Source organism: Vicia villosa, linkage group LG2, assembly GCF_029867415.1.
Source record: "Vicia villosa cultivar HV-30 ecotype Madison, WI linkage group LG2, Vvil1.0, whole genome shotgun sequence".
Lineage (NCBI taxonomy): Eukaryota > Viridiplantae > Streptophyta > Magnoliopsida > Fabales > Fabaceae > Vicia > Vicia villosa.
In genome coordinates, this window is record NC_081181.1 from 13,957,020 (window position 1) to 14,028,505 (window position 71,486).

At 34.8% G+C, this 71,486-nt stretch overlaps 5 protein-coding genes and 4 non-coding genes across 14 annotated transcripts; 8 read left to right on the forward strand and 1 right to left on the reverse strand.

The window, feature by feature from the left end:
- The first annotated feature begins 10,336 nt into the window (after window positions 1-10,336).
- On the forward strand, window positions 10,337-18,497 carry LOC131649271 (uncharacterized). Of its 5 annotated transcripts, none has more exons than XM_058919039.1 (15): window positions 12,212-12,305; window positions 12,422-12,553; window positions 12,655-12,772; window positions 13,711-13,792; window positions 13,881-13,937; window positions 14,406-14,461; window positions 15,114-15,348; window positions 15,664-15,747; window positions 16,404-16,478; window positions 16,806-16,889; window positions 17,340-17,404; window positions 17,482-17,638; window positions 17,725-17,813; window positions 17,893-18,007; window positions 18,115-18,497. In XM_058919039.1, exons 3-15 carry the CDS (start codon window positions 12,681-12,683, stop codon window positions 18,154-18,156), a joined length of 1,233 nt encoding a protein of 410 aa, XP_058775022.1. In that variant the 5' UTR covers window positions 12,212-12,305; window positions 12,422-12,553; window positions 12,655-12,680; the 3' UTR covers window positions 18,157-18,497. The 5 variants fall into 5 exon arrangements, with proteins under 5 accessions (XP_058775020.1, XP_058775024.1, XP_058775022.1 ...); XM_058919040.1 differs by having other exon boundaries at window positions 12,422-12,531; XM_058919037.1 differs by lacking the exons at window positions 12,212-12,305; window positions 12,422-12,553; window positions 12,655-12,772 and adding exons at window positions 10,337-10,463; window positions 10,613-11,252.
- Window positions 18,498-26,746: 8,249 nt separating this feature from the next.
- Window positions 26,747-33,816, forward strand: LOC131649273 (probable ubiquitin-conjugating enzyme E2 23). Of its 2 annotated transcripts, XM_058919044.1 has the most exons (9): window positions 26,747-26,863; window positions 27,944-29,926; window positions 30,962-31,099; window positions 31,456-31,911; window positions 32,262-32,328; window positions 32,447-32,586; window positions 32,729-33,040; window positions 33,159-33,414; window positions 33,507-33,816. In XM_058919044.1, the coding sequence occupies exons 2-8, from the start codon at window positions 27,944-27,946 to the stop codon at window positions 33,408-33,410; spliced, it is 3,348 nt and encodes a 1,115-aa protein (XP_058775027.1). In that variant the 5' UTR covers window positions 26,747-26,863; the 3' UTR covers window positions 33,411-33,414; window positions 33,507-33,816. The 2 variants fall into 2 exon arrangements, with proteins under 2 accessions (XP_058775027.1, XP_058775026.1); XM_058919043.1 differs by having other exon boundaries at window positions 33,159-33,816.
- Window positions 33,817-36,265: 2,449 nt separating this feature from the next.
- LOC131645927 (mavicyanin-like) lies at window positions 36,266-37,370 on the forward strand. Its single transcript, XM_058916114.1, has 2 exons — window positions 36,266-36,455; window positions 36,779-37,370. Exons 1-2 carry the CDS (start codon window positions 36,266-36,268, stop codon window positions 37,138-37,140), a joined length of 552 nt encoding a protein of 183 aa, XP_058772097.1. The 3' UTR covers window positions 37,141-37,370.
- A 2,614-nt stretch (window positions 37,371-39,984) lies between these two features.
- Window positions 39,985-40,383, forward strand: LOC131648603 (uncharacterized). Its single transcript, XM_058918347.1, has one exon. The coding sequence runs from the start codon at window positions 39,985-39,987 to the stop codon at window positions 40,381-40,383; it is 399 nt and encodes a 132-aa protein (XP_058774330.1).
- A 9,111-nt stretch (window positions 40,384-49,494) lies between these two features.
- Window positions 49,495-49,579, forward strand: LOC131654265 (small nucleolar RNA SNORD36). Its single transcript, XR_009299308.1, has one exon. It is a non-coding gene; the product is annotated as a small nucleolar RNA SNORD36 (small nucleolar RNA).
- Window positions 49,580-49,789: 210 nt separating this feature from the next.
- LOC131654263 (small nucleolar RNA SNORD36) lies at window positions 49,790-49,874 on the forward strand. Its single transcript, XR_009299306.1, has one exon. It is a non-coding gene; the product is annotated as a small nucleolar RNA SNORD36 (small nucleolar RNA).
- Window positions 49,875-51,407: 1,533 nt separating this feature from the next.
- LOC131654264 (small nucleolar RNA SNORD36) lies at window positions 51,408-51,492 on the forward strand. Its single transcript, XR_009299307.1, has one exon. It is a non-coding gene; the product is annotated as a small nucleolar RNA SNORD36 (small nucleolar RNA).
- A 176-nt stretch (window positions 51,493-51,668) lies between these two features.
- LOC131654266 (small nucleolar RNA SNORD36) lies at window positions 51,669-51,753 on the forward strand. The gene has a single exon (XR_009299309.1). It is a non-coding gene; the product is annotated as a small nucleolar RNA SNORD36 (small nucleolar RNA).
- A 15,098-nt stretch (window positions 51,754-66,851) lies between these two features.
- Window positions 66,852-69,673, reverse strand: LOC131648604 (transcription factor ABORTED MICROSPORES-like). The gene is made up of 7 exons (XM_058918348.1): window positions 69,544-69,673; window positions 69,137-69,310; window positions 68,972-69,050; window positions 68,791-68,862; window positions 67,678-68,607; window positions 67,126-67,302; window positions 66,852-67,037 (listed from the first exon to the last, which is right to left on the reverse strand). The coding sequence occupies exons 1-7, from the start codon at window positions 69,666-69,668 to the stop codon at window positions 66,852-66,854; spliced, it is 1,743 nt and encodes a 580-aa protein (XP_058774331.1). The 5' UTR covers window positions 69,669-69,673.
- Between the last annotated feature and the right edge of the window lie 1,813 nt (window positions 69,674-71,486).

A 71,486-nucleotide genomic window follows, 5' to 3' on the forward strand; every position in this document is an offset into this window, starting at 1 on the left:
TGTCAGTGAACTGGGTGCCATTGTCGGTGACTATGGCCTGAGGCACCCCGAACCGGGCGAGTATGTTTCGCTTGTAGAAACGGAGCACGTTTTGAGATGTGATCTTGGCGAGCGCCTCGGCTTCTATCCATTTCGTGAAGTAATCGACGGCGACCACGAGATATTTATTTTGGTACGAGCCGACCGGGAATGGTCCGAGGAGGTCCATTCCCCAGGTGGAGAAAGGCCAAGGTGATGATAGAGATTTAAGTTCGTTGGGGGAGCCAAGTGCATGTCGGCATGACGCTGGCATTTGTCGCATTTACGGACATGTTCTTTGGCGTCTTGTTGCATGGTCGGCCAATAGTAGCCGGCCCTGAGGGCCTTCCTCGCTAGTGATCGACCGCCGAGGTGTTGACCGTTGATCCCTTCGTGAAGCTCTTGGAGTATTTCGAGCGCTTGGGAGGCGTCGACACATTTAAGGAGACGAATGGAGAAGCCTCGTCGGTATAATTTGTTTTCGATGATAGTGTACGAGCAGGCTCGCCTTTTAATGGCTGAAGCTTCCTTTGGGTCGGCGGGAAGTTCGTCTTTCGTGAGGAAGTTGTATACCGGGGTCATCCAGCAGTGGTCGTCCCGATAGCGAATACTTGTGGAGTTTGGGCTCTTTTGTCTATGCTCGGCTTGGACAGGATTTCCTGGATCACCGACTTGTTTCCACCCTTTTTCCTTGTGCTCGCGAGTTTGGATAATATGTCGGCGCGTGAGTTATGTTCCCGGGGAATATGCTCGACCTCCGCTTTGGCGAATCTTTTTATTTTTTCTTTGACGAGCATGAGGTATTCGGCTAGTGTGTCGTTTTTGGCTTGGTAATCGCCGCTGACTTGGGATGCGACGAGCTGGGAGTCAGTATAGATCATGACTTCGCGAGCACCTACATCCTCGGCGAGGCGTAGGCCTGCCAGGAGAGCCTCGTATTCGGCCTGGTTGTTTGACGTGGTGAAAGATAAGACCATGGATACTTCGATGACGAGCCCCTCGTCGTTTTCTAGGATTATTCCGGCTCCGCTTCCCGAGTTGCTCGAGGCTCCATCTACGTAGATGGTCCATTTGTTTTCGGCGGGAGCCGGGCAGCTAGAAATTGAGGTCATCTCGGCAATGAAATTGGCGAGCGCCTGAGCTTTAAGCGCCTTTCTTCCCTCGTATTGGATATCGAATTCGGATAGCTCGAGGGACCATCTTAGCATCCTCCCGGCCATGTCTGGTCGGCTGAGGAGTTGCTTGATGGGTTGGTCTGTCCGGACGACAATGGTGTGGGCGAGGAAATAGTATCTCAGCCTCCTGGCGGCCGTTATTAGGGCCAACGCGACTTTCTCTATCTGCTGATATCGCACCTCGGGCCCTTGTAGGGCTTTGCTCGTGAAGTATACGGGCTTCTGTCCGTCTTCCGTTTCTCGGATTAAGGCCGCGCTGGCCGCCTCGTTTGAGACAGCCAGGTAGAGATATAGGATCTCGTTGCCATCTGGTCGGGATAGGACGGGCGGTTTGGAAAGTACCTGTTTGAGATGAGATAATGCTCGTTCGCACTCCTCGGACCATTCGAAGGTCGCTTCTTTCCGAAGCAACTTAAAAAATGGGAGGGCATGCTGGGCGGATTTTGCGACGAAGCGGGATAGTGCTGTGAGCATTCCGTTTAGTACTTGGATAGATTTTTTATTGTTAGGGGTAGGAAGTTCCGAGAACGCTTGGCATTTATCCGGGTTGGCTTCTATTCCTCGCTCGGTTAGGTAGAATCCGAGGAACTTGCCCGCCCGTACTCCGAAGGTGCACTTCTCTGGGTTAAAACGCATCTTGCAGGATCTGGCCTGCTCGAACACCCGTTCAAGATGTGCCGTGTGGTCGGCATCTTCTCGAGATTTGACGATCATGTCGTCCATGTATACCTCGAGGGTGTCGCCGATCTCTCCTCGGAAAACCTTGTTCATCATCCGTTGGTATGTGGCTCCGGCGTTCTTGAGTCTGAAGGGCATTACGTTGTAGTAATAATTGCCCGACTCGGTCATGAACGCTGTGCACTGCTTGTCGCATCTCGCCATGGGGATTTGATTGTATCCTGAATAAGCATCCATAAACGACAATAATTTATAGCCGGCCGAGTTGTCGACCAGCCTATCAATATTAGGTAATGGGTATGCATCTTTGGGGCATGCCCGGTTAACATCAGTATAATCAACACACATTCTCCATTTTCCATTAGATTTTTTGACTAGTACAACGTTTGAGAGCCAAGTTGAATACTTGGCCTCGGAAATAAAATTTGCCTCTAGGAGGTCTTTTACAGCTTTCTCGGCAGCCTCCGCTTTCTCGGGAGACTGCCGACGCCTACGTTCAACTACTGCTTTTGCGGTCGGATTGATGGAGAGCGTGTGGCAGGCGACCTCAGGGTCGAGTCCGGGCATCTCTGCTGCGCTCCAGGCGAACAAGTCGGCGTTGTTCCTCAGGCAAGCTATGAGCTGCTTCCTCGGTGTATCCGGGATGTTCTTGCCGATCTTCACAGCCTTGTCGGGGTTGTCACCCAGAGGAATGAGCTCGAAATCCCCGTCTGGAATGGGCCGGATAGGGTGAGCTGTCTTCGGCTGTGGTTCTTCGCCGTTCTTTAGCTCTTCTTCTGTGAACCGAGCGTCGAGGTCGACTGAGCTGACGTCTGTGGTCGTCTGCCGATCTTCAGGAGGGGATTAATCTTCAGCCCTTGGTTTTTTGTTGGAGCTGGAGGGTGGGGAGATTAGCTCCAGTCCCTTTACTGATGCGTCGAATATCCTCCTAGCAGCTTCGATGTCGGCATTGACAGTGACTACTCGTCCCCTCTTCGTATAGAACTTCATCTTCAGATGAACGGTTGAGGGAACGGCAGTGAGTTCGGCCAAAGTGGGGCGCCCGATGATGCAGTTGTAGAGGGTCTTGCAGTTTATCACCAAGAACCGTGTCTTGACTTGCCTGGAAGCTTCCCCCTCCCCGAAGGAGACGAGGAGTTCGACGTAACCCCACGGCTTTGTGGTTGTTCCGTTGAATCCTTGGAGGTCGGATCCCACGTAAGGAGTGAGATGTGAGTCGTCCAGCTGTAGGGTTTGGAAGAGGTGGGAGTACATGATGTCGACCGAGCTTCCCTCGTCGACCAGGACCCGTCGGACGTCGAAGTTTGCCATCCTCGCTCGCACGAGCAGTGGGATTGTGGCGTTCGGGGCGCCGCCGGGTAGCTCCTCCAAGTAGAAAGTGATCGGTTCTGACCTCCCTTTGAACCTCCTCAGGGTCGGGGTCAGGTCCGTGGTGGCGCTGATCAACTCGTCGAACTTCCTTTTCACGGAGCCGATTGTGAGGGAGCCAGGGTCCCCGCCGTTGGATATCAGCATTGCTGTCGGGAACCCTTCCCAGACGCTGAGGGCAGATGTCACTCCGACCGAGGGTATGAAGTCTTCTGGTCGGGTGACGGATAACGCCACCTGCAGCGGCCTGGCATTCGGTGAGTTGCCCTCGTCGGAGCTCCGACGGTCATTCCTTCTGGGAGGGTCTCCTCTCTTTGTGTACTTAGAAAGGTGACCCTCTTTGATCAGTGTCTCGATGGCGTCCTTCAGGTGTATGCACTCGTCCGTCAGGTGCCCGTGGCTCTTGTGATACTTGCAGTATTTGGACTTGTCGGTCCCCGGCCGGGAGGGATTCGGCTTCGGCGGCCTGATGTTGGAGTTTCTGAACTCGGCGTTTATGCACTCGGCCAGGATCTTCTCCCGTGAAACTTTCAGGGGGGTATAGTCGTTGAAGCGCCCTGCTGGCCCTCTGCGCTCCTTTGTGTCGCGGGACCTGTCGTCCCTCTTTCTCTCGTTTGCTCGGGGCGCGGCGGACGGGTCTTGGCTCGAGCTCCGAGTAACGCCATTTCCCCTTGATGCTTTGACTGCGGCCGCTTCGCCTTCCTCGAAGGAGATGAAAGCATGCGCCCTTTTCAAGATGGCATTCATAGATCGCATTTTTTCGATCTTTATCGCTTTCCTGAATTCGCTGCCGGGGAGGAGCCCTCGCTCGAGGAGATACCTTTTCATGTAGTCGGTGGTCTCCACTTGGACGGCCTCCTTGTTGAATCTGTCGAGGTAGTCTCGGAGAGGCTCGTTGGTCCCTTGGACTACAGCTTCGAGGTTTGCCTCTGATTTCGGTTGACGGCGGGAAGCAGTGAAGTGACTCAGAAAGAGTTCCTTGAGCTCGGCCCAAGACTTGATGGAGCTAGGAGGGAGATTCCTGTACGAGGTCATTGCCCCCTTCCGGAGCGTGGTCGGGAAGATCCGACATTTAATGGAGTCGTGGACGACGTGATACTCCATGACGGCCTCCAGGTTCCTGATGTGATCGTCGGGATCTGTAGTCCCGTCGTACGCATCCAAAGTCGGGGGTTTTTCCATTCCTCGGGGAAGGCGGGCCCTTCTGATGCTTTCGGATAAGGGGCTGCGGAATTCCTCCTCGTCGCTGGCGCTCGGAGAGATCGAGCGTGTGTTACGCCGGGCGGGTTCCTCCTTGCGAGGTTTCCTCCCTTTCCTGGCGAGCCTTCTTTCCTCTCTGTCGGGAGAAGGGCTCTCCTCCTCTGTGGGCTCTGGCCTCCGATTTTTCTTGCTCTTTCGCAGAGGGGAGCGCGAGTAGGACCTCTGGCGGCGGGATCTTTTCGGTGGAGATCGAGAGGAGGATGGTGAGCGTCGGCGAGTCCTCCTAGGCGGGGAGCGCGAAGAGGAGGAACGCGATCGACAGTGCCTCCGCAGGGGAGAACGATGACGATGCCTCTTCTCCAGTTTCTCAATCCATTCGCCCTGGAGTCGGATGAGGCGGTTGGTCCGCTGCAGCTCTTTGAGGATGACGAGGGTTGAGGGGTCGGTTTCCCCACGGGCATCTGTAGCATCCCGAGTCTGCCGATGGTGAGTTCTCGGTCTCTCAAGGGAACGGGTGGAGGAGGAGGCAGTCTGCCCGTCCCTGTGGTCAGTCTCGTGTTGGACGCGAGTCAGCGGTTGTTCACGCTGGGTTTGGATCAACTCGGCGTTCCGATCGTTCCGAGCTGTTTCCTCTCCGTTGTTCTGAGGTTGGAGCTGCTCGGCCTCGTCATTCTGAGCCTGCTCGACGTGCTGAGGCGGTGGTCTTCTAATGGATTGGGGGGTCTCATGACCTGACCTCCCATTCCCTTCAGCAGAGCGCCGTCGTCCTCCCCGTCGATGCAGAGCCGGGTTGGATTCCTCGATCATTTCCGTGAGACGGAAAGGATCGGGGGTCGGGACGAGGACGGTGTTGTTGTTGTTGCCGGCCATGACGATCGAAGGATGGATTAGCTTTGATCTTTGTTTCTTTAAAGAAGGGGGAGCTTGTTCCCACAGATGGCGCCACTGATCGTACCTGATCAGAAGAGTCGTCAAGGCCTGCTCGGATGCTGGATCTTCGTGAAGTGAGAGGGGGGGTGTACTTGCAAGGTACTCCGATGCCAAAGTGAGTAGAAGAGCAAAGGAGAGCAAGTACTAGCTAAGGTTAGAAGAGAATTGAATACCTGACCCTCTACTGAGAGAGGGTATTTATAGCCCCCAGCGCTGGGCCATGATCACGCTAGTGGACTGGATTTCCAGGCCCAACTAGGAGACTGCCAGGTTTCCTAGGCGGAAATATCAGAGGTGCGTGATGCCCTCTGTCCTGGTTAACCGCTCCAGAATCCAAGGGAGACGCGGTCTTATAGGGCCCACGTGGACTCCGTAGTATTCGGAGGATTGAGTATGGAGGAGTCCCACGAGGAGCAGGGTCCTTGGCGAGGAGGATGCTCGCGGGGAGCATGGTCCTCGATAGGGATGTCAGCGAGGAGCACCTTTGCCGAGCAAAGGGGTGACGAGCACCATTTCACGTGATGGAGGGTGCAACCTGGTTTGGGCCTCGAAGGTCCAGTGGGCCGAAAGTGGATTGGGCCAAGTCTTGGCCCAGTCCAGAACAATATATATATATTAGAAACTTTTTAAATTAATAATGTCGGGACCGGAGAAATTTATTAATTTAGAGAGTTATTAATTTATCGATAAATTGATAATTATTAATTTAAAGAGTTTTTAAGTAATTATACTATACATACCAAACAAAAAGGCAAAGTAGTCTATGTCTCTTAGTATTACGTTGCAACAAACCTTGGGACTCAACGTAAATTAGTAACTACTGTGTTCATATGCTATTGGATGCAATAAGAAAAGTTAGAGATGAGCTCCAAATAGACTTGAACTTTAAAGTAAAACAGACAACTATTGAATTATATTTCAATAGAGTAGAATTTATTTTTTTCAGTTTCTATGAATTATTAATTTATGATTTTTTTTGGGACCGAAAATTATAAAGGGATCTCCCGAAAAATTATTATCTTATTATTTTATCGAGTTTTTCAATTTTTTACATTGGCCCAAGTCGGGACCGGACAAATTTATTATTTTAGAGAGTTTATTAATTTACCGAGTATTAATTTAAAGAGTTTCTTTTATATATATATATATATATATATATATATATATATATATATATATATAATGTATCAGGTAGGAGAGTTTTTAAATAAGAGATAAGAGGATTCAATGCTAACCATTAGATTAATCAAGAGTGAGAAATAATAGTTATATTAATATTTTAATAAATAATTTAATTTCTCTCTCTTGATTAATCGAATGATTAGGATTGAATCCTCTTATCTCTTATTTAAAAATTCCTCCTACTTGATACATATATATATATATATATATATATATATATATATATATATATATATATATATATATCAAATTTTGTCTATTATTCTTTTATGGATTTGACGAGTTATTAGAAAAGTCGAAGAAGAAAAGAGAGAGAAAGACTTCATTATGTTATTGATTTATTTCATTGATTGGAACTTAGTTATATGAACTCAACAAACGTCCACTAGGATTTTTGGGTAGAGTATATATTTACATTCTATTATATCCCTTTCAAATGAATGGTCATTCTTTGTTGAAGAGTGATGTAGGAGGATTGTGCGTATCAAAGAAGAAATCGCGCGTCGGAAAGCATTTTAATATTTAAGCAATATTTAAGCAATTTTAGTTTTAATATTTAAGTAATTTCTATTTTATTTGTTTTATTTAATTTTGTTTTGGATTAAAGGCCCATAAGGCCCAATAGGATTTATTTGTTTTCTGTATTTAAAGACCTTTGGCATGACCATAAGGATTATCTCTTTTATTATAATAGAATCCAAAGTTTTCTTTATTCCTGGTGGACTCCAGAGCTTATCTATAGGGTTTGCGCTTGCAACCCTGTTTTCATTCAAGGTTTAGCGCTTGCTATTCCTTTGGGCGGCTTCCGACTGCGTCAGTTGGCATCAGAGCAGGTTTTCTCCTGTTCTTTTCGTAGCTTGACAATTATGGCGGACGAACCGGTGACCAAAGCAGATCTTGAGGGAATTACCACGACTTTTACCGCGGCTCTAACTGCTTTGACTGAACAGATGGCGAATTTAGCAAATCAGGCGAACAACGCCAACAATGGGAATCGGCAAAGAGACAGGAGAGGGGAACCGATTAGGGTTCTACGGGGTGGAAACTGTGTCGAAGATTCGAGTTCTGATGAAGAAGAACCTCACGGTGAAGAGGATAATCGTGGGAATCTACGGAACAACCATGACTATCGAGTGAAGGCTGATATTCCATTGTTCTACGGAACTATGGGAGTAGAGGAGTTTCTTGATTGGCAGATCGACGTCGACAGGTTCTTCGACGTTATGGGTGTCCCTGAGAACAAGCAAGTCAAGATGGTTGCGATCAGGCTTAAAAGTACTGCAGCTGTCTGGTGGGATAAACTTGTTGTTCAAAGGCAGAGACAAAGAAAGGGGCCGGTCAGAACTTGGAGAAAAATGAAACAATTGATGCTGGAGCGGTTTTTACCGGAGGATTATGAGCAGATTCTTTATAAGATGTACATCGAGTGTGTTCAGGGCAAGAGAACCGTGACTGAATACACAGCTGAGTTCCTGCGGTTTTCTGAGCGCAATGAATTGGGAGAATCAGAAAGCCAAAAAGTGGCTCGATACATCAGTGGCCTAAAGGGATCCTTGCAGGAGAAGATGGGTTTACAGACTGTATGGACCGTAGCTGAAGCATCTAGTTTGGCTTTGAAGGCATAATTGATGGAGAAATCCCCTCGAAATTTCTCGTCTATTGAAAGGTATTCACTCCAAAGTAACTGTGAATCAGCAGGTGACAAGGAAAAGAATGCAACACCCCGGGATTCCAATCTTGAGAATAAGGGGGTTAGCAGCTCTAGCAGTGTGCAGCATGGTAAAGCACCAATTCAGAGGCCAAATAATCCATATGCTAGACCCGCTATAGACACATGTTATCGTTGTAACGGAAGAGGCCACAAATCAAATGTTTGTCCAACAAGAAGAGTCGCTGCTGTTGTGGAAGAAAGGGCGGAAGATGAGGAAAGAGAAGATTCTACAGTTAAGAACGATGAGTATGCCGATGTTGAGTTTGCGGTGGAAGAATCTGATGAGAGGGTAAATTTTGTGTTGCAGCGAATGTTACTAGCATCCAAAGACGAAGGGCAGCGCAAGAATTTGTTCAAGACACATTGTTCTATCAAGAACAAGGTGTGTAATCTAATTGTGGATAGTGGCAGCATGGAGAATCTGGTGTCGAAAAAATTGGTAGATTATTTGAAGTTGTCCACAAAACCACATGAGAAGCCGTACAACCTCGGTTGGGTAAGTAAGGGCTCCCAAGTTCGAGTAACACTAACCTGCAGAGTTCCTATCTCCATCGGAAAACATTATAGAGAAGAGGTACTCTGTGATGTTCTTGATATGGATGTTTGTCATATTTTACTTGGTAGGCCGTGGCAGTTTGATAATGATATCACTTATCGAGGACGGGATAACGTGATGATGTTTACATGGGGCACACATAAAATTGCTATGGCTCTTGTTTTGCACTTTGATAAGAATCCAGGAGGAAAGAATCCTAGATTCTTGATGATGACGCAGAGTGAAAAGGAGCTTAATGAGGCTGTAAAAGAAACTGAATGTTTCTGTCCAGTGGTGATCAAAGGGTTGATGAATGTTGTAAAGGAGGAAACAATTCCAGAAGAACTGCTAGGGATCCTAAAGGATTTCAAGGAGTTGACCGCAGATGAGCTGGCAAACTATTTGCCTCCTATGCGAGATAAACACATGGAAGTTAAAGTTTTCAATGTGGGAGAAGATGTGATGGCATTTAGGCGTAAGGAGAGGTTTTCAGTTGGTACTTACAATTATAGCAAGCTGCCAGATGAAGTTCTTTATCAAGAAGAGAACTCGGGGTCGAGTTCTTCAGAAGTGAAGGAGACTGATGTAGGAGGATTGTGCGTATCAAAGAAGAAATCGCGCGTCGGAAAGCATTTTAATATTTAAGCAATATTTAAGCAATTTTAGTTTTAATATTTAAGTAATTTCTATTTTATTTGTTTTATTTAATTTTGTTTTGGATTAAAGGCCCATAAGGCCCAATAGAATTTATTTGTTTTCTGTATTTAAAGACTTTTGGCATGGCCATAAGGATTATCTCTTTTATTATAATAGAATCCAAAGTTTTCTTTATTCCTGGTGACTCCAGAGCTTATCTATAGGGTTTGCGCTTGCAACCCTGTTTTCATTCAAGGTTTAGCGCTTGCTATTCCTTTGGGCGGCTTCTGACTGCGTCAAAGAGATTACCTGCACACTTCCTATATATCTCAAAAATGTATATACCCGAGTGGAGAACGACTATAATGTCTATTACGGGTTGGCCATAATGGCCACTTCTTCATGCCGATTTTGTATAGATAACAAATGCTCCTGCCATCTGTCTCACGTGAAAATTACTTCTTTCTTGCCTAGACATTTCGACATCTTCAAACATCTTTCTAGTTTAGCATTCTTTCCATATAAACATGAATTTGAACCTTCAATTCTCTTCAAACTCCTTAAACAAAATAAAACCAAAAAAATTAAAGTAAAATGGAAATAAAATGGAGCAAAATGTCAAGTAAAACAATAAATTTAAGCAACTAAAAGACGATACAAAATTAACTTATCAACAAATTAGTTTAGACACATACTAACAATGATCAACTAATAACGAAGGACTCATAAATTCCTTTCGAAGGAGTAAAATTTAATTAACTAACCAAAAATAAAAATATTTTAATAATTTGTTGGTAGAGCTTCCTACCTTCATATTTATAAATTAAATAATTTATTATTAATTCACTCAATATTTTTACCAAAAATAGAAATATTTTAATAAATTTAATTAACTAACCAAAAATAAAAACTTTCAACGTAAGTATAGCATGGTCCTTCACTACTCTCTTATACTCTGCTGTCTTTGAAGCTCACTCCATTTTCAGATTCAACCGCAAAACCCTAACGTCTCTTTTCCTCGCTCAACAAGGTTTTCATCTTTTTTCCTTCACTTCCCTTACTTTTTCATCTTAATTCAACTAACAAAATTCAAATTCATGTTACAATCTTAGAGCTTGTAATTGATTATCATTTTCTGAATAATATATCATGATTTTGTTGATTTTGCGTAATTTGCAGTTATTTGAATTAATTTGGGGGATTTCATTTCACTGTTCAATTGAGTTATGATGGAATTTGATGAGTATGAATATCTAGAGAAAACAGTTGATAATTCTGAGCTTAAGAACAAGAATGGGGAAAAGACTGTGAAATTGGATGATAGTGTTCGTAGTAGAAGCTCGAACTCGAAGCATAAGGATAATGAGAAGCATGATGATGTTGATGTTGATAATTGGTTTATGTATTCGAAATCTGGAGATGGTTCTCGTGGTTATGACAGGGAGAAAGAAAGAGGCTTGTCTCGGCGTCGTTCTAGACCTAGAGATGGAGATAAGGAGAACGATCAGCGTAGAGGCTCTCAGGGTAACGGGGATAGGAAGAGAGATAGGGAGAGGGAGAGTGAAGGAAAGTATAGAAGGGAGAGAGACAGAGATCAGGAGGTTGAAAGAGAGAGAAGGAAACGAGGGAGTGAGGGCGAAAGAGAGAAAGAACGCACTCAACGAAGCAAAAGTATATCTGAAAGGAATCGAGGTGATATGGATGGCAGAACCCGAGAGACAAGTCGTGATAGAGGAATGGCAAGGGACACAAAGGATTACAGAGACAGAGGAATGGCAAGGGACACTAAGGAACCGGATAGAGAAAAGTTGGAAAACAGGTATTCTCACTCATTTTGGTTTTATCGTTTTAGCTGCTGTTTAGATTATACAAAAATGAATGACTATTGTTGGCTGTGATAGTTTTTTGGTTCAGCAGAGCATTGGATTGGATGTAGAAAAGATATAGAAAAGCTATTTGCTCAAAAACATATGTTTAATTTATCCATATTCTTCTGTTTATAATAAATTAAATTTCCAAATACTTTCTACTTATGACCTAACCAAGTTCGTTGTGAAGCACCATTGTCTAAGAAAAGAATCTAGTTGACCAAGTGATCTTGAATTTTGTCCTTATTGTCATAGTCTTACAGTTACATTACAGTGCAAGTTAGTTACGGCGGGCCTTGTGGACTTGAAGTTTATTAATATCTCCAGTCAGAATGATATTTATCTTTGGGAATTTGATAGAGCATAAAAATGATATATGAGCCCTAGCTATGTTTTCAGGTCTAGTTGCTTGTTGATCAATCATCCTTCATTCTTTTATCAGATTTTTTGCTTGTGGCTAAATCTAAATTCTATATTAACCTTCACCATCATCTCCGTTGATGCTATAGTTACGGCTAAGTTAACATTGTAGTTCGGTCATCAGATTGATTGCAGAATACCCTAAAGGTCATGCTTATGTTGAAGGAGTCTGTTTTCAGATTTCTTATTTATTTTTCCTTCTCCAAGTTTAAGCAATGTTTTGTTATTTTATTTATTTAAGGGAATTCTAAGTCACAAATTGTTGTCTACTTTTAAGTCATTGATTATATTTAATCTAATGAATTTTAGAGGATGGATTGTTGGCCACTTGGACCTTGGTAGTTAGGTGGCATCTGACCTGATTCCAAACCCTTTTAGAACCTGATTTATGTATTTTAAGGTGGTACTGATGATGCAAATGCAGATATATTCACTTTTAGTTATCCTCTTTGGAAGTAGAGTTTAACTACCCACTCATCATTTTTTACAGATGGTATTGATGTTTTGTCATTCCTGATCTGCTGTCAATCATTATTTGGACTTATGTTCATGAATTATGTCGTTGCTGTTAGAGTCACTGAAAGGTGGTTAATATCCGTACTAAATTTAAGAATAGCTGTTCCCTAGTTGTGTATTAGTTATGCTGTTCAACATTCTTAAAGCTTCGGAATATTGACAATTAGATTCTGGGAACTCGCAGATACGGTAGAGTGAGCATCAGCTGGTCTTTCTGGCATTTGGGCCAGGCATTGGAACTATAGGACATGGGTTTCAAAACTTTCTCCCTTCCAGAGTTCATCTGATCTGAATGCATGTATCTCAATATTTTGGGGTGGAGGAAGTTTGAATGTTTGCTGTAGCAGCGTGATGTCATGTTATTTGTTATCCTCCCCCTTTGAACTTAGTTGCTTAATTGCATTTGTTCTGTTGCAGAAATGCTGGTGAGGGAGTAATGGACTATGCTTAAGAGAAGCAATTCATCTTCTGATGCCTATAGGCAAAAGCAATGTTTCATTTGGCTACGTGTTGGTCGTAGTTTCTGTTTCTGCATGTAATAATTGGTGTTTGTTTTGATTAATCAAAAATACTAGAGTAGAGTTTAGAAGGTTCTCCAATTAGCGTCCTTTTTCACTTTTACATCAATTAGTTCATAAGTTCTTTTTTGAGAGAATTATCAAATGAAGTCCTTATATGTCTTTTCTTCATGGCTAGCCTCGGGTGCTCAACATTACTTTTTTCCTCATTGCATCTTTTGCACCTAAATGTCATTGATGTGATAAAAAAAGCCTTTGATTTTGACAATATTTGATTTTAGAGATTTATCTACTTCAAGACATGATTTTTCTTTTTTGATGTTTCATGCTGTCCTGTTGCTGCTGATTCTTACCATCTATTCAATTATGTCATTGGAGACATCTTATATAAAACTATTTTCATATATGGAATTGATTTTTTTTTTATGCCTGTGTTTTCTCTTAGTCAGTATATATAAAATTTTAAGTTTTAACATGTTTCAACTTAATGCTATTAGGTCCTTCAACCTCTTGAATTGTCATCCATCCAAGTTGGAGGTTCTATTCCAATATAACTTTTTTGTTTTATTTATAAAAGGTACGAAATCTTGTGTTAATAGCAATTGGACGACATTCACTCCCTTTAATTACCATTTCCCACAATCTCCAGGTTTGATTCTTTTAAATTCAAGAAGCAAAGACGTCAATTCAAAACTATGTTACCTGGGGATTTCTTGTGAACGTTACCTAGTTCCCTGCAGGCCTCTGTCCAGTGAAACTGGGTTTTATACATAGAAAGACAATTTGCTTCCATGTTGCATATTTAAAGGGCCTGAAAATTTATGTTGGGAAACTATGGTTTATACAATAATCTGTTACATAAATATTTTATTATTAATTTCAATCCTGAACCGTATCGACGAGTTTCATTGTATTCCTACAACAATGGCCTATAATTTTGTTTTGTTTCTTGCAGACGGCATAATGAGAAAAAGGAAGATGCAGCCGAACCTGAGACCGACCCTGAAAGAGATCAAAGAACTGTGTTTGCTTATCAGGTATTCCTGGTACATCTGGAATGCAATAACATGATCTGTTTTGTTCATAAATTTACTGCGAGATCTAATTTTGAAAGCATTTTCACAGATTTCTCTTAAAGCGGATGAAAGAGATGTTTATGAGTTCTTCTCAAGGGCAGGCAAGGTACAATATTCCATAGTTCCATTTCCTTTCTTTGCTAGCATCAAAGTTGAATTATTTTGCTACTGTAGTTGGCATTGATCTTGGAGTATAATAAATGAAAAGGAAGTTGTATGTTATTACCGGAAAACAATCTGTTTCCTTTTGACCTTTGAAATATATGGTTTGAAAGGCATGAAATGCATTTTTGTTATTATCAAGTAAAACATTGGAAAGAAATCTACTTTGCCACTAACTCAAAATTTTGAACACAAAAAAAAAACTCTATTTAGTTTTAATTCATTGTTGTTTAAAGAGTTTAAGACATCAGTCTCTGGTGCCTCATGTTTGGAAAACATCAATCACAAGTGGAATATTATAGTTATCATAATATCCCAACTGCTGAGTTTTTACTTTTGTACCCTTGTCATTGAAAAAGCCATTTGTTCTTTAACCTATGTCTTTTGTACACCTCTGGTCTACTGTTTCCAGGTGCGAGACGTTCGCTTGATTTTGGACCGCAATTCAAGACGTTCTAAAGGTGTCGGGTAAGCATCAGATAAAGAGATTCAATGTCTAGTTTTAAAAACATTTTCATATCATGTGACTTTTTAATTTTATTTATTTTTAAAAATTAGGGAAGGGGTAATTTTTATTAATTATAGTAGCACTACTGACCATTTTACAACTGTCCTTGAGGGGATTAGAATTAGTATCTTGAGGTTACAAGGCTTAAGCTCTTATCGCTGAGCTAGCACATTAAGTGTTAATTAAATATGACTCACTGGGAACCAATATTTAATTCATTTTAATACTTTAATTAAAGGTTTATTAGTAGTAATCTTGTGTTTCTCTTTCTAATTTCATAACATCAAATCTAGTACAACTCCTCAATGGAGATTTACTTGTTCAGTCATATTTCTTACACAACTGAGGTTATATAACCTTTTATTCATTGCAATTTCTTGCATTTATCAATTTTCATTGTACCATCATGTAAGGTCCACATGCACTACTGAGTCATTTTATTCTTGAATACAATCAATATATGAACTAGTGCCTATTAATGCTATTAACTTAAAAGTCTCATTTTGAACCATCAAATTGACATCACAATGTTTTATGAAGTGTTGTTCTGTTTAATAAGTTAATTAAAGGTCCTGATATTTGTACTATTGTTTTCTGCCTTCACATTTGCAGGTATATTGAGTTCTACGATGTTATGTCTGTTCCCATGGCAATAGCGCTTTCAGGCCAACCAATTCTCGGTCAACCAGTGATGGTGAAGCCATCAGAAGCAGAAAAGAATTTGGTTCAGTCTACAGCATCTGTTGCCAATGGACCTTCTGGAAATTTAGGTCCTTATTCTGGGGGTGCAAGAAGGCTCTATGTTGGCAATCTGCATTCCAGTATTACTGAAGCTGATCTTCATGGGGTAAGCACATCTTGTTTATTTTGCGGTTGGATAATTTTCTGGTGCATTATATGATTGATTCTCTAGAGCTGGTAGACTGAAAGGGATCCTTTAGGTATGATGCATTGTTGAGAGTAGAATAAGACGCGTTCCTGGTTTTATGCTCCTTTTTTTTTATACCTCTTTTTAATATTGCTACTTTTTAAAATCATTTGAAAGTCGAAAATGATGATATTATTCGTTAACATATTTGCTTCCAATTAGTTGCTTTTTTTATTTTATTTTTTTCACAAGAATGTTTTTTTTTTAATGGCTTTTTCTCGTGAAATTGTTTAGGTCTTTGAAGCATTTGGTCAAGTTGAGCTAGTTCAGCTGCCTCTTGATGACATTGGGCATTGCAAAGGTTTTGGCTTTGTGCAGGTGAATCTTTTAGTTAGTTTTTTTTAACCAAGTTAACTTTTCAAGTTTTATTTTATTTTTAAATATCCTTTAATTGATCGGCTGCTCATATCTTTTGCGGAAGCTGCTTTTAATGAATTAAACTGAGGGAGAACTTGAAATTTGGACCAAGCCAAATTCAAGTCCAGCCAAATAATGGGGTGTTAATTATTCCAGCCAAGCCAAATACTTGAGGTTTATTTGGACGCACCAAATTTAAAGCTTGAGCATAGCTTGTTTTAGAACACAAGGCCTAAGCTTGGATGGTTTTGATTGTATAATGCTTATTGGTAGATGTAATAAATAACATTGCAGCTCTCTAATGCACACATACACAGGCTATTTGAGAGCTATGAACTTCATCATGCCTACAAAAGTTTAACTTGGATCATATAAAAAAAATGAGTCTACCTTGGGAGTTTGAACATGAATTTTTTGCTGAACATATGAGGTTTATTAAGTATGTAGAGAATTCAGCTCAAATATTTCACAATGTTAGTAATTTTTAACTCATGGATGAAGTTGTGGTTGCTACTCGGCTATGATGCTATTATAATAATATACTGTTCTATGTATGATATGCTCACTGCATTTGTTTCTGGCAGTGTAAAGTTAATTGTATCAATTGCTTACTGTAGTTTGCCCGCCTTGAAGATGCAAAAAATGCTCAGAGCTTGAATAGTCAATTGGAGATTGGTGGCAGGACAATCAAGGTACTGTTGATTTGCTCATAGATTTGAGCGTAGTTGGCCTTATTTTTCTAATATTAGACCCAATTTGCTAAATATAAGTTCCTATCAAATCAAATTTATAAAATTTTAATTACTTAAATGTGAGAGCGAACAAACAGCTCATGTCCAGTTTAATTTGTATCTAGATCTAACTGGATTATAGATTGTGGACGATCTTAAGGGTTATATATCTATACGTGCTTTTGATTTGGCTTAAACTTGTTCCAAGCAAGTGGATATTCTGCTGACATTTTTTATGTAAACTAAAGGATCTAAATTGGATGCCCTGTTGCATATTTTTCTCCTTAGGTATCAGCTGTTACTGATCAGTCTGGAATGCAAGAATTTGGTGGAAATACTGGTGATATTGATGATGATGAAGGTGGTGGCTTGGTGAGTAATATATTTCTCATGAATATTGTTTTTGACCTCTTAAATTTTTATCAAATTACTCATCCTTTCTATTAGAAATTGTATACTGAGCCCCCAGAATGCATTGTAATAGCCATGTTTGGTAACAAAACATTCACATTTCGACGTGTATGTGATTATACTTAGTTACTCTATTTTTATTAGAGTAGTTTACTCTCTTGTTTGTCATATATTAGCAGTCAATCAGTGTCGTCTCATCTTGTTTCCATATTTAGTTGGTTCTCGATTTCCCATCTAAGAATTGGGTTTTTCAATTCTAGTCAAATTTATATTTAAATAATGGATCCAACTCTTCCTCGGACCCTGTGATAGTGAGAGCTCCGTAGCACCGTGTTGCCCTTCATAAATTAGTTTGATTTTTTTTTCATACAAACCAGTGCTATAGCTGGCTGACCTTTCTTTAATTTTCAGTCCTTGAATGCCTCGTCCCGAGCATTACTCATGCAGAGGTTGGATCGCAGTGGCATTGCATCAAGGTTTTTCCCCCTGCCATTTCGGTTTTCATATTTTGAGATCAGTATATAATTTAACCTTCTATGCCTTTCTTTGGCAGTATCGTTGGTTTTCTGGGCAATCCCGTTGTCAACAATACAGGCCTTAATCTACAAGCAACGGGAAACATACCAGTGCTGACAAGTCCTTCTATTGATACAATTGGCGTTCCAAGTGAATGCTTATTGTTAAAGAATATGTTTGATCCAGAAAATGAGGTAGTTAAATTGCTCTCTTATACTCTGAGATTTTTCTGCCATACTTTTAGTGTGTCGAATGATATTACTGGCATTGTATGCTGCAGACGGAACCAGACTTCGATTTGGATGTTAAAGAAGATGTTGAAGCAGAATGCTCGAAGTTCGGGAACTTAAAACATATATACGTTGATAAGTGAGTTAATTAGTAATCATCATGTTCCTACAAGAGTAAGATCGTGAATTTTTCACTTAATTATTATTTCTATGTGCAGGAAGAGTTCTGGGTTTGTCTACTTACGATTTGAAGATACCCAATCTGCTATAGGCGCACAGCGGGCCTTACATGGAAGATGGTTTGCCGGGAAGATGATCACTGCAAGCTTTATGGTACACTTGATTGGCTTTATTTCTCTTTATTTGATTTTCTCGATATTGACCATTGATGAGCGTCTCTCTTTAACCCGAAGTTCATTAAATCATGTATATGATGGCAGGTGCCCCAGTCATACGAGGATAGATTCCCAGACAGCAAATAAAATTTTGGAGGTCCATTATCTAAGTAGTGGATCGATGGGGAATCTTGTAGCAGAAATTGGCATTCTCAGAAATATTTGAGAAAGATTTTAAACAAAATTATGTTATATACACTTGCAGTTGCTATACTTCACTTGTTTTTGGGAGAATATTGGTTTGATTTTAAGCATCTTGTTACAGTTTTACTGTTGTAGCCTGTAGTGTTATTGGTTGGTACAAGTTTTGTGAGTGCTTTTAACATTGATGTAGTTCATCTTCTGATGCCAATTACACTGAAGTTTTGATGTATCATCATTGATTTGTACTATGTGGCCCAAATGGCATAAGGGAATCACATTAATCATGCAAAGTTTCATGGATGATTAAAGCTTCTATTTGATTTGCTTTACGCAATAACAATAGAAAGTTATCTTACTCCAATAGTGAAAAACTTATTTTATTAGTTAGTTATATAGGATGATTCATAAGCGAATTAAGAGGCAATGAATGAGAAAGAAGGTATAAAATTGGTGCCTGTCGTAAGTAAGTAATTGGGTCACGTTCTTTTACATGTGTATGTGCCCTTCTTCGTAGCACTCCTTAACAGCTTCTCGCACAATGCAGTCCTAATATTTAATATTCATCATAGTGTATTGAAATAATTTTGTTGAACCCTAAGAATCACGAGATTGCTTGAAATGGCTAAGAGGCTGCCCAAAGCAAGGCACAAGTTGCCCATAAGCGATGTCACAAGTCATCCTACAGTAATTGAGTAAAGAATTCGATCAATCGCCTTACAGTAATTGACTAAAGAATATAATCAATCGCCCTATAGTAATTGACTAAAGAATCTGATCAATGAGGAAAAACCGTCTCCCCAGGAACAATTAGGGTTATTGAAGAAGAGAAAAAAGTGTATGAGAAAAAAGTGTATTATGAAATATGGAAATTTTATCGTGTGCTTCTCCATGATTTACATCATAACATGCTTATTTATTGGCAACTAACATACTTGACTTATTCCATTATGTATTCAACAGACTTCGACACAACAACTATATGTTGTATTCGATTCTGTCGAATAAAGTTAACTCTACTCTATTAAGTTTGACTCTATAGTCTACATCTACTTCGACTAGGTCAAATACAACATTGTCGAACACATAATTGCCTACTACGTTGAATTACTAGCTTTTAACACACCTCATAATTCATGTTTTCAAGCCTTCTCATCCTGATGTTTTTCTTCAACTCATCAAACCTGATTTTCTTTAATTGCTTGGTGAGTATATCAACTAGTTGCAGTTGTGACTTGCAATAATCAAGTTCGAGTTTTCCTTTATTTACTTGATCCCTGAGAAAATGATACCTTCTCTCTATGTGTTTACTCCAACTATGACACATACGATTAGGGGTGGCAAAACGGGACCGGCCCGCAGGGAAAGCCCGTTTTACCCGCACTTTTTCGCGGGGCGGGGCGAGGTTTTAGGCCTGCTCCCTTTAATGTGTCTGCCCCACCCCGCCCCGTTTTTTTGCGGGCATGAGCTTTTTCATACAATTTTACTATTTTTAGGCCTAAAAGGTTCAATGTCCGCGGGCTTTCCCCGCCCCTCCCTCATTTTTTGCGGGGCGGGGCAAGGTTTTAGATCCACACTCTCAAATATGCCCGCCCCGTCCCGTTTTTTCGCGGGGCGGGTCTAAACGGGACGGGCATGCCCGTTTGCCACCCCTACATACGATGATTGACTAGGTCGATAGCTAACTTGTTATCTACAAACAACTTCATCTTCCTTGGTTTCATGATCTTGAGCTCTTCGAGTAACATCTCTATCCATAATGCTTGACACGCTGCATAGGATGCATTTACATACTCAGCTTCACATAAGGATAACGCTACAATGTGTTGCTTTCTTGAGCTTTAAGAGATTGGTGCTCCACCAATCATGAATAGGTAGTCTGCAATATTTTTTTTCATCTTGATCTCCACTGATGTCAAAATATGTATAGCCATACATTTCTGCAGTGATGTCCTCTTTATGTATCTCAGCATCCTCTTGGCTACAGTGAGATGACACTCGTGTGGCTTCTCCATAAACCTGCTCAAAATTTAAACACTTTGACAAAATGCCAAGTCTGGTATTGCATAAGTACCTTAGAGGTCAAATAATTTGTTTGTACAATGTTGCATTTACAAACTCATCATTTGTTTCTCTTTTCAACTTTACTATTGTCTCCAGTGGTGTGATTGTTGCATTGCAATTGCTCAACTTGAACATTTTCAAGATATCTTGAGCATACTTCTTTTGGTGCAAGAGAACTCCTTCACTTGTGTCTTTAAACTACATCCCTAAGAAATATGAAAAATTTCCTAGGTCGTACATTTCAAATTCCATCATCAGTTTCAACTTGACTCTTTGCATCTCTGCTTCATCTACACCTGTGATCAGCAAATCATTCACGTATAGACATAAAATGATTCAACTGACCATGTCTACATCATTAACAAATACTCCATGATCTGAAACACACATTATCTTGGGTCTTTTGGCTGACGTCTTTCCCCAGAGTTCTAGGTTGAGTGCACTTCACATTTCAAATCGTCTTATTTGGTTGGACGGGGGTGCCTAGGTGCCCCACTCTATATTTGGCTATATATATATATATATATATATATATATATATATATATATATATATATATATATATATATATATATGGGTGGTCCGCTTCTCCAAGGATGCAGCTTGATAGCGACCATTTACACTTTAGGCCCGTCAAATTGCTCTGTCCATTGCTTCGACGAGACGTTTTTTGATCCCCAGGGCCGAGGCCTCCGAATTCCTTCCTATTCCAGAGTGCATATCTACCTCAAGTAATCCATAGAAAGTTGGGGATCCGCTTGTGAAAAAATTTACCTGTTGATCGGCTTATCCCAGACTCGATATGATGATCGGGCATTAGGGGTATTCCTTGATATGCCTGTCTGTTCGACTTTTGTAGGAGGAGTAAGAGTTTCTCTTCCCTTCAATTCTTTCCTTTGGAACAGGGACTCCGAGTGGCGATCAAAGGTTGCTATCGACCGATCTCCTTGAAACTAGAGTATGAGGTATCTTTCTTAGGGCATGCTTAGAGGACCTCAGCTATGTGATTCGCTTTGAGGAGACCCTGGTGCATCAAGTGAATATCTTGTAGTGCCTACAAGAGGTGCCCCAGTACTTGATTGGTGCCCGACGTTACCTATGGACTTATGGTATTCGGACATTATTAACTATGAACTTGTGGTATCTTCTGATGTTGACGCGGTAAGTACCCTGGTAACAGGGTAAAAATGAGTGCGACGTTAGATTGGAAGGTGAAATGTGGCTCCTCGCATGACCCTCGTATAGATTGCCTTCACATCCTGACCTTAACCTGTATCTAGATCTCATATCTTTCCTCTTGTCATTTTGCCGAGCTCTCAAGAAAATCGGATACTTGGATTTTGAGGAATTAGAGCAGAAACAATGATTGATCAAACCAACTATGACATATCTCCATTTTTGCTTTTGAGCATTTCTCAATTATGAGATCTGAGGAAGTTGTGAATAAGTTGGAACGAAATGCAAATTCCTGGAAAACTTAGGAATCGAGATTCAATTTGTTCTCAATTAAGTGACCTAAGGAGGTTACGAACTAATAAATCGAAGATTATACCTGAAATCATAGAAATAGTAGGATTTAGAATTGGATTCCCACATATGGTACCAATGTTCTGTTCGGGAACCAGAAATGTAAGTAGTTGGAAAATCGATGCTCTTGAACGGTGACGCAGGATAAACCTGTATGGTTAGTACTCCAACGCTCAAATCAGTTCAAGATTGAAGATGAGTATAACAAAAAGTGGAGATCATAAATTATACCTTGCTCTTATCGTGTGGACTGTTTTTATACCTAGGATTAAGTAGAGAGAATTAGACCTTAATCACTCGAGTCTTTTTCCGATCCATAACAATTATAATAATAATAATAATAATAATAATAATAATAATAATAATAATAATTATTATTATTATTATTATTTTCACCTAATTCACTGCCTCATTAAATGAATCTGAATGTGAATAACATCAACACATTAAAAATTGAAATTTATCATTATTATTATATGAAAAGTAGAATAAGTATCTCCATGACCACAAACTTACTCATGTATTCACATTTCTCGTCTGCGGTCCAGGGCAATCATAGTGCGAGAAGTGATGACTTTGAATTCGTCCATAAATTGAACCATCTCCTTCTGAACATGGGTAAGGTAGTCAAACTTAAATTCAGTGATTATCATTAGGTTCTCCTTTCAACACACCTAAAATAATAGTTTGTAGTTAATAGAACCATCCACCCGTTTAGCATTCCTCACACATTGTAGGTATATTGTAGACTATTGTCTAATGTTAGAGGGCTCCACCATCCTACCATTTTCATCTAAATCCCTAATTATTGCCATAAAGAGAAATAAGGGAAAAAGGTAGCAAACCTGCACTTAAAAATGAGGCTTAATGGCTTCAACTTGAGAAAATGGGAGAGCGAGTATGCCACGCTCTATAAGAACTTTGAGGCAATTTCACAAAGCTCGAGAAAGAAAGATACAAGAAAGTTTTTAATAGTAGGCACTGAACTCCTTTTATACGGATCATAAATCTAGCTTTAGAGGTAATCAACGACCTCTTACTAGGCATGCTAACAATTGAAAAGATTCCCCACGTCCTTAACACCTGTAAGGGATTTAGACCAATTTATCTTCTGAGGTTTAATTCATTATTGAACACATTTAAAACCGTGTGTGCACCTCAATTGACATTTGAGATTTTTACATTAACTGACGTTTAGGGATTCATCCCATTGACATCTGAAGATTTATCCAAGACCAAGCTCGGGGTACTCACCTTGAAGAACGCTTGAGAGACTCGCTCCCAAGAACTCCTGAGGTACTTGTCCTAAATGCACTTGACTCGTCCAAATGAGAGAAGACAATCAAACTAAATCACTTCGCACTTTCCAAGCCTACGTGCTAGAGAGACTACTTATTGGTATATTCATCAAAGTCCCACAAAAAAGTTGCATATGGGTTTCTCTAAGGAGAGACGATGTAATATATCTCTAGAATATCTAGCCATTACTTGCAATGATTGTCCTTTTATCGGAATTCTTGTCCGTTTATGAAAATGAGGGAGTGACATGTCAATGCCCATAGCGGAATGGGAAGGAAGTCAAGAAGGGAAAGTCACGTTTTCCAGAATAATAAGGGAAGTAACTATTCATTTCCCACTCTCATAAAAGTGTGAACTGCTGTTACTACTCCCTCAGTCTCATAAAAAGTGTCATATTTGACCAATGTGCAGTTTTTAAGAAAATGATTAGATATGTTGATTTTAATGATAAAATTAATATCATTTACTAAAATATCCTTATTAATTATAATTAATAGAGTAGTTGAATAAAGTGAAAGTTAATAAATATGGACATGATAGTGTGGAAAAATAATAATAAATGCTGCATTGATATTATAAATGGATAATTATTTTGAAATATAGAAAAAAATACAAATGAGACACTTTTTATGAGAACGAGAAAATAATTTCTTGGAGCCTAAAACTCAAATCCAATAAATTTCTATAAACATCTTAACCCAAGGTTAAGAGGGACATCTAACTCTCTAAACAAAACAACATAGATGTCACATTTAGAGCTGTCAAAATGGATTAGTCCATATGGGCGGCCCCGACCCGACAAGCTCAAAAATTACCCATTAAGGCTAGCCCATATGGTCTGTGGGTAACCCATTAGGCCCGCATAATTATAAATTTTTAAAAAATATTAATATTTATATTGTCTTACTCCAAAATAGCACATTAATTTTTCTCACCTCACTAAAATTTATCTCTATTCTATTCAATCTTTCTCTTTTAAATATTATACATTAATATAATCAACATTCTTTCATCGTATTATATTAATTTTTCTCTTAATTTAAATATTCAAGTATTATTTTATACAATTTAGACATATATTGTATTTAGAAACACTTTATAGTATTTATAAGAGATAATATAATACTTAAAAATATATTATGTTTAAAATAATATAATTTTTTAATTTTATTTATAATAAATATTATGGAGTTTTGATTTTAATTTTTTAAAATAAAAAATCCATTTATGGTCGGATAGCTCGAAGTCCATATAGACCAGACTCGAGTAATAATTCTCGAGCCTATATTACACATGAATTTTTTGGCCTAGCTTTAAAAAGCCCAAAATCTGCCAAGACCGACCCGTTTAAAATCAAATAGTCCATTTTAAGATTTTTTTTGAATAACCCGTTTTTTTAAAAAAATTCCAGAAATAACAAGTATTTCAGAAATATTACACAAATGACCATTTTTTTTTAATTTAACACGTTGTCGCCAGGGGGGGTGGCGACAACACTCCTTTTACAAAGAATTCGCCATTGGGCCTGGCGACTATGTGCAATTGCTTAGTGTTGTCGCCACCCCCTGGCGATAACACCTCCCCTTTATTTTTTTTTCAATTTTTTTATATTATTTTTTTTAGCTGGTTTTTTTTCTTCAATTTTTTTATATTATTTTTTTTAGCTGCATCCAGGTATCGCTGACCCCCCTGAGTTTTTGGCACCTTGGCATCTGCAAAAGGTCAGCCAACAGTGGTACGTAGATAATTGGAAGACGTTTGCTAAAGAGCAGCGTAAAATATGGGCTCGTGGTTCCACCACTGTCCTACAATTTCCTGTGGCGCCGGACGAAATGAAACCAACGGCTGAATATGTCAACTGGTACAGAACGGTAACAAATTCCGAAATGTTTGTGTCTGACCCTTTCTATTTGAAAGACCCGCGAGCACAACAACCATATTTTGGAGGACAACAACAACAACAACCACATATTTTCCAACAACAACAATAACAACAAAATTTCCAACAACAACAACCGCCACCATATTTCCAACATCAACAACCACCACCAAATTCCCACCAACAAAATTACCCACAACAACAACCACCAAATTACCAACAACAACCAATAAACCAACAAACACCTATTTACCAACAACAACAACAACAATCTCAACAATACCACCACCAACAACCATTTCAAACTCAATCACAAACTCAACCCCACCACCTACGCTTCGAAGAACTTAATATGGCGAGCTCTTCCAGATCACCACCACTTACCCCCGACATAGGCATACAAGAAGAATACCCGCCATACAACTCATTCGACCAACAAACATCACAATACGCCAACCAACCATTGAACTTCAATACACCACCACAACCAATGTATTTTAACCAAATCGAACCCGCCACCAACTTCCAAAGACCAAACTTCGAGGCCGCACCCACTAGGAGAAATTTCAACCCACCAAGACAAAGCTTTGAAGGCGCTGCGGGCATCCTCCTTTCCTATAGCGGGAATTCTATAGGTCAAGGACGACTCACAGATTTTGTAGACCCGAAATGCATTGAGGGGCCGTCGACTCAAACACAAGAGGAACCAAATCGAGGGGGGCGTCGTCGCAGGAATAGGGGAGCACTCCTAACTCGTGAACCTTCGACACGAGTTATTAGACAACCTGAGTGCGGATCGTACCATGGTCCACGCGGCGGTCAATAGAAATTTTATTATTATCATTAATGTATTTTGTGTTTTTTTAATTTTAATGTACTTTTCTAATTATGATTAATGGTTAATGTATTTTGTACTTTTTTATTTATTGATATTATTTTTCCAAACTAAAAATATAGTTAAAAATAATAGGTAAAAAATAATATAAAACAAAATTGAAAAAAAATAATAAGGGGGGGGGGGGGGGGGGGGGCGTTGTCGCCGGGGGTGGCGACAACACCTGTTTTCTGAATGCATTCGCCAGGCCAATTGGCGACAATATTATGGATTAAGTGTTGTCGTCACCCCCTGGCGACAACGTGTAATTTTTTAAAAAAAGTTGCCATTTGTATAATATTTTTGAAATACTTGTTATTTATAGAATTTTTTTTAAAAAACTGATTATTCAAAAAAAAGAAATTCTCATTTTAACAGCTCTAATTACATTCTCTATTAGAGACTACTTAAACATTACAACAACTTTAAAAATAATAAACTTCACTTATTTAGTTGTTAAAATTTGCATTTGAATCAGGTGAAATAATTGTTATTAGACTTTAATTACCTCTTGGTTTACCCATATACAATATTGATATCAATATTAATATGTTAAATTGTTATTTGTTAAGATACAAATAGAATCCAGACAATTCTTTCACTATTTGGTTTTTGAAATAAACATCAAATAAATCATTTTTGTGACCCAAAACTAAAATTTAATCAGCTTACTTCATATTCCGTCATAAAAATAAACATTTTAAAAAGTTGTACTAATTGATTTTGTTTATCTGTCAAAACAAAATAATCCAATTTATCATGAATTCAAATAAATATTTGTCAAAAAAAAAAAAGAAAATTCAAAAACGAACGGTCCCGATCGAATCCAACGAGGGTTTACTCACACACAAAGAAGAGAATAAAAAGCAATTATACAAAACCAGAATGACGAAATTACCCTCACACCGCTGCAACAAATATTCGACTTCTTCTTCTTCCACATTCCTTTTCTTCATCGTCATCTTCTCCATTCATCTGGTACACGCCAGCGACCTCCTTCTTCTTTCTTCGTAAGCTCCACTTTCATTTTCTCTCTCTTCTCTTCTTCCCGCAGCTATAGGTTTAATCATTCTTTCGATTTCTCTTTCCGATTAATTTCTAACATTGATTTTCCTTTCTCCATTTTCAAATTCTTTTTTCCGTAATGATTAACCTGAAAACCTAGCTCATTCGTTTATCTATATTCATTTTTAAATCTTCAATCGATTTTTCAATTTCTTTTGATTGTTTCAGCTACGTTAGGGTATGTTAATTAATCCGCGTTTTTTTATAGGTAGATTTTGATTATTGTTTTATTTAGGGTATAATCAATTAGGATTTCGTCTGGTTGAGCTAGAACGGTTTATTGATAATGAATAATCATGATGATGATGTTTTTGTTTGCGTTTCAATTTTTGAATTCAAAAACTGTGTTATCATTGGGAGCTGAACTTTCTTTTTGTTTCATTCTGTGAGGTGATTTTAGATCCAGAACGGATTTGGAGTTTGTTGCTGGTGCATTTGTTTTTTAATCCGAATTAATTTAATGATTGTATATCTTAGTGTATGTTTGGTTATGCGGTGAGGAGATTTGATTCTGAGTGAGTTGATTTTGTAGAATTGATTCTGATTAAAAGTGAGTTGATTAAATTGATTTATGTTTGGATACATTTATGTAAAAATGAGTTGAACAGTGTAAATTCAAAAGTTACATTGTAGATTCAATTAAGATAAATTATGGAGGCAGAATTAATTCTACTTTAGAAGAAACAAACACTTCAAAATCATTATAAAATCAATTCTACACCTCTAGAATTGCTTGCCTGTTGCTTTTCCAAAAGCAAAATCAAACATACACTTAATAATTGTTTTTTCAAATTTATTCAAACGTCTTGTGAACTTTTCTTTTTATTGTTATTTAGTTAAGGATAGATTTTTGAACCATGCTGCTAAGTACATTTTAAAATTATGAAAGAGGTAAAACTTTTTTCTTAAAGTATAACTTGGATTTGGTAATTTTTTTTTTAATTGTTTTGATTGCTGAACTTAAGTTGAATATGAAGACTAGAATAGAAAGACAATCTTATGTTTTTGATGTTTTATAATTTTAGATGGAAGTTCAACAACATGAAGCACTTTCTGAAAACAATGAGGCCAAACCGGATGAAGTTTCTTGTAAGAGAAGTAATACCATGCAAATTTATAGACAAGATGTTGTGAAGAATAAAAGCAGTGGGTTAATTGGGATTGTGACGGAAGTTAATGGTGATTCGGATTCAGATTCGGATTCAGATAGTGAAGTCACTGATGATGAGGATGAGGATGGTGATGTTGAGGAGGGTGATGAAAGTAATAATGGTGGCAGAGGTTCTGATAGGAACGATGCTTCTATGCATGGTAAAACTGCCGCGCTTCAGGCTAACGAGCTACGTGTACTCTGGAAGGATGAATCGGAGTCCAAACAGAATTTCAGTGACGTAGAAGTTATTGATCGTGGATTTTTACATGGTGATTTTGTAGCTGCTGCCTCTGATCCCACTGGGCAAGTGGGTGTTGTGGTTGATGTCAATATAACTGTGGATTTGTTGGCACATGATGGATCTGTGGTAAAAGAGGTCTCATCAAAAGACTTAAAGCGTATTAGAGATTTCACTGTTGGTGATTATGTGGTGCTTGGGCCTTGGTTAGGAAGAATTGATGATGTTTTGGATAACGTGACTGTCTTATTTGATGATGGTTCAGTTTGTAAAGTCTCCAAAGCAGATCCAATGAATCTTAAACCGATTTCAAAGAATATTCTTGAAGATGGGCATTTCCCTTATTACCCGGGGCAACGTGTAAGGGCCAAGTCTTCATCAATCTTCAAGATGGCTAGATGGCTGTCTGGCTTGTGGAAAGCAAACAGGTTAGAAGGCACTGTCACCAATGTTACAGTTGGATCAGTGTTTGTTTATTGGATAGCATCTGCAGGTTACGGGCCATTTTCTTCTAATGCCCCAGCTGAGGAGCAGAGTCCAAAAAACTTAAAATTGTTGTCTTGTTTTGCTCATGCAAATTGGCAATTGGGTGACTGGTGTCTCTTACCCTCATCTGTGCTGTCATCCTCTGTTTCCGTAGACAAAAGTAAATCAAAATCGGAACATAGTGACTCTGTTAACATTGACTTGGAATCTAATCAAACAGAAAGTGGGTGTGATTCAGAAGAAGCTACAGTTGAGGAATCATATGGGAATAAGGATGCTATGGACCTTGACTCAGCAGGTGCTTTGATAGTGAATGGTGGAGATGATAGGAATAATCCTTCACACGAATCTAGCTCATGTGGTAGTTCTATCTCAGTATCTAAGGACCCTGTCCATGAAGCTTGGCCTCTTCATCGCAAGAAAATAAGGAAAGTTGTCATCAGGAAAGATAAAAGAGCCCGGAAGAAAGAGGAAAGCTTTGAAAAAGCCCTTATGATTGCCAACACTAGGACAAGAGTTGATGTTTCTTGGCAGGATGGAACGATAGAGCGTGAACTAGATTCTACAAGTTTAATTCCTATTGATAATCCTGGTGATCATGAATTTGTTTCAGAACAATATGTTGTAGAGAAAACCTCTGATGTCGGTGAGGATAATTGTGAAATTAGCCGAGTTGGGGTTGTGAGGAGTCTTAATGCCAAGGAGCGGACAGCTTGTGTGAGGTGGATAAAACCAGCTGCCAAGGCAGACGATCCCCGGGAATTTGACAAAGAGGAAATTGTAAGTGTCTATGAGCTAGAGGGCCATCCAGATTATGATTACTGCTACGGGGATGTGGTTGTTAGACTATTACCCGTGTCTGTCGGTGTAGAAGCTTCTGTTGGAAAGTCAACTGAGAAATCAGAGCTGGAGAATGATAAGAGTGGAATTATAAAGGTAGCGTCAACCCAAACAAGAACTTTGCCAACCCAGTCAACCCAAACAAAAACTTTGTCAACCCTGTCAACCCAAACAGGAACTTTATCTGGTGAAACTGATGTGGAGTTCTCAGACCTCTCTTGGGTTGGAAATATAACTGGCCTTAAGAATGGTGATATTGAAGTTACTTGGGCTGATGGGATGATATCGACGGTATGCTCATTTCATATATTAATTTCTTCCCATTCTTTTGACAACATAGATGCTGTGTGTTTACTGATATTCAATTTTTTACACATCATTATTATAAGACTCGTAATCTGCTTGCGTTGTTTCTGTCAATGGAAATGTCAAATTTTAAAAAATGGTTTGATTAGAACATAATCAGGATGTTCAATTTCTCAGTGATAGAAATATTCTACTTAGTGGCTCTGTGTTGCTAGTACTGTAGCATATTATGCATAGTACTTGGCTACTTGCAATCAGCAAAGGTATCTTTCAGTTTCTGTGAAGAGTGATTCAGGAAGGCCTCTACGAATTGCTGGCAAGTGGAGTAGGATTTTGTGTTGGGATGCCTGTTGGGCTGTTAACATCTGGTCCAGCTTTTAGAGTTCCAATCAATAACAATTAGATCTGAAAGTTGTCAAAACTTATTGCAGAAGTTTGAACTTGTATTACTTGGGAAATGGAGGAAAAGATGAATCTGTGTACCTTAGTTTGTAGGTATTTAGCAACCTAAAGGTTAAGAGTGGTTGAGGGGTTGAGTTAGGCCTAAACCCCGATTTCTAAAAGAATATTTAATCCTTAAGATAGAGTTATATAGTATAAAATAAAAATGGAGTTCTGTCATTGTTTAGTTGTCATTTTTATTGAGTGGGTGATCTTTTTCTAAATGTTTTCTTGAAGGTTTTATATCACCTACATTGTAATTGGTATTTTGTGTTCATTTTAGTATCTTTAGGCTTATATCATGTAATAGAAAAGCAGTGACTATTAGAAATAGCGAAGCATATTCTTTTTTCTACCAAAGTTACTAAAATTCCTTTTCTAGCATATTAAACAGTCTTTTGGTGCTAAAATAGATGAATTATGATTTATGAATCTTTCTCATTCACAGCCTTAAATGAGGTTTGATTTAGATTCATAATCAAAACCTTTTTCTCTATATAATCTAAGAGGCAATATTAGAGTTTGAGGTTAGTTTACAACATCTCCATTTTCACTGTATATAATTTACATTACTTCCAGGTTGGGCCTCAAGCAATTTATGTGGTTGGTAGAGATGATGATGATGAGTCAATTGCTGCAGGGAGCGATATAAGTGATGCTGCAAGTTGGGAAACCGTCAATGATGATGAAATGGAAGTCCTAGGGGAATCGAGAGAGGTTTGTTTCTTTTTCAACTATAATCTGTTTATTAGTAAGTTTTAAACTTTTTTCCTAAGAAGCCTACAGGAAAATCTATCACCTAGTACTGTTATCAGGAGTCCTATCAAAAAGTAGCATCTACCCGCAAAATTTGACTGTTTTACAGCTTGCTAGGGAAACCTAATATTTGATGAATGAAGTGGTTGTGAAACTTATCATAATATAAATAAATGGTGTTTTACCCTCATTTTAGAAGGTCTCTGAGTCAGTTTCTTCCTTCAATAAATGCATTTGTTTTATGGTAGACTTATCATGGGCCAACTAGAGATGTTAATAGTTATTATTAGTCTATAATTATACAAGATTTCATGCAGGATGTTAATAAGGAAAATTCAAGCGCTGCTTCTGAAGCAGAAGAGAATGGAGAGACGGATTTGGGTAGGACCGCAGCACTTTCTGTCCCGCTGGCAGCAATTCGATTCGTCACTAGACTTGCCTCTGGAATATTCTCCAGGGGACAAAGGAACTTAGATCCTGTTCACTTGCCGTCAAATGGTGAAATTGAATGTCTGTCACAAGTTAATGTCTTTGAGCCCAGCTCTCATAAATGTATTGCCATTGATGGTGGTGACAATTCAGGCAGCAAGAGTTTTAAAATTGAGGAGTCTGTTATTCCAGGAGGATCTGAAAATGTGGAAGCGTCTGAGACAATGTGCAGCTTGAAGAATGAAGATGCGCCTGCAAGTTATGATGATGATGCTTGCAGTTTGAAACATTTTGACATGGTTACAGATCCGTTAGACCATTATTATATTGGTGCAAATGGACAGGTACTGCTGCTTCTGCCTTTTTCTAATCATAATTGAACTAAGGAAATGAAATAATGAATAGGTAGTTGCATGTTTATTTTATGCATCATCTTCCTTCGATGAATATTAACCAAGACACAACGATCCTTTTAGGTTAGTATTATTATTGACAAACAATCCTTTTAGGTTAGTAGTATTATTGACATCCTTTTAGGATAGTATTATTATTGTACGTTAAATATTGATCATCTTAGTGCATCAAATATGTGAGTATGCACATGTACATTCAAATGCTTCTTTCTTTCTTTGTAATATAATTTCCTTTATTATATCATACCGAGGTCACTAAATGATTTTCACTTCACTTTCAGAGGAACAACCGAAAATGGTATAAGAAGGTGCAACAAGATTGGGGAATACTACAAAATAACCTTCCTGGTCAGTGAACTATGATGATAGATTTATTCATACCATCGAAGTTTTTTTGTATTGTGTTTCACTTAAACTGTTTACACACCCTTTTTAATAAATGTAAACAATTTGAACATTTTGACAGAGGAAATTTTTGTACGGGTTTATGAAGATAGAATGGATCTTTTGAGAGCAGTAATTGTAGGGCCATTTGGGACCCCTTACCAAGATGGTCTGTTTTTCTTTGATTTTCACCTTCCGCCAGAGTATCCTGATGTTCCACCGGTAAGACATTATTTTAAAGCTACAGTAATGTGCAATTTATTATGTCCCTGCCATAAAAAGGAAGATGTTTAATTTTTAAATTTATCTGCACGAATGTATCTCATGTCTTTCTGTGTTTTTTGTATGGGCCTAAATGATGCAGTCGGCATACTATCACTCAGGTGGTTGGCGTATAAACCCTAATTTGTACGAGGAGGGGAAGGTTTGCCTTAGCCTTCTCAATACATGGACAGGCAGAGGAAATGAAGTATGGGATCCAAAATCTTCTAGTATCCTTCAAGTTCTTGTTTCACTACAAGGACTAGTACTCAACTCGAAGCCTTACTTCAATGAAGCTGGATATGACAAGCAAACTGGAACAGCCGAAGGAGAGAAGAATTCATTGTCATACAATGAGAATACATTTTTACTGAACTGCAAGACCATGATGTATCTTATACGGAAGCCTCCCAAGGTGATTACGAATAATTTTTAGATGTTTTACTCGATCCTATCCATTTGTTGAGATTTACGTTGCTTCTTTTAGTTGTGCAAAGTATATTTGACTGTTATCTTCTTGATGAATTCTTTAGGATTTTGAAGTACTTATTAAAGAACATTTTAAGAGGCGTGGTCATTACATCCTCAAAGCTTGTGATGCATACATGAAAGGTTACTTAATTGGTTCGTTGAATAGAGATGCTTCTGTGAGTAATAATAGCAGTCCGAATTCAACTTCGGTTGGTTTCAAGCTGATGTTAGCCAAGATAGTGCCGAAACTTTTCTTGGCACTTAGCGAAGTTGGGGCTGATTGTGAGGAATTTAAGCATTTGAAAGAGTTGTAACAGAGTAAACACATCAATTCCTTAAAATTTGAAAGAGTTGCATCTTATGTGTTTCTATTTCTGCTATTAAAGACTTTTGATTTTCTTGTTCAAAAGACCAATTCATTTCTGGGAGCTTGAAGGAATAGAATTGATCTCAAAAGCATGAAAGAAGCAACCACTAACAGAGCAGGCTGGATATCCCTTTTGAGAATGTTAAGAAGGGAGGCAATGTTTGTTACTAACTTTTACGTTATGAATTTTATTTTATTGAAATATTGGAAAGAGGGTGGCAAGGGTTGGATTTGGTATGGTATGTAAAACCATTTGTTAATAATGGTCTTGCACTGGTTTATTAACTTGTGTGTGAGGATTTGATGAATTGAATATAATTGAAGAATAGCCAATTTTGTTTTTCTTCCTTTCACTCTTTACTTGTTCACTATAATGGATTCTACGTTCACAAGCTTCATTTTGGCGTCTTCACGTTTTTTGTGTTAGATTTGATCCAAATTCTTTTTTGATATAGTAGTCTAGTGAATATAAAAGTTTCTACATTTCACTTTTAACTAGTGCCTTATGTCATGCACAAGTTAGCATTACTGTTTTTTACTTTATACCTTTTATCATCTAAACTTTTAATAACTTGTGTCTTAAGGCATAGCAATATAAAAGAACGGAGGTAGTATGTGTGAAAGCGTCAAAATAATTTATAAAAAAATATTTTAGTGAAAAGTTAAAATGAGTTATTCAGTTTAAATGCAAATATTTTAGTAAAGTATTACTCTCCTTTTTAATGAAAAGTTAAAATGTTAACAAACTCATTTTTTTTATTAGGAGTTTTCTAATACTTATATTTATTCTCTTTATAAGAAGACTCTTTTTTTGGCTTAGGTTGACAAATGGGAACAAGAATGGAGGAATTAAACCAACAACTCTTAATAATAATACTAATATATGTGAAGTCACCCATTGATTATGTACCTACACATGTTTTTGGCTATGATCATTTCAAGAAAGTAATAGGCTCCTTTCTAGAAACTTCTTTCTCTAAAACCAAGTAATCAAATTTAAGTAAAAAGTATTCAAATTTGATCATTGACCAAAAACATTAATTATTTAGATTTAGTTTATTCTAAAATAATCTTTCAATTTTTTTCCACCACCAATATTCAATTCTATTGAGCCGTCTAATCTGGTTTGACGGTAAGTTCTGACATTAAGTGGTTGTAGCCCCTTCATGATTGTAATTGTAAAAAATCAAACTGTAGTCATTTCTATCAAATTTAGCGCTAATTATCTTTGGACAATCTAACGATTCGTACCTTTCAAATTTTTCTATTAGAAATGTAAATAAATAAATTAATTTGAAGTATTTTTCTTCTCATGGTTTAATCTTTACATTTCATTTATCAAATTTCGTAGTGCTAATTAATTAGACATTGATTTGTTTTTTTTATCTTTAAGTAGTTATATTGATGATGGCGATAATAATGAGTTCTTCAACGATGGCCAATGCTTGGTGATCCTGATGTTGTGAATTTACTTGTGAACACTTTGTCAAACATATCAGTAAACATAATTATATGATATATAAAGTTTTAGAATAGTGTGTATCCGAGTATGAACGATTCATTAGCCTATTAACCTTTATAGTTAGAATATCAAGGTTTAAAGACATTTTTAAAACTTTTTTTAGACAATGGTCTCGTATAATAACTGTTCAGGGTGCTTATGATTTTTCTGACCTAACGAATTATAGGAGGTTGTTTAGTCGGGATCCTATGCATCTCTAGGACGTGTCTATTCTCCGATTATTCATGTCCTTTATGCTTCGTGAGGCCACATTCGTCGACTAAGCTTTTTTTGACCTAGTCCATAACAAATACTCTCACGACTTAGATGACATAGCCATTTTATGACTTTGTTCTAGGACTCCCTATATTTCAAATGAAGTTGTTTTCCTCTAGACGATTTTCATGATTGTAACCTTTAGTGGGATAGGACAAATGACATCTCGACAATCATTCTGAACAACTAGTCTTTTTTGAAACTTAACGCCTAATCAAACGTGTTAGTCATTAGTGGATGTTGGGGACTCGACCCGACTTTTATTCTTCCTTCAAAGTCACTCAAACCAAATCCATCAATTTCCTGATCCCCATGCTTTTTGAGATCCAAATCGTCTAACTCTCAAACAAATTGGACATTAACTCAGTCCTATGACTCGGTCCGAAACAATCATCTTATCATTAGTCAATTTTAAACCATCCAAGTCTATGTCATAAAAAATAAAATAATATTTTTTAGTCTATGTCTGTTTTTTTCTTTCTTATGAATACCGGGACCTAAATAAGTTGTTGGGCATTTTATGTGTTGTTAACAAAATTAAAAGTACTTGTTGCCCCTCCACCAAGTATAATCAAGTCATGAGTGACAACTTATGTTAGGTTCAGCTGGCAGCTATATATGATTTAATAAAGATTTTCGACAAAATTTAATAGTCTCTTTGGGACTTCAAAAGCACCACATTCAAATTTAACAAAAAAATTATGATTAAAAGCTCTCTTTAAAGTTTCACTAAAATATACTATATAGTATCTGTACAGCAAATTTTGGTAATGTTTGGCAAAACAGAAAATATGATAGCTTGGCTTATCTTGGGTGTGAAGTTAATAATCATGTTTTTGGGTCCATTAAGCACTTTTGTATTTTGTTAAGCAAAGTTTTAAATGTGTCAATATCAATATTTAATTTGACCAAATGGTCTTCCATATTTGAGCTGTTTCTTCAAACACAAGCAAACTTGTGAAAGTACCAACTCATCCTTATTTCATCCACTTTCCATCATCACATCTTCTTGCTTTTTTAGAAAAATGGGGGTCACAATTTTTCTCAAAAACTCTACCTTCATCATGTTCTTAATTATAATTTTACTTTGTAGTTTTCTCTTGGATTGTGTCATGGCTAGTGTTTTTGCAGTTGGTGATGAAGATGAATGGAGTAGCCAAACAAACTATGCTACATGGGCAGAGAAACACAATTTCAGCCTTGGAGATGTTCTAGGTATTTCTTCATTCAATCTTTACTAAATCATTGTATTTGATTTCACCAATACAAAAATATGGTTTGTTTGACGCATACGATAATTTCAAGGTTCATTTTGTCTTTAACTTAAAAAAAAAACTAAAAATCAATCATTAAATTTGCCACTAATGAATAAAAATGACTAATATGATCCGCTTTGAATAGCTAGGAGATTAATATAATATGCTTTAAAATTAAGGTTAACATAAGATTAAAAAAAAAAAAAAATTAAGCTATAAAAAAATCATATGATTATATTTACCAATACCTTCAAGATAATTTTTGGTGTTGGATTGGTGTAGTTTTCAAATATGTGAAGGGGCAACATAATGTATATGAAGTGAGAGAGGATACTTTTAGATCATGTGAAACAAGTAGTGGAGTGTTGGCTAAGTATGAGAGTGGAGAAGATCAAGTGGTTCTCAATAAGGTGAAGAAATATTGGTTCATTTGTAATATAGTAGGGCATTGTCTTGGAGGAATGAGGTTTGGAATTGAAGTAAAAGAAGATAGCAACAATGTAATTAGCTCCATGGATGGTGAATTAAATCCAAATATTCAACCAACTCCATTGGAGAATTCTTGTATTTCTCAAAGATGGAGAGTGTTTGGGAAGTTCTTTCCTTTTGGAATTGGATTGTTATTATTCAATTTGTATTTTTGATCAAGAATTTGGGTAGGTATATTAACTTGGTTGTTTTATATTAATTTTTGCACATTGTGATATATAATTTTTTTGGGTTTTACCCTTTTTTTCTTTTTTTAGAAAAAGGAATTTTGATATATATGAAATTCAATAAAGTTTGATCGAAGTGAGTATAGTTTTTCTCTAAAAATTTAAATTCAGGTTCTCCTAAATATATTGTATTTTAATTTGATTCTAATTAAAAATTTGTGCGAGACAAATAGTGAAACTTTAGTTCATTAGTGTTTAATGCATCAACCTACTTTCATTACTATATTTTTTCCCACTATTTTATTGTTACTATATAGGCTCAATAATATGGACAATTTCTAGATACAACCCAAAATTCTCTTACACACCGCGTGAAATTCCAATTATGCCTTATGTTTTCGTAGATGAACATTTAGAAGTACCATTTTTTTAAAAAAATTTGTCACCTTCCATAGGTACATCTACAGAAGTGTAATAAACTAGTACAAATGGTGATAAAATACACATAAATTCAGTTCAGGGATTGTTTCGTAGGTGCATCTACGGAATGACTTAGCGCCATATTATTTTCAAGATGCATCTACAAAAGTATCTTATATAGTTTGAACCTACTTGATCACTCCCCCATTGTTACATTTCTTCATCAACACTCACTCTCCACAACCTAAAAACTCTACTTCTCCAATACCATCTTTCACTCCAAAACTCAAACTTTTTGGTGCAACAAATCAAAAGGAGCAAGAGAAAACTGAATTTCAGGTAAATATTCATCTTCAACCATTGCATTGCTCACATTATGCATTAAATTTCTGTTAAAAAGAGTAACGTTACTTTCGTAGATGCATCTACGAAACGTGTTGAAGATGAACACTTCCGTAGGTGCATCTACAGAACAATGCCTGTGTTATTTTTTCCAGCAGTGTTGTAATTTTTTGTTATTTTGGCAATTGTTTGCAAATAGGTATGGTGCACCCCGATAATATCGCAAGAAAAGTAGTTCCTTTAGTCGATGTTTCTCCGAATGTTGAAGGGGTAGTTACAAAGGCGGTAGATGTCGACATTGACTTTAATAGCAAGGAAGACTTTGATGATCGTGAAAACATGCTAACATGGATTCGTAGGAATGCAACTAACCTTGGTTTTGGTGTGGTAATAGGAAGATCAAATAATGGTACGACAAGAAGAAACCCTTTCGTAACAATGTTGTGTGAAAGAAGCGGGAAATACCATCCTTCTCTAAGGAATTTTAAAAGAGATGACACAGGTACTAGAAAATGCGAGTGTCCATTTAAAATCTGTGGTTACATGTTGGCTAATAAGAAGTGGAGATTCTCGTTATTTATGGTTTGCATAACCATGATTTGTGCGCAAAATTACAAGGACATCCTAGTGTATGTCGGTTCGATCTAGAAGAGAAGACATGTATTAGTGACATGTCCTTGAATCTTGTCCAACCGAAAAATATACTTGCCACATTGAAAAGGAAGGAACCCGACAACATATCGAATATAAGGCAAGTGTATAATCAATAGTACCACAATAATAAGGCGAGTATGGGATATAGGAGTGAGATGCAACAACTGTTGAAAATGTTGGATGACAACAAATACATGTCGTGCTATAGAACTTGCGATGACGGAGTTACTGTCCGAGATATTTTTTTGACTCATCCGAATTCGATAAAGTTGTTCAACACTTTCCTGACAATGCTCCTTTTCGATTCTACCTACAAGACCAATAAGTATCGACTTCCATTATTTGAGATGGTCGGTGTTACATCCACCGAAAAGACGTACGCCGTTGGTTTTGCTTTTTTGGAGTGTGAAAAAGAGGATAATTTTAGGTGGGAATTGGAGGTGTGTCGGTCACTTTTAAAGCAACAAGTCGAGATGCCTAAGGCGATTATTACGGACCGCGATACCGCTTTGATGAATGCGGTTGCAAAGGTATTTCCTTCTTATAATGCATTACTTTGTCGATATCACATATCATGTGATGTGAGAAGTAAGGTTAAAATCGCTGTGGGGACGAAACAAGTACAGTCCGAAGGTGGGAAACCGGTGAAGCCCGGAGTGGTTGTTGACCAAATAATGGATACATGGGCTCGTATTGCAAGTTCTTAGACAAAAGAATTATACGTCGATTCCGTATTGCAATTTCGGAAAGTATGTGAAAAGTATCCCGATTTATTGAAATATGTTGAAAGAAGCATTCTTGACAAGGTGAAGGAGAAGTTTGTTTGTGCGTGGACCGATAATGTCTGACACCTTGGGAATACAACCACCAATAGAGTTGAGTCGACACATGCTACATTGAAAAATTGGTTGGGTAATAGCAAGAGTGACTTGTGTCGAGATTGGGACACCGTAAATCTCATGATTAAAAACCAACACAATGAGATACAAACCTTGTTCGGTCGGAGCATTACGGTGTTGGAGCATCGGTTTAAGGACAACATCCTTTACTCTCAATTGATCGACAGTATGTCTCGGGCCGGATTGAACTATCTTTCACGAGGCCAAACGAGGTGAAACTTTTGGTGGCGATAGCGCAAAGTGTGGTTGTACTATTACTAGCACGTATGGTCTCCCGTGTGCTTGTGTTATTGCTAAAAAGGTGAGACTAGGCGAGCGAATAAGAATGGATGAAGTCAATCCTCATTGGCAGAGACTTAGTTTTGATGATGATGGTTGCATCGAAGGAGAAAAATCGAATATCTCTATTACTTCCGAATTGGAAGCGATACAAGAGAGGTTTTCAAAGGCCGATGACAACATGAAACTCCACATCAAAGATCAATTGCGGAAGATCGGATTTCTATAAACAACCGACATGAAACCGCCGTCTCAACTAGTTAAGACAAAAGGTGATCCAAAGAAAGTGAAGCCTACGCCGAATGACAACTCGACTATGCAATCTCCTTCATATTGTGAGCACATCGACAAACTCTTTCCCGACTCACCTACTTCGAAATTGCAAAAATCTCAAAAAAGTTTAAAAAAAGGAGCTCGCATTAGCAAACCGCCTCCGACACCTATTTCACCCAAAATTCCAATTATCGAAGAGATGCCTATTCCACCGAACATTCCATTCATCGAAGAGATGCCAGTTTTTATGCACTCTTACATCGAGCAGACCATAGATGTTGCAGGGGACGATAATTGCGATTACCGAGCCGTCTCGGCGTTGCTTGGTAATGGAGAGGGTAGCCATACAATTGTTCGTCATTAACTAATCCAAGATTTGAAGATGTATAAAGAATCATACACGCGGTTATATGGAGAGGAAGCTAAGTTTGAAGCGGTTAACGAAGCTCTTGTGCCTTGGATGGGCCCTTACGCACCGATGCCAAAATGGAAGAAATTCCCGGAAATGGGACATCTTATTTCATGCGCCTATGATATGGTGTGCATTGACTTTACGCGTTATGGTTTTTCGGAAACCTTTTTCCCATTCTGTACCGCATCGCCTACAAATTCAAATGCTCGCATTATGTGTATTGGATGACTTTCAAAAGCGAATCACTTTGTGTAAGTTTACTTGAAATCGGGATGCCCCACACAACCTACGTCACCGGAATGAGACCTTCATCATACCGATGATGCCGAAACGTGACCAGATCTTTTTGGTGATAGGATGCACGAATTTGAAATATTGAACAACATCGAGAAGGAAGCAAATAAGGAAAAGTGAAAATTGGAACCACCAATAGATTTAGGCGGTGACAGTTCTTTTAATGTATTTTCTAGTTTCAAAGTGTAATATATGCACTCTTTAACATTGCAATATAATCATTTTTTGTCAAATATTAGTATATGTGTTTATGTGTTTGTGTTTTTCCCTCTACTTCTATTGCTATTGCATTCTATTATGTTAAAAAAGTAACAGGGAAATTTCCGTAGATGTATCTACGAAAGGTTCTAATTTTGAAAATTATGTGTTTTTTCCGTAGGTACATCTACGGAAGCAAAGTATCTATGATCCTTCTGTGGATATACCTACGGAACATTCTGTGACAGAGGTTGAGTGGTCCATATTCACTAAGGGCTTATATAAAGTTTGGTTTTATAGGGTTGTATTACACACAAACACAAAAATGACATCCCCTAGGCCATGCTCATGGCAGTGAACATCATCCAAGCGACCTGCTCCTGAACCGATTATTTTCAAAAGGGACGGGCATGTTATTTTCTTTCTTCTCAAACTCCCGATGCCGATGAAATTTTGGCACATCCATTTCTTGGACCGAATTAAAAGATATCTCATGTCTTGGTTGGAGGGGGAGTACAAAACTGGCGAAGTCATCAGAAGGATTCAGAGGCTTAGAACAAAGACCTCGCTTGAGACCGGAGAAAAAGAATGTTGGTGGGATGAGGTGGAAAACGATACTAATGCCATTTAAATGATGCATGGATCAGATGATATCGTTTTGACTGTTGTAATTTCTTAAATTTCTTAAATTTATGTTGGAAATTTCAATGTAATGCCGATTTTAATCAATGAATGTTTGTTTTATCGTTACAAATGTTGTTATTCTGGTTTTCTGGGTCTAGTTTGATTCTGTGGATGCATCTACGGAAGTGTTTCGTATGTGCATCTACGGAACATTTTCACGCAAATGTTAAAAAAAGGTGCTTCTGGAGATGCATTTACGGAAGCTGGAGGACATTTTTGCCAATTCGATGGTGCGTGAGAGATGTATGGGGTGAGATTAGAAATTCTCATAATATGATCAATGATAAAACCGAGTCTCTTTGGCGTTTCTTTTTAACATTTCTTTAATGTTTTGAAAACTTAAATCATAAAGATATTATAAACAACTTGTATTTTAAAGCTTTAGCAAGTAAGTGATGAACATAAGCAAAAATTCTTTGATGTTTGGGTGAGATAAAAACACATTTCACTCATGGCGGAAAAATAGAAAGCGTTGTTCAAAACATATTTGAATGGGTTGAAGAAGATAATGGTAGAATTTTGGATCACAGATGTAATATTATGTGTTAGAGCCATTATTTAACTAGACAAAATTATAGTAGTCTAATTGATATTAAGTCTATGATTGAAGACACATATGTCATAAAATGTTATTGTGTATACACCATAAATCGATATTTTTATTTGACAAGGGGGCAAATTAGAATATTGAAAACTGAATAGTAACCATAAGAGAGTTACATATATATATGGGTTATGGTCCCATTTGTAGAAGACAACCAATACAGTTTATCAAGGTATCCTCTTTTCACCCCATCATAAGAGAATTAAGAAATTCTAAGATACTCTACAAATCAGGAAGATCACATACCCGCAAACCTTCAACGATTTTAATGGCAAACTCAGATACGCTCCGCTTTCATTTTCATATTGTACTCAAGTATATGTTCTAAGGATATAAGCCCATATGATATGAACTTAAAAGGATTAGATTAAGATTTTGTTCTTGATTTCTACATGGGTAGATATACATCTGGTAATGAACAAATCTAACAAGTGGCATCAAAGGGTATGGTCAAAATTGGGAGTTTCCAATGAATTCTTAGCCATGACAATCACTCAGAATAAGAAACTAGTAGGATTAAAGGTTTTTTGAGATCTTGATTAGTGAGCAATTTGAGGTGTCTGCATCAATAATGTGGTTTATTGTTTAATATTCTGTTGTAACCAAACCGTTTGTATCAAACTTATCAAAATAGTGAAAGTTCGTGATTATTTTCCAGTGGTTTTAACACCATTGAAGAGCGGAGTAGGCAATACGAGGACGACTGCTGAACCACTATATATATCCTTGTGTATCTTTTCTTCTTCCCTTAACTCTCTTACTTTTCAAGTATTAACTACCATGCTTTTGCATTGATGCATGTTTGCATTGATTGTATTCCACTTAAGATATACTTTTATTATAGCGATTTAATGTATAGGGGTGGAAAAAGGCTAGGCTAGGCTAGGATTTATAAGGCCTGAGTCTGACCTATGATAAACTTGAAAGGCCTGAGCCTGGCCTGTGGCCTGGCCGGAAAGCCTATTTAAAAGCCTATTTTTCATTATAGTTTTCAATTAATCCATATTATTTAAGAAATCCTATAGGTCGTTCTATATATGCGTATATAGGCCGGCCTATTTAGCATTTGTTCTAATATATGTGCATATATATGCTTGCCTATTAAGCCTTTTTTCTAATATACATGCAAATATAGGCCGATCTATTTAGCTTATTTTTAATATACATGAAAATATAGGCCGGCCTATATGGCTTCATAGGCTTTTTTAATAGCCTAAGCCTGACCTATTTTATTAAATAGGCTTTTAAAAAAGCCTAAGCCAGACCTTTTTGTTAAATAAGTCTCGCCTGGTCTGACCTTATATAGGCTAGGCCATAGGCCCCTGTAGGTCGGCCTGGCCTATTCCCACCCCTATGTATAAGTTTAGGTCTGTGGTGTATCAATCTTATTGAAGATGATGACTTGAATTAATCCATTGATATAATCTATAAGTTATATGTTTTAAAATAACTTTGATGTAAAGCTACTTATGCAACCTTGTGATTGACTTGCTTATGAAGCAATCAAATGCATCTAGAATATAACATACCATTTCATATTGAAAGTTTCATTGAGATGCTTCCAAGCTCTCTTACTTTGTGTTTTATTTTTTGCGTCTTTTTAAAAATCTCTAATTTCGTACATGAGACTTAAAATATTTTTGAAATTGTCTTAAAGGGATTTGGTCTATTTAACCCCCCTTCTAAACCTTTTGATGTCCATATTCTCACCCAACAGTTTTTTTGTGAAAAACCAACAAATAAAGTTCTACAAGATGAAGATAAAGCATTATAAACAAGCTCCAAGATCTTGAAACAAGAGTATAGATGGTTTCCTAAAGGGGATTGACTTCAAGGAATGTGTATCTGAACATGGTGTAAATGTGAAGATGTAACACCCCGTTTTTCTAGAAATTATTTATATTAATTAATTAATTAATTATTATTGGTGTGATAATTGAGATATTTTGGGACAATAAGAATGGGTGACCCTTAGGTAGAGAGTGTGGAAAGTAATTAGAGGTGGGTAAATTTATTTAGAATTATTTAAATCATTAAAATAATATTTTAGTGTTATTATTTAAAAGAAGGGTTAATAGCCATTTACCCCCTGTCATATAGGCGAGTTTTGATTTACCCTCCTTTTAAAAAAAGTTTTAGATTACCCCCCTATAATTTTAAAATTTTAAGTCTTTTGCCCCCTAAGAGGAAAAATTACCCCCTGTAAAATATTTTTTTTTATTTACCCCCTAGTTTTTACACGCTTAGGGGGGTGCCCAAATATTATAGGGGGGGTAATCCAAAACCTTTTTTTAAAAGGGGGATAAATCAAAACTCGCTTATATGGCAGGGGGATAAATAACTATTAACCCTTAAAAGAAATAATAAAATAAAAGGAAATAATAAGTTTGAGGTTGAAAGTGCGAATTGTGGAGAATTAAAATAAATAATGTAAGTTAGTAATAAGTTGGGCCTTAGTGGAATATTAGAAAAATAGAATTAGGTTTCTTATTTATAATGAGAGAAATGAGGGAAAAACTTCATAGTAAGTGAAACTTTTGGAATTGGAGGAAAAGAGACAAGAGTAGAGAAAAGCAAGGGAAACCTAAGGACATCTATAAGAAGGAGAGGCCATAACCAAAAATTTGGATTTTTGATAGGAGATCAAGGTAAGGGTGGAAATTTGGTTCAGTAATAGGTGTGTGATGAAAGGGTAGAGTAGGATTTCATTTTTCTATTGAATTATGATGATAATACTATTTTGATATGCAATAATATGAATTATGTTCATGTGTATTGATATGTTGTTGTGATGTTCATGGATTAATCAAATTATGATGAAATTGGTGTGAATTCGATGTTTTAGGGCATGAGTTTGATGGATGATTCATGACTTAATTGTGTTAAAATTGTGAATTAGGGTATTGCATAGGTTGTAATTTTTTGAGCGTTTGGATTTTTTATGGAATCGAAATTGGAGGTTCGGAAGGCCTCCAATGATGAAAAACACAGAAAATTCTGCATTCAATCCGTCGCGGTCGCGTTTAAGGCAGGTGGGACGCGCGCAACGCGAAAGTTACTGTTTGTGTTTTTTTGCCGAAACTATTTTGGCCATAACTTTTGATCCGTAAGTTCAAATGTTGCCCCGTTTGAAGCATTGGTAGGCTAACACAATTTACCATCAAATGAAATTAGTTTCAAGTGCTGAATGTATCGTGATAACATCAAAAACTGATGAGAATTTTGCATATTTGTTGATGTTATGATGTGAGAATGTTAATTATAATTGGATGACAATGTTAATTATAATTTTGCATATTATAGTTTTCATATAATAAGATGATTATATGTTTATAAATGTGCATATGTTGAGTTGCTGAAGTTGATGTTGCTATAGGTTTTAGTAATACTGATTAAGGTTTGCGTATGGTGTATGATGTTATGTTATAATGACGAAGTTTGATGATGTTGTTATGGTGCTAATGTTGGTGATGTGTCGTTATATTGACGTTGTTATGATGTTGTTATGATGATAATGTTGACGATATTATTATGATGTTGTTATGATGATAATGTTGACGATGTTATTATGATGATGTTGTTGATGATATTGTGTGTTCAATTATATGCATGCTATGTTGATGGTGATTATGTTGTCGGTGGCACACACATAAGGATGACAACGGGTCGGGTCGGGTGAGGGTTTCATACTACCCAAACTCGCACCCGAAATCGGCACCCGAACCTGAATCCAAACCCAAATGTTGTTCGAGTGGAAAAATAACACCCACACCCACACCCATTGGGTTCGGGTTTTTTACCCAAACCCGCAGCAAAATACATAAAATATATTTTTCCTACAATTTTTCTACAATATATATTATATATATATATATATGCGGATGTGATTTCGGGTTTCGGGTTTCGGGTGCAGGTTTTACACTACCCAAACCCGCACCCGAAATATCGGGTGGCACCCGAACCCGAACCCAAACCCAGTCAACTCGAGTTTTCACCCTTGACTCGGGTTCGGGTGCGGGCGGGTTTGGGTCTGCTTGCCATCCCTACATACACGGTCAGAAGAGGGGTCAATGTGTATGTGTTGTTGTTACATGTTAATAGTCCATGGATTCATGTTGTCTAAACTTCGGTTCTTTATGATAAGCCTCGATCCTACGGTGATGGATCAGGTGCGAGTAGCTAATTCCTATTATGGAGAATTAGTGAAGCGTTACTTATAATGATGGTGACAATTTGGTGTGCTACGGTTCCAGGAGGGAATTGATCTTATGGTGGGGATCATGGAGTGAAATGGACCTAAGTGTTAATATTTTGGTACCACATTCATGTGAGTCAATAGTTGAGTACATTTGTATTGTGTTGCATTGGTGATTATTTTGGTGTTATGTTGTGTTACATTGGTGATTATTTTGGTGTTATGATGTGTGGATGATAATACTTGATATGTTTATGTTGTTGTAATTAGTGTGTGATGTTGTTAGTTAATCTACTTCAATTATCTTTCACCGCTAATTATTGAATTGTATTCTCACCCTTCTGTTTGAATGTTGCCTTTACACGGACATTGTGCAGATAATCAGGAATAGATCTTGCGGAAGTAAATTGAATCCAACCCATGGAGTTGCTTCTTAGTTTATCGTTTTATTTAGTAGTGTCTTGCTCGGATTATGTAACATCAGATTGAGAACGCTTGTTTTATACCTTATGTTTGTTATGTTGAAGTCATAAGACTAATTTTTTTTGTTGAGCATTCTTAAGCTATTAAGTTGATTGATTACAACTCTCTTATTTTGTTATTAAAGTTGAAGGTTGAGACTAAACATCATTACTTACTTTATCTTCCATAATTGTTGATGATAATTCCGCTGTGATAATACTTTAAAATAGAAGTGAGCATGCGATGACAAGTTATAAAATGTCTTATCATATGAATATGTGATACTAATAAGTTGAGTTAGATGTCATGTAAACATCTCAGGCAAGCTTTAGATGAGTTGGACGTCGTGTAAACATTCAAATTACAAATGTGTATTTTCTAAACTATTATGTTGAAACCCGTGTTACGAAACATGATGTGTGTGACACCCTACGTGGTTGTAATTATAGTTAAATCATGGAATATTTCATGTATGAGGTTTAGGGTGTTACAAAAGACAGATACAAGTGAAGGGGTGATTATTATTTGTCTATACATAGATGATTTATTGATCACAGACAGAGACAAAAGGTGTATTTTTAAATTCAATAGTGAACTTATGAAAGAATTCAAGATGTCCGACCTTGGTCTCATGACATACTTCCTTGACATTGAGTTCCACAAGTCCAAAAAGGGACTGCATATGCACCAAAGAAGGTATGCTCTTGAGATATTGAATAAGTTTGAAATAGAGCATTGTAATGCTGCCATTACTAAAGTTGAACCAAGGTTACAATTATCTAAGAATGAGGATGAGCAAATGGTGAATCCAACTCAATATATGAAAATTATTGGATCTTTGTGTTACTTATGCAATACGTGACCATATTTGGCATTTAGTTTCAGTATTGTCAGTAGATTCATGGAGAAATCGAGGGTGACTCACTTGGCAGCAGTCAAGAGGATCCTAAGATACGTCAAATGATCTATTGGCTGTTGAATTCTCTTTTCCGCAGCAGACATGGAAAGAAAAATGCAATTTACTCGGTTTTACCAATTTCAGTTGGTGCAGAGATAAAGATGATCGAAATTCTACAGCTGGATACGTCTTTATGTTGGATGAAACACCAATATGGTGTTCAAAGAAGGAACCGGTACCACCACTCTCGTCTTGTGAGGCCGAGTATATTGTCGCTTAGTTGTGTGTGTGCCAAGCCGTGTGATTGATGAATTTATTGAAGGAGCTGGACAGCGATGAGGGTGACGCTAACGCTCATGGTTGATGATATTTCCGCTATTAATCTTGTTAAGAATCCAATTGCACATGAGAGAAACAAGAATATTGAGATGAGGTTTCACTACTTAAGATAATGAACTAAAATAAAACATAAAATTAAATTAAAGGACTCCGTGACTAATTATATCATAACTTTTTTGTTAAGTTATTTCTCTTAACAAAATTAATTTCATATTAACCATTTTAAATTATTATTTTTAGCTTTTCCTAACAATATGTTTTCATTATTTTGTTTTAGGTTTTTGTAAAGAGAGATTATATTTTTCCATTATCATGTTATTTATATCAATTTAATTTAATTTTTATTATTTATTAAAATTAATTTTCTCCCACAAATTTTTAATTTGTATTTTTAATTATTTTTACCTTTTCCTATCAATGAGAGAGAATCATTTGACACCAGTGTTAAATATTAATTTTGACACCAAATTCTACTCCTTTATTATTATTATTATTATTATTATTATTATTATTATTATTATTATTATTATTATTATTATTATTATTATTATTATTATTATTAGTATTAATTTAAAGGTTAAGATAAATTCTTTGAAAAACTCATGTGCAGTTTTTAAGTGAATATATCTTAGCCTTTATATTAATAATAATAAACAAATAGAATTTGATGTCATGACATCTTAGTATCAATTGTTCTATCCCCCAAACAATATGTTTTTATTATATTGTTTTAGGCTTTTGGAAAGAGAGATTAAATTTTTCAATTATCATGTTTTTTATATCAATTTAATTTAATTTTTATTATTTATTCAAATTAATTTTCAACCACTAACTTTTAATTTATATTTTCAATTATTTCTTATATTCAATGAATTTTATGTTTTTAATTATCATGTCTTTATAATCTTTTAATTTACTTTTTTAGTTATTTAGTCAAACTAATTTTTCTTCCACTAACTTTTAATTTATTTTTTAGATTATTTCTTATATTCATTGAATTTTATGATTTTAATTATGAATTAAAAATAAATTATCTCTCAATAATTTTTAGTTATTTATTTAATTAACTTTTAAAATTAATTATCTAGATATATTTTTTTTCATAATTTGTTAGCATTTCCCTATGATAATAAACTGTTATATTCCCAATTTTTTATTTAATTTTTTTGTCTTAGTTTACCTCAAATCCCTAAACGACATTCCTACGTTGACGGAAATATTAATTTGGCTGTTTCAAAATTCTAAGTGATAGGTTTAAGGTCTTGCTGGTGTATAAATAGAGGCATTAGGGTTTCACAAGTTTATTAGTATTTTGAAGCACTAATCTCTTTATTCTTTTCCTTTTCTCCTTTTATTTTTCTTCTTATTTTCATATTCCTATGATAATTTGAGCAGATGATGAAAAAAAGTGAATAATTGCTTATTGGTTATTCCATGAAGCTTTCATAATCGAGCTTTTTAAAACTGATGCTCAATTCATACAGCCCTTTTCTTCTCCCTCTGGAAAATGTTTTCGTATAATTTTTTTCTTTTTCAGATCCAATAATTTTGAATAGATTATGCTGTTTTTTTATTTCAGATCCAACAATTTTGAATAGATTATGCTGTTTTCTTATTTCACATCCAATAATTTTTTATGAATTTTATTATATATAATATTGGTGGTTTGAGATTATGATGATTTGAGCAGATGATGAAAAAATTTGATTAATTGCTTATTGGTTATTCCATGAAGCTATCATAATCGAGCTTTTTAAAACTGATGCTCAAACAATTTAGTTTTTCTCTTCTGGCAAATGTTTTTATGCATCTTCCAAACATGTTTTCGTATAATTAATTATTTATTTTCAGATTCAATAATTCTGAATAGATTGTGCTGTTTTTTAGTAGCATTCAGATATTTGATTTTTTTTCAACAGGAATACAGATTGATATTTGAAATTTTATTATATATATTTGTGGTTTGAGACTATGATAATCTGAGCAGATGATGAAATAAAATGATTAATTGGTTATTGGTTTTTCCATGAAGCTATCCTAATCGAGCTTTTTAAAAATATGCTCAAACCAAATAATCAATCTATTACTGACAACTCTGGAAAAAAAGTGTTTGAGTCATTGTTAGATAACGGCGCCGACATTTGTGATTATGTTGCCGCGTTAGTATCATGATGTCATGTTTGGGTTGTCTGTGGATGATAGATAATAATATATAATTAGATAATTATATATAATTAAAAAAACGTATATAATATAACAAAATATAAAAAAGTTATTATAAAGATAAGTTTTAAGATAATTAAAAAGTGATATTAAAATTAAAAAAAATAAAATATGAGGTTAACTTGAGGTTTTATTTTTTTATTGTCATTTTATATTTACAATTAATTTACTTTTTAATTATTTAGTAAAACTAAATTTTGTCTCACTAACTTTTATTTTTATTTTTTCAAATTATTTCTTATATTCATTGAATTTTATGTTTTCAATTAGCATGATTTTATATTCATTTAAATTAATTGTTTTAATTATATAGTCAACCTAATTTTTCTCCCACTAACTTTTAATTTTTAAAAAAAGTATTTCTTAAATTCATTGAATTTTATGTTGAGAAAATGGGTGATACACTGACAGTGTAAAAAAGTTTTACACTGTCATCCAATCACAACCATGAATCAGTATAAATCAGACTTTAATATTTAAAAAAATTATATGACATAGCAAAATGATTTGTTTCTATTGGATGACAGTGTAAAACTTTTTTACACTGTCAGTGCACTACCTTTAACCTCTTTTATGTTTTTAATTATTTATATAATTAATTATTAAAATTTGACTTTTCTCTACTAATGTTCCTTAAAAATCTTAATTGTTTTCCTAATAACTAATGTCTATATACATATTTTATAATATATTTTTATTTAAAAAATTATATATCAACGAGTAATTTTCTAGAATTTCAAAGTGTTAAAAAGAATACATCTATCATAACAAAAATTAAATTAAATACACCATTCTCAAGATTTTTTTGTTGGCATTTCCAATTTCCAATTTTATAGGTTGGTATATTTCTCAATCCCCTAAACGGCGCTAGGGTTTCATCTAATGAATTTTATATTGGTTGTTTTGAAATTCCAAGTGATAGGGTTAAGGACTCTCTCATATATAAATAGAGGCATTAGGGTTTTATGAGTTTATATATTCAAGCACTAATCTCCATACCCTTTCCCTATTATCCATTTTTATCTTCTTCTTTCTATTCCTATTTTAATTTTTTTTTAGGTTGAAACATGTTCTGATTTGAGCAGATGATGAAAAATATTGATTAATTGCTTATTGGTTTTTCCATGAAGCTATCATAATCGAGCTTTTTAAAACTGATGCTCAAACAATATACTTTTTTTTCTTCTTGTTAATGTTTTTATGCATCCTTCAAAATTGTTTTCGTGTAAATAATAATTTATTTTCAGATCCAATAATTCTGAATAGATTATGCTGTTTTTTTTTTAGCATTCTGATATTTGATTTCGTTCATCAGAATTACTAATTTACTATGATAATTTGAGCAGATGATGAAATAAAATGATTAATTGCTTATTGGTTATTCCATGGAGCTATCCTAATCGAGCTTTTTAAAACTGATGCTCAAACCAAATAATCAATCTATTACCGACAACTCTGGAAAAAAAATGTGTTTGAGTTGTTGGACACCGACACAAACATTTGTGATTACCTGATGTGTTAGTGTCGGTGTCATGTTTGAGCTGTCTGTCCTTCCTATGATTTTAAATTTCAAATGAAACAATATTGTGGCTGTAGCTGCAATTGCAAAATGCCATTTAATATCATATTTTCATTACCAATATTTCTCAAGACTATGTTCTTTTGTGTATACTGAAATCCGATATAATGAAATTTAGTGACAATAAGAGCAATTAACAATAAGACTTATATTAATTGTTTCATATGTGTGCACTGTTTGCCATTGAACATTATAAAAAATTGTATAATTAATAATAAATTAAGATTAACTATCAAATGAATAACGATTAAATTGAGCGAGTGCATCTATTATCATCGTCTTCATTCTGATCAGTGCAATCTGACTTTGAATCTTATCTACCAACAAATTGAGCGAGTTTTCTTGTTGTGGCTAATAGATCCTACACAAACATATATTGATTATAATTATGATTGGTTTAGTGATCATTGCTTGATTAGTAATTGATTTAGTAGAAATTATTTGTGATTGTTTAAGCTAATGTTTGTGTAATGTTTTAAGCTAATGGTTTAGTAATCATATTTATTAATTTTAAACTATTCTATTTTTATTTTGTGTTGAAGTTAATTTAAATATTTGTTGCATCTCCTAATATTTTAGACAAGATCCGCCACTGAATACCACCGGATCTTGTTTTCAAAATATTACTCTCCAAAACAAATGAATAAGTTTAGGAAAGTAGTTAAGGTTTTGTATGCCATCTTGGATCATGCAATATATGCTCCTCCCATCATCACCAAGTACTCATCTTATATCTTTATCTCTCTACCTCATTTCTCGTTTCTCTTCTCTCTCTCTCTCTCTCTCTCATATTCACCCTCTACACTTCACCTACCATATAATAACAGCCTCATACACTCCAATATATATGCATATAAAATAAGATATTTTTGTGATTATTAGTTGCATCATGCTTATAAGACATTGATATAAGCTACTTTGTTTCGAGTTCAGTTTTTGTTTCTATCAACTACTAAGTTTTTTGTTTTTTTTTTTCTTCAATTAGCAACATGCAATCAGATCAAGAGGACGATGAAAACCAATATAAGAATCTTATCGCCGAGAGAAAAAGAAGGAAGCTATTGAATGATAGGTTATGTAATCTTTGCTCGTTGATTCCGAGAATCTCAAGGCTTGATAGAGCTTCAATTCTTGGTGGTGCTATTGAGTATTGAGTTTGTGAAGGATTTGCAGAAACAAGTGAAAGAGCTTCAAGATGAACTTGAGGAAAATTCAGATACAGGAACTGAAAGTAACTGCATTGTTAATGGAAATAATAATCAATATAACGGCGGTGTTCAAACTCAACTAGAAGATAACACAAATAATGTTCCAAAAGAAGAACATGGTTTTCATGTTGGGAATGGCTATGTTTCAAAACAAAAGCAGGAAGATGTAGGTACTGGTACTGACAAACAAACACAACAAATGGAGGTAATCCTAACAACCTATCTTATAATAAAATTTCTATATTAGATAGGTATTTAACCTGAGTGGTTCCGGTTGATAAAAATTGTTTTAGTTTGATATGAGTAATTGTAGCACCGACACTTCTTCTGAAAACAGGTTTTTCTATGTCCGTGTTAGAGTCAACACTAACACACTTTGACCTTTATTATTTATTTTTTTCAAATTATTATCAGTGTCGACGTGTGAGTACTTGTATTCTATATCTTTTATATATGAGCTGACTTATAGTGCAAGAAATGGATATTGCAGCCTCAAGTGGAAGTGGAACTAATAGAAGGGAATGAGTATTTTCTGAAGGTGATCTGTGAGCATAGGCCTGGTGGATTTGTGAGGTTGATGGAAGCATTGAACAGTTTAGGCATGGATGTAGTACATGCCAGAATAACAGGCAACAATGGTCTTGTTTCAAATGTTTTCAAAGTTGAGGTAAATATAACTTCTTTACAAAACATGAAAACTTTATTAATCCATGATTATATAAATAGCATAGTATTTGATTATAATTATGAACAGAAAAAGGAGAGTGAAATAGTTGAGGCTGAAGATGTAAGAGATTCATTGCTGGAGCTGACAAGGAACAGATCTGCATGTTGGAGTGGTGAGATGACCGCAACTTCGTCTGAGAATGGTGTCATCAGTAAGGACCAACATGATCAACAGAATAATGCTGCGTAGCCTATCCTACACACCAATTTCATAGTTAAATTTTTCATAATTGTTCTTAATTTGTCATTTATTAAGTTTTTTTTTTTTTTTTACATTGTTGAATCCATATTTTGGAAAGCACAATGATAATAATTGATGAGGTTGTTGACAACCTATGCATATTGTGCACTGTTTAATCAATTAAACACATATTAATTATATTAAGTTTTATCAATATATCTCTAATGTTATATTTTTTTCAAATGTCTTTGCCAAATATTATGATGAAAATTGACTCAGATTGTTTAGGTAGAAATGACTGTAAGTTTGTTGTTGGGATCACAACAAAATTTTGGATATATTTGTTGAAATGTAATTCACCTTCAAACATTTGTCATTTAACTTTAATTTTATTTGTATTTGATTTTAATTTAGATTTACGTTTTCTCTCTCTTTTCTCTCTGCAATTTTTTTTATCTTCATCTTCTTCCTCTAGTGCATTAATGGAGGTGTAAACTCTAACAATTGGTATTCAAAGTTCCGGTTTAATTCGTAGGGAAACACGATTGTACGTAAGGTGTATGATTGATTTTGTTCTTCAAATTCACACTGAATTGTAGATTGGAATAGAAGAGAATCACATTTCTTGATTCTTAGGGATTAGAAAACACTAGTGTTTGTGAGGATTGAGTGATTTGCACAGGAACAAAGATATACTGCGGAAACGGTAGCTTGAACATAAAGCTTCCAGTATTTGACTGAAAGAATTGGAATCAATGGTTGATTCAAATTTGTGTGTTGTTAATTTGGTGCTCAAGATATTCTTGATCTCGTCAATGACGGTTTCACGCCGCTTGCAGAAAAGTGCAACAGAAGCACAGAGAAATGCGCAACATGAAACAAGGAAGAAAGATTAGAAGGCATTGTTCTATATCCACCAGTGTGTAGATACGAAGGTGTTTGAGAATATTTATGACGCTACGACGACGAAGACGGCGTGGGATACACTGGTGCGGTGCAATGAGGGTTATACATTAGTGAAGAAAGTGAAACTTTAGTCCTTACACAAGCAATATGAGAATCTCAGCATGAAGGATAATGAAAAGGTTCCTGATTACATCTCCAAAGTGATTGTGGTCGCGAATAAGATGAAGTCTCGTGGAGAAACGCTCTCTGAACAGGTAATCATTGAAAAGGTACTAAGATCTCTTACTCCTCAGTGTGATTACATAGTTGTAGCCATAGAAAGAACTTCGGAGTAGTTTAAAGGCACAAGAGTTATGTCTGATTGAAAAAAATTCTGAAAAGGAAATAGAACAGGCTTTGAAGGCTGCTTTTGTCAAGAAGAACAAGAAGCAAGAATGGCTTCAGAATAAGAAAAAGAATGGTGGTGGTGCTCAAAATTCATGACTCTTCAATCCAAATGAGAAGAAACATAAGAATGTTCAGAAAGGAAATGAGAAGTTTGATAAGAGAAAGGTTAAATGCTACAATTGTAACAAGTTTGGCCACTTTCATGCTGATTGCTGGTCAAACAAAGAAATAAAGGGTGAAGAAGCCAACATAGTCAGAGGAGATTTTGAGGATGAACTTATGCTATTGATGGCATATGAGAATGAAGGTGGAAAAATGGTAGACTGGTGGTATATGAACAATGGCTGCTCAAATCACCTAACTAGAAAAAGGGATGAGTATCTGAATGTTGAAGGAATGGGAAATGTCAGACTGAAATTGCAAAATGACAAAACTAGGACTAAAGATGTAAGGTATGTTCTTGGGATGAATAGCAATTTGACGAGTGTAAGTCATTTTCTTGAAAAAGGTTTTTCAGTAATCATGAAAGACAATATCTTGAAGATGTATGACTGTAATCAAAATCTCATTATGCAGTCTGAATTGGGAAAAAACATGACATTCAAGGTGAATATTGAAACAACAGACACACAATGCCTTAGTGCAACAGGTGCTGAAGGTGAAAGTGAGCTATGACACAAGAGATTGGGGTACGTGGAATTCCAAAGATTGTGGCACCAGAGAAATCATGTGACATATGCATGAGAGGCAAACATCCAAGATTTCCATTCTCATCAGAAATGTCTCCAAGAGAAACTCATGCTTTGGGTGTGGTGCATTATGATGTATGTGAGTCATTTGAAGTACATTTTCTTGGAGGGAATAAGTACATCGTGTAATTTATGGATGAGTTTACAAGGATGACATGGGCATCTACCATAAATTTCAAACAAGGTGTTTTATAAGTTCAAGAAGTTCAAAGTGAAGGCTAAAAATTAGAGTGGACAAAAGTTGAAGATCCTCATAACCAATGGTGGAGGTGAATTAAACTTTGCAGAATTCAAGAAGTTCAGTGAGAAGCATGGTATTGAGCACGCGGTGAATGCTCCATACACTCCACAATATAATGGCCTTGCTGAGAGAATGAACGAAACTTTGCTTGACATGACAAGAAGCATGTTGAAAGAAAATATTTTGCCTCACACATTCTAGGGTGAAGCTCTTGTCACTGCAACATAGGTGCTCAAAAGATGTTCAACAAAGAAGTTAAAGGAAGTAGTTCCTCTTGAGAAGTGGACAGGAAGAAAGCAAAGTGTGAGCCATTTCAAGGTGTTTATTTATTTTTGTTACAAATATGTTTCCGATGCTACTAGAAGGAATTTTGATAACAAAAGCATAGTCACGCTGCTTATAGATTACCATTGCACATGTGCCTATAAGCTCTATTGCCCAATAACCGATAAAGTTGTTTTCAGCAGAGATGTCATAGTAAAAGAATTAGAAGCATGGGATTATAACAATTCTGAACCTGCTTCTAGAGTTGAAGGTATTTCTGAAGATGTCTCTAAAGGTGACTCTGAAGGAGATTCTACCTCTGAAGGAGATTCTTACTCTGTAGGTGATCACGAGTCTGAAGGAGAATCTGACTTTGAAGGTGATCATTAATCTGAAGGTGATTCTAATTCTGAAGGTGACCATAAGTATGAAGATAAATCTGACTATGATGGTGATTCAGCCTCTAAAAATGATCAACCCTCTGAATGCAGACCTTCCTCTGAAGGTGGACCTTCCTCTGAAGGCGAACTTTTCCTCCCTCTTTCCAACATAAACGCCTTTGTGTATTCCATACAATGTGGATAACCTATTTTTCCATGCGTACCCCAACAAGACAACATTCCATATGCAGGAAAGTCATTAATAGTCCACATTAAAGCAACTCACAAAATAACATTTTGTTTACGGGATATATCATAAGTACATACTCCAATCCACAACCTTTTCAAATCACCAATTAAAGGTTGTAAATACACTTCAATTTTGGCTCTTGGACTGGACGGTCCTGGAATGAGGCAAGTCAAAACATGTATGGTTTTGTCATGCACATCTCACGAGGGAGGTTGTAAGGGGTTACAAAAACTGTCCAACAAGAATATGCAATTGCAGAATGTTGGACATATAGAGTAAAACCATCAGAGAATAATCCAAGTCTGACAATTCTAGGTTCTGCGGCAAAATCAAGATGTATTCGATCAAAGTGCTTCCATGCCACACCATCAGATGGATGTCGCGCAGTTCATGAACTTGTTTTGTTTGCATGATACCATCTCATTTGACTTGCCCTGTGCATTGAAGCAAAAATTCTTTTTAGGGTTAAATACGTTTTTAATCCCTATAAATATGCGACCCTGCACTTTTAATCCCTATAAAATTTTCCTTCAATGAATGGTCCTTATAAAATTATTATGCACCTAGTTTCAGTCCCTACTGTCAAACCGATGTGTATTTTAGAATGATTATTTTCCAGACATGTTTATAATGTTTTAAAAAGTTCCTGGAAAAAAAAGAAACTCAAAATTTAATTTTTAAGTTGAGATTTTCCTTACTTTTATCATTATTTTTTGAAATTTAAAAAATTCATATTTAATTGTTCTTGTTTTAAAAAATTCTAAAATTTGGTAAATAAATATTTTACAGTATTCTAAACATATATAAAAAAATTATTCAAAAATTTAAAAATTAAAGGGTAATTAAACAGTTTTTAAAATTGTTTGAAGTATGTGGTGGATTAGTATTCCTTGGTACGTTACTCGACAGTTCTTCTCCATTATATGTCTAAACCCAATAATTTTCAATGAAACATCTCCTTTTCAAATGATGTTATACTTCCTATGGATCATGAATTATAGGTCTAAATTCACAATTAAGACAATGATATCTTACTCCTCATTCGCTTTGACAACATTCTTGAGCAAATGCCCACGTGATAAACCCTTTAACTCCTTCTTTAAAATTTGGTTTAAGACAATGATATCTTACTCCTCATTCGCTTTGACAACATTCTTGAGCAAATGCCCACGTCATAAACCCTTTAACTCCTTCGTTAAAATTTGGTTTAAGTGCACGTCTTCCTCCACATGTTCTATCATTCATCCAACTACAACAGTATCACAAATATTTCATACTGCATATTTACAAAATCATTCACATTTAAATTACGAAAGTGATTTTAATATATCGACCAATTTCAAGAATTTTGGTCAATCATTTACTACAAATATTAACAAATTTAATAACTAAAGGACTAACTATGTTTAAAGTTCCTCTAAAGTTTTGAAGTTTTACTTTTCGTCTCTCCAAAAAATTTCTTTAAAGAATCGTCCCTCTAAAGTTAGGAAAGACCGAAAGTTACACTCATATATATATGAGGAGAGATCAAATTACACCAATATAACATTACACTAGTAGTCACACTCATTTATAACCTATAATATTATTTTAATATAATGGTTATAAATTATTAGTTAGTGACTCATGACTCTTACTTAAAATAGTCTCCTTCTATATTTGGTAATAAATCATTTTTGTTTTATTAAATCATAATTTCTTCTTTTGATAAAATTTAATCTCTTCCACGTTTACTAACAATTAAATAATTCTTCCTTTAAAAAAACGTGATTCTAAATATTTCTTAAAAAAATCAAGATTGTTAATTAAATAACTTTTTTTCTTAATTTTAAAACAAATTTCACTTATTTATTTATTTTTAAATAAAACCATATTATATTATTTAAATTAAATAAAAAATTGTTTCAATTTTAAATAGAAAACAAAATAATGCACAAAATGTGTATAAAACATTAAATAATGAATAATGAGCACATAAAATGTAGTTGAGAATAAAAAGAATAAAAAAATATAAAATGAATTTTTTTAAAATGAAAAAAATATCACTTTTATTGTTCACTTTATATATATTTTTTCGGTTTAATCATTCTCATTATTTGTTTTAGTTTTTATTTTTATATAGTTTTTATATGATTTTATATGCTATTTAAGAATATATCAATTTTATAGTGTATTTTACGTAAATATAATATAATTTTAGTTAAATAAAATATAGTAAAAATATTGTTGAAAATTTAGAAAAAAATATGTTTTTTATTTAAAAAGAAAGTTTGATATAAAAATCAAATATTTTAAAGAAATGTTAATAACAATAAATGAAATGAAAATAATATTATTTTATTAAAATAATGTGATTTGTTTTAAATTGAGAGTAAATCTTATTTTATAAAAAATATCATTTGTTACTAAGAAATATTAAAAAATGTGTATTATAAAATTTAAACAAATCCAATATTTATTATTTAAGATTATATTCTATTCACAACTAAATTATTATATACTAACTATTTATTATTTAGTTTTTGTATTTTTTATACACATTATGAGTACAAAATAATGAATGCAATTTTTATTCACATCATGTTCTAATTTATTTTTAATTTTTTATATAGTACTAAATGTTATTTAAAAATATATCAATTTTAAGTATATATATATATATATATATATATATATATATATATATATATATATATATATATATATATATATATATATATATATATATATATATCAATTTTACGTAAATAAAATATGATTTTAGTTAAATAATAAATAGTAAAAATGTTGTTGAAAATTTAGAAAAAATATATGTTTTTTATTTAAAAATAAAATTTGATATAAAAATCAAATATTTTAAAGAAATGTTAATAATAGTAAATGAATATAATATAAATTTATCTTATTAAAATTCAGTAATATTATCGTTGTAATCTTCACCCGATTAAATAAAGCGAATCGTTGTTGTTTTTCATTTTTCTTCTGTCCAGACATAAATTCGGAGGTTCATTTCCGAATTCCCTCAAGGGGGGTGCGTTCGGAGATGAACTTCCGAAAACACCACATTTTCTGAAAAGTAACTTTATTTCGGAGATACATCTCCGAAATCAATATTTTATATTAAAAAAAACACGTTTTCGGAGATACATTTCCGAAAACACCTTTTTTTTACAAAAAAAGTACCTTTTCAGAAATGAACTTCCGAAACAAGGGGTAGTGTGGTAAATTCACCAGGAGTGGGCAAGAAGGTTAGGAGGTGGGTGAAGAAATTTTCATATATTATTCACAATTAAGTTATTATATACTAATTTTTCATTATTTAGTTTTTTGTATTTTTTATACACATTATGAGTAATAAATAATGAATGCTATTTTTTATACACATTATGTACAAATTTATTTTTAATTATTTATATGATTTTAAAATTACATGATTTTTATTAATTAAGATTATATTTTCTTAATTTCAGACAAGTTCATTATTTAGTTTTATATTTTTTTATACATAATTTGTGTATTATTTTGTATTGTATCTAAAATTAAAGGTAGTGCACTAACATGACAGTGAAAACTAATTTTACACATATAATCAATAGAAATATTTACACTTGCCATGTCATATTAGTTTTTTTAAATTAAAATTGTGTTTTAATTGAATACATGGTTGTGTTTTAATTGATTTACATTATTTAAATTTGTTTTTTTAATTGTGTTTTTTAAACTAATTTTACACTGCATATGCCTTTTTCTCTTTTATTATTTACATTAAGCGAAAAGAAGAATATGATTTAATTTAAAGAAAATAAAAAGAAATTGTTTAAAAATATGAGGAGACTTTTTTTTTTTAACTTCGAGTCATGATTTTTTTAAGAAACATTTAGAATCATATTATTTTTTTTTTTTGAGAAATAAGATATTATATATATCCAAAAAACAATCCAATACAAAGCAACCCCTAGGGTTCAGCTAAAAACCACTAACAGACAAGAATCATATTATTTAATTCTTATAAAAAGTAAGAAAAATCTAGTTTATTTTAAATTTATTAAAAAATTTATTAAACTACTTTTAAAAAAATTATTAAACTATTTTTATGTTTTATTTTTGTATTTCCAGATTTTAAAATTAAAAAATATTTTATTTTTTAAAATTATTTTCGAATATTATAATTTTTTATTTTTAAAATAAAAAATACTAACCCTATTCACATAAATTAAACAATTTCGGGTCAATAACATTTATTTTCCTCAGTCAGCGTGTCAGTTACATTTTATTTTCCAATATACTTTTACTTTTGAAAAATATAATAGTGACGTAATTTCCACAACACTATTATATTTTTGAAAATTTCAAACTTTTCCATCTTAAAAACTAAAACCTATTTTTTAATTATTTTAAATTTTAATAAAGCGACGTGATTTTCACGTCACTACTAAAATTTCTAAAATTTTTCAACTCACTCTACTTAAAAATTTGATTTTTTTTATATTATTTGTAAACCTTTAGGTCATAATAACGTTGAATTGTTTTCTTGTAGTGTATAGTCTCATTAAAGATGGTATTTTTTTTTCATCCTCAATTGATACTAAAAAAACAAATATTCACTACAAAAAGGGTTAAAATCTACCAAATGAATACAATGATAAATTTGAATAATAATTCATTAAAATAAAATAAAAATCAGATATAATTTAGGTGTGATTTTTACTATTTTTCAATAAAAATACGTCAAGTGTATAATTTTTTTTACACATATTTCCTATTTTCACTCTCTAAAGATATGTTTGGTTTGAAGTAGATGAAGTAGAAGGGAGGAGATATTTCAAATGAAATGTGTTTAATTCAATTTTTAAAAGACTATGGGAGGGAGCAAAATCCTTCCGATCACACTTTTTGCGTCCTTCCAAATCGTCCTCATTTAATTTTATTATTTCTTAATTATTATTTTCTTTCGTGTTTCTAATTTTTTTCCCGCAATTTTTCTCTCTTTCTTCCATCAACTTATTATAATTATTTTCACCTTTAAATTATTTTTTATATTTTTTATTTAATATAAATTATAATCACTACAATTTTTTTATTTTTTTTATAAATTTTATTTTTATCTTTATTTATGTTAGTTTTTTTTTCTTTCTAATTTTGTTATGTATTCTATTATATTTTTTATATAAAGTTTTAAAACCATAGTTTTTTTATTATATTATATAATATATATATATATATATATATATATATATATATATATATATATATATATATATATATATATATATAATATTTAATAATAAATTATTTTATATATTCAAAAACACACAATTTAATTTGTGTTGAGATTTTTAATATGAAACAAGTGTACTCAATTTCTTTAATGTTATTTTGTAAGTTATGACTTTTTAATCACTTAATATTTCAAATATTATTTTCAAAATAATATTTATAAAATTTTCACTTTTGAATATCATATCACTTATATAAAATCATAAAATTAAAAATTTAAATTATTAATAATATTTCTCCCATCCACTCGTGAATCAAACATGTTTTAAATCAGATTTCATCCCCTGTCTTTTTTGAAACAAATACACATACAATTTATGAGTTTATTATATTGAAGCACTAATTAATCTCCATACACTTTTTCTTCTTGTTTCTATTCACTCATATTTTAATTTTATTTTTGGTAGCTTGAAACTAAGGTGACTTGAGCAGATGATGAAAAGAAGAGAATAATTGCTTATTGGATATTCCATGAAGCTAGTTTTTTTTCCTAAATGATCTTTTATATCCTCTAACTTTGAGAGAATATTTTAAATTCAAACTTGTTTTCTTATAAGTTTTTATTTTTCTTGTTATTTTTATATTCAATATTTGAGATCCTTGAACACCAAGACTATCTTATATTTTTTAAGGCTATGTGTAAGTTGGCAAAACGAATTCCGTCGCCGAACATTTTCGTTTTTCCCACTACGCTAAATTTAAGCTGTAGCAGCGCAGCTACTAAAGCGCTTTTAGCAAAAGCGCTCTCGTAGGGCTCGCTAAAAATAAAATTAATAAACAAGGGAAAATGATGCAAAAAAAGCGCTCTGGTAGGGGGGGTTATGAGAGCGCTTTCAAAAAGCGCTCTGGTAGGGGGGGTATGAGAGCGCTTTTAAAAAGCGCTCTGGTAGGGGGGTTATGAAAGCGCTTTTAAAAGCGCTCTTATAGGGTGGGTGCTACGAAAGCGCTTTTGGGATAAAAGCGCTCTGGTAGGGGGTGTTATTAAAGCGCTTTTGAAAAGCGCTCTGGTAGCCCATTTAAAAAATTATATATTTTACAAACACACGCGTTTTGTTTCAGATCCAAAACACGCTAACCTTCTTCTTCCTTTCGTTGCTCCGCCGTCCTCACTCCCTCTCCAGCCTTCAACCGACTCCGCCGCCGCCTTCCTCACTCCATCGCCACCCTTCAACCGTCTCTTCTCTGTTCAGGTTAGGGTTTTGTGCCGGAAATTTTCCTTTTTTTCATTGTTTGCTTTCAAAAATACAAAATTTTATTTAGGGTTATAGTTAATATTATTGGGGCTTTTTTAATTTATCAGTGATTTAGGTTTTATCAGTGTGATTTAGAGTATTGAAGACAAAGTTTGTTAGGTTTTTATCAGTGATTTAGAGTATTGAAGACATGTATCAAGTAAGTAGAAGATGTTATTGATAATGAGACCTACAAGGGATTATATTTATTAGTGTGATTTAGAGTATTGAAGACAAAGTTTGTTAGGTTTTTATGCAGAAAAAAAAACTCAAGTAATTTGTTTTTGGAATAAAAGTTTCATTAGATCCGTGAAGTTAGTATTTACATCTATAGATGTATTATCTATAGTTTTATACACTTTTTAATTTAGTATGAATTGATTTAAAGGGCCTCCAGGATTGATCGCTTTTTACATGATCTTTTCTGGACATAAAGCATAGGACTTTTTGTTTTATTAGCCACTATTACGAGTTCCAATGTGGAACGTGTTGAGAACATTCATTTCTAGGGAACTTTTGAACTCTTTTAGCTTTCACATTCTAATTTTTTTTTCAATATAATGTATCTGGAAATTAACATTCTACTTTTAACTAGCCATAGATGACAATCATAAAATAAACTGAGCTATTAAACTTTTATAAATGACAAACTAATCATTTTAAATGACAATCTGAGCTATTAAACTTTTATAAAGCGCTTTTGTTAGGTTTTTATCAGTGATTTAGAGTATTGAAGACATGTATCAAGTAAGTAGAAGATGTTATTGATAATGAGACCTACAAGGGATATCTGTTTCATCAACTTTTACATGATTCAAGATTTTCTATATGTAGTTAGTAATAATCACGTTTTTCTATTGTAGGTTGAGCTTCAAACAGTGGATGGACTGGTAAAGGATAGAACACAATGTGCCCCTGCCGATTATGTTCCACAGAATATGAAACAAGTAATGTACCCCGAAGTCTTCTGTGGCAGGATCCTTCGGGGTACAGTTATTTGATTCATATTCTGTGACACAATACAACTTGGATAGAAATGAGGCGATGCAGGTTAAGTCCAACAAAACCTTCAAATTTCTAGTCCAACAACCCCTTCTCATTATTGCAACATTTATTGATTGAGTAAACATACACCCCTAGCTTACACCAACACCGTAATTTTCTACATACAAGGTATACAATTCATTTTTTATTAATTTATTCTATCTTAATTTCTGTGCACAAGTATCTATCTGTGTTAAAATATACGGTGTAATATACAAGTGTAGGAAAATAAGTGTAGATATAGCATAGCTCAAAGATGAAGGAAAACGCTGAAGGGTAAGTAGTAGTAACTAGTTGTCATGTATTATTTGTCATAGAAATTAATATTCAACTTTTATTTGTGTCTAATTTTTCCTGTCAATTGGTTGTGAACTTTACATTAATTGTTGTTGCAGAGAAACTTCTTATATTGCTAAGAGATAGTAGAAAGCTCACAAGGATACTGGGCTCTTTTGATCAATTTGGTAACAACTTCTCAAATTCTGTAATTGTTTGACATGCTGTTGGTTGAGTTTCTAATAGTGTTCCTATCAATAACATGTAGCTAATGTTGTTCTTGAGGGTGTCTGTGACAGGATTATTGTTAGTGATCTATATTGCTTTATCCCTCTGGGCTATATGACGTGGTTGTGTTAAATTTAAGGTAAACTTTATGTACAAAATTTGTTGAACTAATTTACAATAAATGATATTTCATTCCATGTATTCAAGTTAGATATATAAAGTCCTAAATATTAATAAATTAATTTGTATTTATTGATATATTTAATTTGATTATTCTTTTTACACGACATATATATATATATATATATATATATATATATATATATATATATATATATATATATATATATATATATACTCGTTCTACTCTTTACCTTCTTACTTTAGAGCCTTTATATAATAATAATCTTATTTTGATTATATTATTTTTATTTTGCAGATTGTGAAGATTTTCAGTCATTTGAAGATGTTCAGACTTTGCAGGACTAGGACCGATTTAGTTGATTTAGTTGTTTAGGGATGATTTTCTTATTGTTATAATGTCATGTGAATTGGTTTAGTTGTTTTCATGTTAGAAATATGTGAATCGGTGTATATATATTTTGGATTAATTACAATGGTATAATTATAATGCATGTTTAGTATATAATCGAAATCGCTTCTTTGTTGAAATAATGAGATTACTGAAATAATGGGATTACGATTGTAAATTATAGGTTTATGGGATAACAATGGTAAATTACAGGTTCATGAAATAATGCTGCCATAAATGCAGGTTTAGAAATTATAAAAATAATAGGTTTATAAAAAAAAGCATAAAAAATAAAATAAAAAACGCAACCTACGAAAGCGCTTTTGGAAAAGCGCTCTTATAGGGGGGCTATCAGAGCGCTTTTTCCAGAAAAGCGCTCTAATAGGGGGGGATACCAGAGCGCTTTTTCCAGAAAAACGCTCTTATAGGGGGGGTCTACCAGAGCGCTTTTAGAAGCGCTTTTGTTACCTACGCCAGCGCTGGCTTTCACAGCGCTTTAAAGCGCTTTTAAAGCCCAAAATAAGCGCTTTCGTAGGCCTTCCGTGTTGTAGTGTCCTCCTTGTTTTTAGGGTGAGATAAACTTTTAGACATGCTCTCTCTAATATTGCAGTTTTATTCCGTGTTTTTCTACAAACTCTTGCATTAACATAATTTTTCATTTTAACTATGTCAATATTTATTTATTTTTTCAAGATTTTTGATTGTGGACCGCAGCTGACATATCCATTTGTCACTCTTAGATTTAATCATAAAAAATATTTTATAAGACCAATTTACCTAAGTTTTGTGATAAATTTTGGACTATGTGCGATAATCCGGAACAACTTCAAGGTGAACATAGATTTCTTCTATTTGAATTGAAATTCAACATAAAGAAATTAAAAAATAAGTTGTAAACTTGTAATAGGGAATTGGATTATAACATGATGTTTTTTAAATGACAATAACAAGAGAAATTAACGATAAGACATATATGAATTGCTTCATATATGTGCACTGTTTACCAATAAACATTATAAAAAAATATATAATTAATGACAAATTAAGAGTAATTATCAAAAGATTAACTATGAAACTGGTGTGAATGATATGCAGCAACAGTCTGTTGATCATGTTGGTCCTTACTGATGACACCATTCTCAGACGATGTTGCTGTCATCTCATCACTCCAACATGCAGATCTGTTCCTTGTCAGCTCCAACAATGAATCTCTTACATCTTCAGCCTCAACTATTTCACTCTCCTTTTTCTGCTCATAACAATAAATTTAATACTATGCTATTTATATAATCATGGATTAATAAAGTTTTCATGTTTTGTAAAGAAATTATATTTACCTCAACTTTGAAAACATTTGACACAAGACCTTTATGGCTTGTTACTGTGGCATGCATTACATCCATGCCTAAAGTGTTGAATGCTTCCATCAATCTCACAAATCCACCAGGCCTATGCTCACAGAACACCTTCAGAAAATACTCATTCCCATCTATCAATGCCACTTCCACTTGTGGCTGCAATATTCATTTCTTGCACTATAAGTTACCTCCAATATAAAAGAAATAGAAACAACGTACAAAACAAATCTATGAAACTCAGACACAGACAGACACAGACACCAGACAAGACACTGGTAATAATTTGAAAAAATAAATAATTTAAGTGTCACTGTTGTGCTGGCTCTGACACGGACATAGACAAACCTATTTTCTGAGGTGTCGGTGCTATAAAAAAATAATACTAGTATTCATAGCAAAAATAGAACAATGTTTATCGACCGGAAGTACTCATTATCTGAAACAATCATTGATTAGGTTTTACTTATCTGTCGATCGAACTCTTAGTAATCGATATAGAAATTTTATTATAAGATAAGTTGTTAGGTATACCTCCATTTGTTGTGTCTGTTTGTCAGTACCAGTACCTACATCTTCCTGCTTTTGTTTTGAAACATAGCCATTCCCAACATGAAAACCATGTTCTTCTTTTGGAACATTATTTGTGTTATCTTCTAGTTGAGTTTGAACACCGCCGTTATATTGATTATTATTTCCATTAACAATGCAGTTACTTTCAGTGCCTGTATCTGAATTTTCCTCAAGTTCATCTTGAAGCTCTTTCACTTGCTTCTGCAAATCCTTCACAAACTCAATAGCATCACCAAGAATTGAAGCTCTATCAAGCTTTGAAATTCTCGGAACCAACGAGCGAAGATTATACAACCTATCATTCAGTTTCTTCCTTCTTTTTCTCTCGGCGACGAGATTCTTTGACTGGTTTCCTTTTCCGTTTCTTCTTCTGAACTTTCCATCATCCTCTTCTTCATTCTGATCACTGCAATCAGACATAGACTCCGATCTACCAACAGCTTGTTCGTGTTTTCTTTTCGAGTCTAATGGATCGACAAACATATACTGGTTATTATCTGTCATTAGGCTTTTGTTATCATGTTCCTCTTCTGTGTTAGATTTGAGAATGCTGCTGCTGTTGTTATTGTTGTTGTTGTTTTCGAGATCATGAAGGAATGAACCTTGGTATTCTTCGGAGAATGTTTCGTCGTTTTTGATTCGGTTTTGTTGCTGATTGTAATTGTAACTGTAATTGAACTGTTGCATGAAGTTCATTACAGACATGTCATGTGGAAGATTCAATGTCTCTGGTGCATGAAAATGATTGCTTGTTTTATCTCCGTCGATTTCGTCGACTATAGCTTGATTTGATTGCATGTTGCTCATTGAGTTGTTCATCATCCCTTCTTGATCCACCATGACAATACACTGAGATGTGATGAAATCTATCACCTGTTGATCTTCACCAACCTATCGACACAGATACAGACATAGACACAGACACACAGACACAGTTAATAATTTGAAAAAATTATTAAATAAAACTAATCACGTGTTACAGTGTCGTGTTGATGTCAAAAACTAATACGTGTTGGACACCGAACACGTCTTTGTTTCGAGCCAATAAAAAATGAACATAAAAGGGGGCAATACTTGTTTAGTTACAAAGAGCTCAACTAGTCCACCAGGCACAGGAATCAAAACATGTGTCCCATTAATTGTTTCCTACAAAATAAGTACTCAACATCAAATATCATTTTGCATATTAAACATTGAAGTTAAAAATTGAAGTTAAAAAATGGGATTCAAATTCAAAATTAACTAATCAACTTACTTGTAGAGTGTTTGGATCCAAGGTGTTAGGATAGTTCAACCAACTAGGTTGGTTTGTTAATAGAGTTTGTGCATGAATCCTGTTCAATCAAGAGATTAAAGAACATCAAATTTCGAATAAATTTAGAGATTAATTCAATGTAAAAAAAAAAAAAACAAGAAATACCCCGAATCTGTAGTAATGGAAGTGTTAAGTTGTGAAAGTAGATCACAAGAATTTGTTCTTGGATGCGAAAACATTGTATCCCTACATGAAGATATCGCGAAAATATGTTCTTCTCTACCGCCGTTTTGATTGCTTTCACTTCCTCCACAACAACATCCCAACCATTCGAGAAACCTATATATATAAACCAACAAATTAACATCATAATAATTATTTGTGTGTGTAATCAAGATATATTAAACAGAGAATTAAGGGTTCTCAAAGGCCTGATACACTAAGAACGAGATATACTCGAACAAAAGAAAAGAAATAGTAAAAGATCCCTAAGAACATCATAATTAATTTTGGAACATATATAGAAGGAAAAAAAATGGAAAGATTAGTTATGTAATTTATGTTACCCTAACCTTTGATCTTCACTTAATTTCCAGTAAACACAATAGTCCCAACCATTCAAACCAACAAGAGGTCTTAATCTCTCACTAAAGTTTTGCATGATGAAATTGTTCATGTCACACTTCAATAGTACCATTCTAAAATTTGTTAGATATCAAAATTCAAAACCATACATCATGTGATAATATTGTATGTATGTATGTACTATTAGAATATGCATTCTATAATATACTCACATGCATTCATGCAAAATAAAGCAGAAGAATATCTTGTTTGATTCCTTAGAGAAGTTTCTTTCTTCTTGAATTTCTTTGACAACAAAGCAAGAAAAGTAAAAGAAAAATTTAAGGAAAAAAACAAAAACAAAAACTTAATTAGTAGTTGATAGCAACAGTTAACTGCATCATCATATCATCACAAAATTTGGATCATATGACAAAAATGCTATGTCAGAAAATGAACTAGAAACAAAGTAGCTTATATCAATGTCTTATAAGCATGATGCAACTAATAATCACAAGAATATCTTTTTTTATATGCATATATATTGGAGTGTAGGAGGCTGTTATTATGGTAGGTGAAGTGTAGAGGGTGAATGAAAGAGAGAGAAAATAAATAATAAATTTGGTTTATAAATTAAGAATTTGTAAGTTTGTTAGGGAAGAGAAACGAGAAATGAGGTGGAGAGATAAAGATATTAGATGATTTGGTGATGATGGGAGGAGCATATATTGCATGATCCAAGATGGCGTACAAAACCTTAACTACTTTCCTAGAGTTACTCATTCGTTTTGGAGAGAAATATTTTGAAAACTTCAACTGCTCTTTTGCTTTACTATAGATTTAACCACAAATAGAAACTGCATAATATCTATATTACATTTTTATGTGGATTGGGATGACATCTCAAATATTTTGGGATAATATTTCCGGGTCTCATATTTAAAATAGGGGTGGCAAAACAAGCCGTCCATCTCGTTCCGCCTTAGACAACCCGTAAAAAAAAAAGTAAGGCATACAAGTTTATGCACAATAATCTAATCCGTCTCGTCAAGGTGGCAGGTAGGAGAGAAGGACCTGTAGCTCAATACAATTGTTGGCCAGTTGCTTACTTGCCCGCCTATTTATTTATTTTATTTTTACTTTTACTTTTTAATAGATTAATACATTTTTTTTTATCTTTCAATTAAAATTTCGTTTATTTTTTAGAATAATTTTTTATAAAGCATCTTTTTAACAAATTTTATTTAAAAAAATATTGCATATATTCACAAATAAAAGTATAAAATAAAACCATCAAGAATTAGAATTTCTATAATTAACTAAAAAGGGTGGGCTTAAGGCGGAACAGGTTGAACGAATAGGTGAGGCGCACTTTGAGCGAAGGGTTTTGGCGGGGTGAGCATTAATGAATGGCGGATTTCGGCGGGGCGGGTTTTTGTGGACGGCGAACCCAAAATCCCAACCAACCCTCCATATTTGGCAGGTACGCGGGCCAGTCCGGAGTGCCACTCCTCGTTTTGCCACCCTTAGTTTGATGAAAGACTCGTAGACTGAATAATATTTTCAAATAGTCTTAACTGCGAGCTTAGAAACCGTGGACTGGTATTAACTTAGGCAATTTCTCATTGCACCCTTAAACATTCTCTTAGATCCCGTGCTAAATTTCTAAAATGCTATCTGTTTTTGGAGATATATCTCCGGATGCACCAAATCTTCATTTTAAATAATTCGGAGATGTATCTTCGAAGGGCATTGTACGGTGTATTCGGAGATACATATAAAACCTTTTTTACTCAAAAAATAATTTCGGAGATGCATCTCTGAACTAGTTGATCATAAATATAACTGACATAAATATATGCTTAGGATTTGAGGTTCAATTTTTAGCTCCTTTTATTTAATATTTTATATGGAACCAAAAAGGCGTCTTTATTTTTTTAGATTTTACGAT

Bases quoted from the DNA above. Each gene is read 5' to 3' on its own strand.
- LOC131648604 (XM_058918348.1), bottom strand. From the start codon at position 69,668: ATGGTACTATTGAAGTGTGACATGAACAATTTCATCATGCAAAACTTT. The intron at 69,311-69,543 runs GTTAGGGTAACA...TTATATATATAG, and splicing joins AAATTAAGTGAAGATCAAAG to GTTTCTCGAATGGTTGGGAT. The intron at 67,303-67,677 runs GTATACCTAACA...TGAATATTGCAG, and splicing joins AACAGACACAACAAATGGAG to CCACAAGTGGAAGTGGCATT.
- LOC131648603 (XM_058918347.1), top strand. From the start codon at position 39,985: ATGAAACCGCCGTCTCAACTAGTTAAGACAAAAGGTGATCCAAAGAAA.
- LOC131649273 (XM_058919043.1), top strand. From the start codon at position 27,944: ATGGAAGTTCAACAACATGAAGCACTTTCTGAAAACAATGAGGCCAAA. The intron at 29,927-30,961 runs GTATGCTCATTT...CATTACTTCCAG, and splicing joins CTGATGGGATGATATCGACG to GTTGGGCCTCAAGCAATTTA. The intron at 31,912-32,261 runs GTACTGCTGCTT...CTTCACTTTCAG, and splicing joins ATATTGGTGCAAATGGACAG to AGGAACAACCGAAAATGGTA.
- LOC131645927 (XM_058916114.1), top strand. From the start codon at position 36,266: ATGGGGGTCACAATTTTTCTCAAAAACTCTACCTTCATCATGTTCTTA. The intron at 36,456-36,778 runs GTATTTCTTCAT...GGATTGGTGTAG, and splicing joins CAGCCTTGGAGATGTTCTAG to TTTTCAAATATGTGAAGGGG.
- LOC131649271 (XM_058919037.1), top strand. From the start codon at position 10,660: ATGATGGAATTTGATGAGTATGAATATCTAGAGAAAACAGTTGATAAT. The intron at 13,938-14,405 runs GTACAATATTCC...TACTGTTTCCAG, and splicing joins TCTTCTCAAGGGCAGGCAAG to GTGCGAGACGTTCGCTTGAT. The intron at 17,814-17,892 runs GTGAGTTAATTA...TTCTATGTGCAG, and splicing joins AAACATATATACGTTGATAA to GAAGAGTTCTGGGTTTGTCT.